General features: G+C 41.8%; 3 protein-coding genes across 7 annotated transcripts in view; all 3 read left to right on the forward strand.

Annotated features, from left to right (window-relative positions):
* Window positions 1–2,426: 2,426 nt before the first annotated feature.
* gigyf1a (GRB10 interacting GYF protein 1a) lies at window positions 2,427–29,692 on the forward strand. Of its 5 annotated transcripts, none has more exons than XM_067579721.1 (26): window positions 2,427–2,682; window positions 7,683–8,327; window positions 8,448–8,511; window positions 11,151–11,280; window positions 11,556–11,651; window positions 11,845–11,962; window positions 12,745–12,853; window positions 13,277–13,476; window positions 15,109–15,338; window positions 15,526–15,646; window positions 15,786–15,971; window positions 16,938–17,092; window positions 17,551–17,719; window positions 17,850–18,151; window positions 18,832–18,932; window positions 19,049–19,149; window positions 19,250–19,323; window positions 19,622–19,759; window positions 20,045–20,263; window positions 20,401–20,621; window positions 20,891–21,048; window positions 21,209–21,372; window positions 22,329–22,373; window positions 22,770–22,914; window positions 23,824–27,104; window positions 27,234–29,692. In XM_067579721.1, the coding sequence occupies exons 3-25, from the start codon at window positions 8,477–8,479 to the stop codon at window positions 23,889–23,891; spliced, it is 3,285 nt and encodes a 1,094-aa protein (XP_067435822.1). In that variant the 5' UTR covers window positions 2,427–2,682; window positions 7,683–8,327; window positions 8,448–8,476; the 3' UTR covers window positions 23,892–27,104; window positions 27,234–29,692. The 5 variants fall into 5 exon arrangements, with proteins under 5 accessions (XP_067435822.1, XP_067435823.1, XP_067435824.1 ...); XM_067579722.1 differs by having other exon boundaries at window positions 17,850–18,145; XM_067579724.1 differs by having other exon boundaries at window positions 2,428–2,682; window positions 17,850–18,073.
* A 101-nt stretch (window positions 29,693–29,793) lies between these two features.
* On the forward strand, window positions 29,794–45,920 carry wrap53 (WD repeat containing, antisense to TP53). The gene is made up of 11 exons (XM_067579726.1): window positions 29,794–30,002; window positions 30,370–30,790; window positions 30,973–31,159; window positions 33,904–33,999; window positions 34,499–34,607; window positions 37,766–37,854; window positions 40,112–40,335; window positions 41,640–41,851; window positions 43,116–43,219; window positions 43,440–43,583; window positions 44,294–45,920. Exons 2-11 carry the CDS (start codon window positions 30,547–30,549, stop codon window positions 44,517–44,519), a joined length of 1,635 nt encoding a protein of 544 aa, XP_067435827.1. The 5' UTR covers window positions 29,794–30,002; window positions 30,370–30,546; the 3' UTR covers window positions 44,520–45,920.
* An 11,089-nt stretch (window positions 45,921–57,009) lies between these two features.
* The window catches only part of efnb3b (ephrin-B3b), a 79,787-nt gene continuing 65,090 nt past the window's right edge, over window positions 57,010–71,706 (forward strand). The window contains exon 1 of the mRNA XM_067579462.1: window positions 57,010–58,591. Within this exon, the coding sequence (XP_067435563.1) occupies window positions 58,443–58,591 (149 nt within the window). The 5' untranslated portion in view covers window positions 57,010–58,442. The remainder of the gene's footprint in view (window positions 58,592–71,706) is intronic.

Below are 71,706 nucleotides of genomic sequence, written 5' to 3' on the forward strand. Positions count from 1 at the left end.
GACCATGTACAGTGTTAAACATAAATGTTACCGTTTGATGGGTTAGCTAATCGCTAATTTTTATCTGCAGTCCCTTAGGCAGGCAATTAAAACATATAACCGCACAATAAGAAACAGTACAAAGGAAAAAACACACAGGACACATAATACAAAATACAAAGTTACACACAATAGCACATCACATACACCCACAATGTCAACTAGAAATTAATAATGTAAGCTTGTCAAATTAAAAGCATTTATCATTCAAATGGATGGTAAGGTGTGTCCAAACCTTTGACTGGTACGGTATGTGGTTAGATTAATCTGCTGATGACTAAGAGGAAATAATGAAGTGCTGAGCCCATGTTGACCCTCAGTTCCTCTCTCTGTACATTGTATGGGCTTTAAGTCAATTACTCCGTATTAATTTAAATAAAAAGCAATTAATTTAGGATAATACATCTTCTAATCTATGAACAATATAAACTAACATACCAAAGGTCTTAAAACTACATTTTGACTCAGGACCCCTCTGCAAAAATAGGATGTCAAGATTAGATAATAATGCAGTACCTGCCTTAAGGCTGTTAGCACTTCAGTTGATGTTGAATTAATAAAATTACCACAAACCAACTGACACACGGAGAATCTTGGGTTGGTAATACAGCATACTGTAGCTTATTAAGTGGTTGTTATTTATGCTCTGATGCTCCTATACTCACTTTAATTATATACTGTTTTTTTTAATTAAATTTGACCAGACATGTCATTCCTTTTCTGCTCATTGTAATTGGAAATGTCTATTTTAAATGTCAGTCTAAATATCATGCAACAGTTGAATTAGTTCACTCTGTTCCTCCTTCTATGTCCATCATGTCTGTGTTGTTAATTTTCTTAAGTTTGCCTTTGTGTGTTCAGTTAGTGTTGTGTAGTATTTGCTGATGCGTGCGCGCACGTACACACACACACACACACACACACACACACACACACACATTCAGACATGTCAATGTACTTCTTAAACATACAAAAACAAACAAAAAAACTCTAATTGATATTATTACCAAAAGTTATCTCAGCCACACAGTTTCTATGTTGAAAATGTGCCAGACTGAATTATGATTATCCAGATGATACACACCTGCAACAACAAAAGTAGTTTTTCAATATTTGCACATTTCCTCATTATTTCATTGACTTAAGTCCTCCTTCAGAGTCAGAATCATCTGTATTAGCTAAGTATGTTTACACATACAAGGAATTTGGCTCTGGTTCAGTGGCTCTCAGTATACTTACAGAGAATAACAACACAACAGTCTTCAGAAATATACACAAGGAATGACTATGTACAAGTGAAAGTGTTTCTGTGAACTGTAAACAAGATAGAAATAGTGCAAAAAAGTGACAAGTGCAAGGAGTGCTGAGTTTAATATTAAATATTATTATTAAAAAAAGGCATTACTTTCTATACATACAGTAGATGGTTATGTACAGTGCATACAGCCTGTTCAGATATACAGTAGTGAGTGAAATGTATTGCACATTTTATATTACAGACTTAAATAAATATATACAATTTGTAGGTACAGTGGGTATTATAGTCTTTTTAGGGTTATTGCACAGTGCCACAGTGAGTTAACTGTTTATAAGTGTGACCGTGAAGGAGGAGAAACTGTTCCTACTTCTGGTGGTTTGTTCCTTGCTTATCTTCCTGGGGTTTCTTCCTTTTTTCCCCCCTTAAAGGTTTTTTAGAGAGTTTTTCCTTATTCAAATCAAGGGTCTAAGGACAGAGGATGTTGTATCACTGTACAGACTGTAAAGCCCCCTGAGGCAAATTTTTGATTTGGGATATCGGGCTATACAAATACTTGACTTGTGGTTCTTTCAAAAGAGCATTACATACATTCTTTTTCTCAATACTAACGTAGTCTTCATGGATGTTTATGTAAAGAAAGGCCCCATTTCAAAAAAATGGCCCAGTGCACAAAGTCCAAAATCATTGTATTCCCCCAGCACCTCTGTTATCCAGCAGCGCCCTCTGCTGGCTAAATCTTACTACTGCCTAACTGAATCGTCATTCCTCACTCAACATGCTTTTCCAGTCATTCAGTTCACTTTCAAGGGTACTGGGAGCTAATTGCTCAAAATTCCTGCTTTATGCATTTCGAGCATTTTGTCGCTGACTGCAAAGTTCATGAAACAACTTTGAAGGGAGGCTATTCATTATTCTGTGACGGCACTTTGCTGTTTTCGATGTGCGCCTTGTTAAATCAACTTGACGTTGAACTCCGCACTTTAGATTACTGGTTAATTAAGCCCATTCACCTACGACCCTCTCTTCTTATGAAAATGCAAAGTGTGGTACACAGCAGTGTCCAGGCGGGTAAATAGGGGTGTGTTTGCTCTGCTACAACATTGGTTAGCCGCTTGTCAATGTTCAGTCACGTGGTGTCACACGGACGGCCATGTTTCCGAAACACAAACAACAAGAAGAGCAGCGACCAGCAGCCAGCAGACACATACTGATACGCAGCAGCGACCGTTGGAGGAGAGGGGCAAAAAAATAATACATAAAACACAGAGCACGACTTTCTGAAAGTACGATTCTGTCGAGTGAATACGTTTACAGTGTTTAAAGAGACCAATGCATACAATATATTGGCTGTAGACACGCCGGTCTGGTAGCTACAAACAGTGAAGGTAAGCCGTGGTTTCCTCTTTGCAGCTTGTCTTTTAGCTAACGGTAGCTAACAAGCTAACATCTTGCAGCTCGGATGAGTTGGGATTTAACAGTCGCGAGGAAAAAAAGCATTGTTACTGAGTTGTTTTATAGTTAAAACCCTGTTGTTGTTGCTGGCGTTATTTTTGTTCGGTTGTTTTCATTGTAGCAGCCCGAGCTAAACGCCGACAGCAGAGTGGAGGTGGTCGTCCGCACATTGGCGGAGCAGGCCGGGGAGTCTCTCTCCGCCCCCTCCGCCATCATATCTGGTGTCATTTGAACCTCCAAGCCAAGGCCTTAACGATCAACGCATACCTTGTGCTAGGTTAGGTAGCAGGCTAGCTAACCCATCTCTGTTATGCAATAGAAATATGATATTGTGGGTCAAAAAACTGGTGTAACCGTCGGTTTATGTTTCTTATCTCACCAATCGACCTGCTGTAATTAGTTTTGAAAGACGAACAATGTAACACGCAGATGCATCTCGCAACCATTAACGGTAGCTAATGTCAACTTGAGCTATTTTGTGCATGTTAGCCATCTTTTCGAGCAAACAATTTAGCATTTTCCGATTTAAAGTTACAAATCGGTACAGTTTTAATGTTAGCAATTAGCATTGTTTTACATTCTGCATTCCCGCTGCTTGAATCGGTATCCCGCCACGTTTTTGAAGAGCATAACATTTGCAAATATTCAAATGCATTAGAAAATTAATATTCTGGTAATAATATTATTCCTGCATGACCTTGCTTCAGTTTCCTCGGTGCAAACTTGGCACTACACATTAAAGATGTAATTTCTTTGCCCGTAGTGGCCTGGAGTCTGGAGTTAAGTAATGTAATACTCCGCGATCTTTACAGATGTTAAGGATAAAGTTACATTTTCTGAAATGTTGCATGGCTGTGAATTTATTTTCTTAAGATATTGGATTTCTGTTAGGTCTTGACTAGTTCTTCTCACTGTAATCGGTGTGATTTCCAATCAAGACTGCCATAAATGAATGAATGAATCATAAAGCTTTAAAAGCACATGTTTAAATCCAATGCTCACTAAATTATAAAACATTATTCATTATGATTACCAATATCAAATAATACCTAGACATTCATGAGGATTGTTCTAATGAGTAGTTTAAAGGAGCTCATCAAACAATTGTGGCAACCAGAGCTTTGAAGAAAATGGTACAAACTTCTTTTCTACCTGGACCTTATTTTCCCAATTTACCACCATGACGTTTGTGTTTTGTCATTGATGTTAGTATAGAGGTTGATATAACTTCAGTGCACATGTACACACACACACACCAAATGAACCCCCCCACCCCCTTAACATAACATTTTTAAGTGTTTCATATTTCAACATAGTAATATTTTTAACATAGATGTAAACTGGAACAGTTGACATCCAGTTGTCCAGCTGTCTGTTGTTGTAAACATACAGATATTGCAGTATTATTGGTCATGTCATTTAATGTCATTTGAACTACTTGGAGGGTAGACTGTTAAAGTACTCTGCTACAATCATGTCATACTGGATTTTCTGTAATTATTACATAGCCTAGTGTTAATCGATTGCAATGAGGCATAATGAGTTGCAGAAGTTTCAACAGTAGCAGTAAACGGCACAAGATCCACTGATCTTGTTATTTAAAGATTTCCAAAGCCAAGACTGCCATCTATATTCATGACAAATGTCAAAAATCAAAAAGCATCTTTTGTTGGTTATATTTGACTTTAAAATTGTTTAATGGAAATAAATGTTGAACCTACCAAATGCTGATACAACATAATGCCAGTAAACGTCCCAAGTTGTATCAGAAGCTCCTTTTTCCACTTCTTACAACATAATCTTCCAATTAAGTTTAAAAAAAAAAAGCAGTGTTACCGTTAATATTTTACAATAACTGTTGATTTGCATCATAAGAGACCACTAACTAGTGTGAGTGGTATTATGTTGTAGGGGTGGGTGATATGGGCATAAAATGGCGCAACATTTTCTAGCATTTTGACATTGATGACATTTGATGCTATATTTAAGCATGCACAACTGTGTTATATGTGGGGGTCATTCAGAATTAAATATTTATTCCGGTCGCTTCTTTAGCGTGCTCAATTTTGGCAGACACATGAGTTGAATTGTTTTATAGTGATTGCCTTTAATATGGTTGTGAATTTTAGCTTGGCATTGCATTTCCATAAAAATTACCCAAATCTACAGAGTTCGGAAAATGTATCATATTAAAAAATGGTATTCAGCTGGCATCGAAGTGTTAAAGGGCTTTTACTAAGCTGCAGGGAGTGGACAGTAACTTGTACGGTTGAGACATTATGTAAGCCTTAAAAATAGACATATCAGGAAAAAATATATAGTTATTTCTGTATTTTTAAGTACCGAAATGGCATGCACCAATAACTGAGCCAAACAGGTTAGACCTGAAAGCACCCTTAAGGCCCCTTCACTGTGTGATTTAGTGCTGTCTGAGACCAAAGTTTACATTGGTGAGAGAAATGTGGTAAAACCTTTGGTCAGTCCAAAACAGTGGCCCTTGATTGCACTGTGAGACACGTCCACCAACCACCATTTTGGATCCTTGGTGACCAAAGACGGCCTGAGGAAGACCAAATTAGACCAAATTCTTTCAATGTGACTGCTGTTGTGACCGACGTCAACAAATAAACCAATCAGAATATGACATGAAAAGACAACGTGCGCTGGTCAGTCGTGTGACTTTGCATAAGTACAGTGGGTTTTTTTGAATAAAGTGTAGGGGAAGTAAACACATGTTCTCCTTCATGTATCCACTTCACACAATAACCAAAAGACGGAGGTGAAACGAAATGGAGGTTCGTGTGACTTTGCTGCATTTTAAAACAGAGCAGCGCAGATGGATGATGCAAGCTGACGATGCCTTTGCTTTCATATACTTTTTTCTATTTACGTCGTAGTGCTATGATTCATCAAAAATTCAGCATCCAATCTGACAGCCTCAAATCAATGTTGTGCAGCCTGACAGATTGTGACCAAGATTTTATTGGTGTCTAGAACAATGTGACATCCCATAAACTTAGACGATCGCTGTTGTGCTAAAGTCGCCTTAAGTTACCCTCTGTTCCAGTAGAAGTTCAAAGAGGTTCATTTCTTTCTGAAAAACTGAAACCGGTTTCTTGGGTTTTCTGTCTATATTTTCAAAAAAAATTGGATAGTAAAATGTTATTTTTGCAAAGCTAAAGCAATAATTATTTCATTAGCGTTGAGTAACTCCTGCACCAAAGAGGCTTTGACAGTGTGCCAGTGGCTAAGACTCATAGTAGGGATGGGTGATGGATAAAATCTACTATCACTGTATATGTAATTTTCTATCATTATGTTGATATGTATCATGAAATAGTAGATTTTCTCACAATTCAGTCAAGACACTGTTTATAGATAAAATAACCAGATGTGAGGGTCTGTTTTTGGCTAATCCTCTGAAATCCTTTTGAATTAAATTACTCCATCACATTGATCACATTGACATTTTATTCTCTATAAAAGAGTCCTGCTCATTTTCAGCATTACACGCAATGATCTGATATAGTACAGTCCGAGATATTTACAGAGAAAGATACCTCCATATAACTGGTAGACAAAACATCTGGCTGAAGACAGTTATCTATCGTCTCACATTATATATCATGTCAACCGATCTGAACTCATCGGATATGTTATCAACTCACAGAGCAACTGTAATTGGCTACAGCTGATAAAAATTTGCTAGTGATGAGCTATTTAAGCCTCTAAAATTGAGCCCTGATACCCTTTTTAAATCATATTTAATTCTGAGAAACACTAATCCTGAGGACCAAAAACACAAAGTTCATGTAATGAGAAACTGGCTTGGTAACTTGTGGTTTAGACTATCTTCTGTTGAATTTACAGTGTCTGATTGTTGTGCAGAAAGTTATTTGATGTGCAGAAAAGCCCCACTAACTTGCTTGACAAAAGGTCTTAATTTAAAATATGTTTTTTTTAATATTTTATTTGTTCTTGCATCAGACCTACCATGCACTGAAAAGTAGCAGATTGTAAAATAAATATTAAACAGAAAAGCAAACCAGTTAAATCACATCTTGAATTCAACAAGTGGATACCATGCTGGATATTGTGTGTTACAGAGCAGTACTGCTTGCAAATGGAATGGGAAAACTAACACAATCTTCATGATGGTAAAAGGAAGGAAAATAAGGTCTAGGTTTAAAATAACCCTAATTATCCAGCCAAGACATTGGTATAACGTGGTGGATAATGTTAGCTGGCAGGCCAGCAGGTTTCTTTCTGCCAGCCTCTCAGTTGTATATCTGTCAGTACTAACTGTACTTGAAGTGATGTTTTCTGTGTCATAACAATAATGGAGAAAAATGTTCAAAATGTATAAATGTAAGGATGCAATGTTTATATCACACATATGCATGTATGAGCATTAACTGATGAAACTTAGTTGTCAGGATATTGTTTTGGTTGCCATGACATCTTCAGGAATTATCCCTGACCAGCTGCGTTGCTTTAAGAAAGACCTGGTTCACAGCATCACTGAAATAGAGTCTTAAAATTTCTGTATGGAAAAATCTTCTGTGAGAAGCAGAAACATTGGGCCACGATTGAGCACTAGACTAGAAATAGTTTGCCATTACATTTATTCAGTGAAGGAATACCACAGTGTTGTTCGCTCAGCTTAGTGTGCTATAACAGATTGATCAAACTGGGCCGCTGCCTTTCAGTGAGTCCAAGGCACGCTGCCTTGAAAATAGTATGTCAATCCTGCACAAAGGAAAATCAAATTACAGTTCCTTTCCTATCACGATATAGGCAGACTGCCAAGCTGTGAAAATGCATCTCACGGGCAGTTAATTTATTAAGTGTATGGTTCAGACCTTATTTTTCCATCTTTCTTTTAATTGTTTCATTTCTCTAATCCCCTCTCTCAAACTCTGTTTTTTTCCAGTGGTGCAAAGGGAGGAGGACAGGAAATAAAGGAGTTACCTGGAGGGTCTCCGTCAATCCACATTTCAGTTGGAGCGCGAGAAAAAGGCACAGAGGGAGAGAGAGAAAGGAGAAAGAGGAGTGCGAGTCGCGTCTGCTCTTGGCAGCTGTTCCAGCAGCCTGTTTCATTGTTTCGGCTGTTATTTCGTTCCTGCGTTACCTTTTTGATGAATCAGTTCATATTTTTAACTTTAATGTGAGATATAACTGCTGTATATATATATATAAAACAAAAAAAAAACAGAAAAAAAAGAGAGAGAGAAAACATTATTACTAGCAAGAGTGTTTTATTTTGTTCCATCGTTAATTTCCAAGGTTCTTTTCGTTTCTTTTTTATGTTTAACAACCTTTTTCGGCTGTGAGTAGCAGGAGCTTCCATTCTCCAAACTATTGTCGAACCCCCTTCCTTACCTAGTTAGGACCTGATAACCTGGTATTCCTCAAGCACCTGAAACTGGCAGCTATTCTCTTTGTGTCTGTGTGTTTGGGGAGCTCTGTGACCACAGCTTAAGCACCACTCAGCCTTCTAGTCACCTAAGCCTAACTAAATCCAGCCAGCTCTAGCCTGGTCCAGCCCAGTCCAGCCTGCTCCGATCATCTGGACAGGGTAAGGCAGTTGAGTGGTGGGTGGATGGCACATTCGTCATTTTTGTTGTTTGGAACACATTTATTTCTCTGCTCATACATGTATTACAACTTAAAATAGAGAATTGTTTTTCCTCCTCAGATACTCAGTTCTGTGTGGACGTGAGGAATATGACTGCTGAGACTCTTAACTTCGGCCCAGAATGGTAATTGATCAGATTCTTTACATTTCCATAAACACATAGCGAAGAAAAACCCAGGAGAAAATGCATGTGATAGCCATCATGTCGGCTGGCTGGATTTTTGTCAACATTTGAAGACTCATTGAGTTACATGTATTTTATAACTTCTTGATGATAAATGGCCTTCTTGAATGTGCTTATTAAATTTCAAGGCAATGTAGTACTTGTGTTATGAGATATCTTGTGTGTAGATTCATCATTACTGCCTGATAGTGGCAGTAAAGGACAAGTCAGGGCATTAAGAAGACTGGGATTCATCTTTCGGAGACTACAGATATTCACAGCAAATGTCATGGAAATCAGGCCTTGATTTATTTATTTATTTATTTATTTTTTTAATCATAGATCAAAGTGTCAAAGAGAAATTCCGACTAGTTGTTGTCAAAATCAGTAGGAATCATATGTAAGGTTATTCTGTTACATATACAGTTGAGTTTCCTCTGAAAACTAGGACTTTCAATAACAAATGTTATGGAAAAATGGCCCATATTTATGGAGATAACAGCTAGATGATTAATTGATTTGTCAGTGAACATAACTGATTAATTGGTTGAGTCATTTTCAATTAAAATGCCAAATAGCTTGTCAAATGGACAAAGCAATTAAAATTTGCTGCTTTCACCCTGCACTGTAGGAAACTGGAATTTTCCACTTTTTCTTATATTTTATAAACATAACCATTAACTAAGAAAAGAATGGGTTTAATTGATAATGAAAGTAATAGTCACTCCCAGCCCTATTAAACATATTTCGCGTCGGACCAAGAGACCAACCAACACTCAGTCCTTTGCTATGCCATCATGGGGGATGAAATGCATACCAGCAAATCACAACAAGTAACCACATGGAAATAACAATAATATTCTACTGTTTAATGGCTTGATATATGCATTTTTCTGCTTTCAGTCATAGCTTTGAAAGACTGTTTTCTCTTGTAATTACTAACAGCGGCGATAATGTTTTTACCTGAAGTCAAAATGTAGGTACGGTCACAGCAGTTTCCTGTCCATCTCTGTCTCTTTCCCTGCTATTTCTCCTCCTCCTCAGCGAATGTTTGTGTAGCGATTAATGGGAGGGGTAGTCTCCAGTTTGGTAGCATGCCATCTCTAACGGCCTGTGACTGCTGTATGCATTCTTGGTGCAGAGCCAGCCTCGCAGAATATTTCTCTCTTTACACATCTGCAGCTGCTTTCCTCTCAGTGGCCCTTCTAGCACACATTTATCCCTGTACCCTTTTTTTTTTTTTTTTTTAATGCAGCTATAGAGCGGCCAGTTCATGTGCTGACCACATTCAGCTGTCTGGCCAGAGTGTTTACAAGTCTTTTAATGCCTATTAGGGTTCCAAAATTATTTTAACCATTCGAGATTTCGCTGGCAGTTGAGCCGGTAAGTATGTTAGTCATCGAGGTAGAATTCAAAGTAAAAATGGTCTGCCAGGAATTTAAATTTATGTAACATAGATGAGGGCAACCTTTGCTATATAAGACTCTCATGAATGATCATGAAAGAAATATAGATTTAAGTGTATGGAAGATTTTTTTTTTTTTCCTGGTTTCACCTGGTTTTCAATCTGAGCTATGGCTCAGGTGGGTGATCAGTAGATCCCATGCTTTGTACTGCTAGCGAGGGAAGCTAAATTTGGTTAAAGTAAACACAAGTGAAGTGGGTACTAATATGCAAAAGTATTTCTTAGTATCCCACCCACTGGCATGTTGCCTCATCTCTCCTCTTATTATGCATATTAGTCCCTGTTCTACTTATTTTTACCCTCTTTGATTTGCCACATGCTACCAACTAGTCTTTCATGATGCTTTCTTTCCCTCATCAGTATTACCTCTACGTCTTACACCCCACACCCACCTACACATCTCCGAGGTACATATGGTTTTGATGTGGGGCTGTGAGTCAATGACACACTTTGTAGAGGCATGTGAATGGAGCCATTGTTAAACAGCAGGCCTTGGACGCTGGCCTGCTAGTAATAGCTTTTTAAAATGAAATCTTGAGATTGGAAAGCTAATATATCATCTGTGTCGAGCCAAGTGTATTCCGGGGGACCTGCGTAGGAGGATGGTTGATTTGTTACAGAACATTTAGTAAATTCTTTTTTTCCCTGGTGCAAGATGGATGCTATTAGATATTTTTTCCAGTTCACATTAAAAGGAATTCTATTGCGGTTACACAATAGCCTTCGTTTTTTTTTTGTACTCTGTGCCAGCAGGGGATTTCACACCAAAAGCTATTGAAAGTGATTTTTTTTCTGCATTATACGTTAGCTCAAGTCAGTAGCCAGGAAAAATACTGCAAACATGCAGCTTTAAAGGTTCAGTCTGTAATCTTAGAATAGTACCTTCCTGTTTAAACACCTGACTAATAGCTTTGATTATTGGTTTAGTCGATTCGTCTTGTATTTTGATACTATTGAATATTTTCTACTTATTTGCATTTTTCTGCAGTTAAGTTCGGAAAAAAAACATTCTGAGCAAAGTCATGCCTTTCATAACACAAAGCTAAGACGTCAGACGGTGTGAGAGATTCATACAAGAAATATTCATGTTGAAAAAACATTTTACTAACGTTCACTGATACCTGTCTTCACCCAGGCTCCGTGCACTGTCCAGTGGGGGGAGTGTGACGTCCCCCCCTCCTTCCCCCGCCATGCCAAAGTACAAGCTGGCCGAGTATCGCTACGGCCGAGAGGAGATGTTAGCACTTTATATCAAAGACAACAAGGTTAGTGGGAAAACTCTCTCACAGAACCACAGAATAAGATGATTTTGTTGAACTTAAGCAACGTTGAGGAAGTCATTTGTGCTAAAAGTGATCAAGCATTTTCTGAACCGCAGCAGCATACAGTGATGTATATTGCTTTTAACTGTTGACTTCCACTTGCATTACAAACAGACCCATCCTCAGATGAGAACTTGTTTGTCGGTCAGTGTTGTTTTTCCGCAGTCATTGCCAAAATTTTAAGTTTGTTCTCTTAAATGCCTGTTGTTGTTGTTTAGGTCCCAGAGGACATGCAGGATAAGGAGTTTGCTGCTATTCTGCAAGATGAGCCCATGCAGCCACTGGCACTGGTGCCTCTCACTGAGGAGGAGCAGGTCAGCCACAAACGCACACTCTCACAGATACACCAATACCTGCAAAAGTTGAACTATTTCAACCGGTCATGTGGTATCTCACCGTGATACAACCTCAGCTCCGAAGCGAGCTGTTCAATTGGTTGACAAATGTGGCTGTGAGCTGACATTCCTCACATTCCTCCCTTTTGCTCTTTCCATTCTCTCTCTGCAGAGGAACTTCTCCATGTCTGTGAACAGTGTGGCGGTGCTGAGGCTCATGGGAAAAGGGGTGGGTGGGGCTGCCCCGGCTGGAGTGGTGCGAGGACGAGGGGCCACACGAGGCGGTCGAGGTAAGACTAAAGAGAAAAAGAAAAAAAAAAAAAGTCACCCAGACACCCATTAGAAAAGAAAAAAGAACAGGAACAAATAAAGCACGGCATTGATTCAGCCTAAGTGCAGTTATGATAAATCCACAACCACTTGCACTAAAGCTAACACAAGTCCAACAGTAACAGAAATGCTGCCCAAAGCCTTTGGCTGAAACTACAATAGCTATATGGCTGTCATCCAGACAAAGTAAAACAGTTTATTCAAGCCAGCCACTGAAGTGTTTATTTCCCCTTTTTCTTCTACCATCTTGATGCAGCACACTTCCTCTTGGCCTGTCTAAATAGTCCTCCTTTTGTCTAGCCACACCTGCCTAAAACCACTGGGCTTATGAACTCACCTTGTGCACACACAGCACTCTACTCATATGAACGGCCAATGTAAACACCAGCCGTCCGGTTCAGGACAGCCAAGGACGCAACTGAGAAAAATGGTACTGTGTGGGTTTTGTAATTTGTGTGCATGTTGGTGTCTGCGACTATGAGCAGCTTGAAGGGGATTTAAGGTAATTAAATAGTTGTGTGTTTTTAAAAAATGTAAGTTATAAAAGCGTTTTGTAAGGCTGATTTGTCTTGAGAGAGAGAGAGAGAGAGAGAGAGAGAGAGAGAGCATGGCCAACTGAGGAGCTAGAGAGAGAAACAATATATACACACACACACACACACCATAGTCTTCTCAAACGGCTTGTCTCACTCAGACGTTGATTATATTAAACATCAACACCTACTTGTGTTTGTCTAATCAGGCCGAGGCCGTGGTGAAGGTGGATTCTACCAAAGAAGTATTGAAGATGCGGAGGTGGGTTTTGGCCGCAGCGTCCGAGAGATACATCGCAGCCAGAGCTGGGATGACCGGTAAGGAAAACAGCACACGCTCCTGCGGGAGTGTTTGTTAGGTTAAACAAGTCATGGCTCCAAGCACTCCTTTGCATAGTAAAAGCCTATATCCTCACTGCTGAGAGGAGCTGTCATCCAAATTAATGACCTGAATAATCCTCTCTGGTATTTTTGTAGCTTTTTGTTCTCACTGTTTAATTTATCTCACTTTTGCAGGCATCTTCTCTTATCTGTTTAGAGTATCTGTTTATTGTATTTCCTAAACAGTTTTTCTCCACGAGCCTGCTTCAAATGTATAAATATGGGATATGTGGTGATGAGATGCATGTTCTTGGTGGTCAGATTTGTCTAGGACACAAATTAGTTAATGTTTTGGGCTTGTTTTTCTCTGTTTATCACTTCGCCGATATAGATTTTTCTTCATTTCCCTCTTTTCCTCAGGGGTGAGCGTAGATTTGAGAAGCCGCTGCGGCGGGAGGTGGGGCGTCCTGGCTTTGAGGAGACAGGAGGTCCCGGGGGCCCAGGGAGGAAGGAGTTTACAAGGGCTGACAGCGATAATTGGCGCACCCTCCGGGAGGAGCAGGAGGAGGACGAGGGGGAGCCAGGCAGCAACTGGAGACTTGCTGGACCCCGCAGGGATGGTACGATAAATACAAACATTTGTCTATCTATTGTAGTACTGCCTCAAACTGTGTGTTGAAAATGAAAGCTATACACGAGAAAAAAACAAAGGCTTTGTGTTTTGTTTTCCTTTTTTTTTTTTTTAAATGCAGGATGTGCAGGCTACACACCTTTTGTGATATGATTTTATTCACTAGTGCGGAGGGACGGTTGTTGATGTTAGCTTAGTTTAGCTGCAATTTAGAGTGTGTTTGTTAAACTGGTTGTTTTAATGGTTTAACAGCTTGTTTGCTGCTCATTTCATTGGGATTGCTCCGTCGAAACAAGTGCAACTATAGCTTAACTGGAAGTTCCCTAAATAACTGACCAACACAGTGAATACTGAAGGCTACACAGTAATATTCATTGCTATAATTTTCTTTCTTTTTATTTCACAGCTTTACCATTATACTTATACTGTATGAAATGTATCAACTTTATATGAGCCAGAATAGCCTTAAATCTAATTCAGGTATTTTCTAATAAATGAAGGTAAATTATTTCCGTGAATAGCTGCCGTGTACAAAACCATTTTCTTTCAAAGCATTATTTGTGGATTGTGGAAGAGCTACTATGTCCATTGTTCCTTGTTTAGTTTTGTCACAGTGCTTATTCATAGTGAAGGTCATTCTTTAGAAATGTGGCTTGTTTTTTTTCTTAGAGGCAGGTTAAACGACTACATTTCCTCAACCTCTTTTTCTGAACACTTCATGATGTACTGCTTGATTCTGAACTATCTGAAGCTTCTGCAGATCATTTTTTGTTTCACTGGACTTTTTTTTAAACAGCCCATTTAGGTATCATCTAGTATGACCTGCTCTATATAATTACACTGAATGTGAGCCAGTTTTTTTTTTCATATGTTCATGTATTGAACTAGAACTAATAAATTTGGACTTTGACATGTTTAATACTAATTGGTTCTGAATGATCCAATCTTAATCAGATTTTCTCCCAAGGCTTCTGTTTAAATCAATAAAAATGATTTGATGCCCATTGTAAGGCCAAATCATCCTCAAATAAGACCATACTACTGTTCAATGTTCTAACCCACCTGACCACAGATGGTTTACAGCCATGCGCAAAAGGCTTATTTAGAGTAGCTCATAGACAGTTACATCAAATGCAGTGCTGAAATCAAATAAATGTATGAAATGCACAGGAGTTCTAATAGTTAGCTGTAGTGACATCTAGTGGCAGTGAAGTGATCTCTACAAGGAACAGCAGCTTGAGAGTTTTCAGCTAAAAAAAAGTATTTCTTTAAGCTTCCATAGTTACTGAGGAAACACTGATCAGTTTTAAGAAACCACATGACCTTCTCTAAACACCACGTTCAAACTTAAACTCCTTAAGTTTCAATCCAAACTGCAGCTTGGTTAATGATAGAGCAAAAGGCCCAGGAGGTAAGATGCAGCACATCCCAAGACTTTACCACATGACTATCTGGGCAAGAGAGGGACCTTGGTTCTGTCTTTCTCTTATGAAACCTTGTTTCTATTTCTTTTCTGCGTAGGAGGAAACCTCTCAGTTTCTTTGATATTTTAGTGACCCTTGTGATTATTGCTCTGACTGTGTCTTAACTTGGATCATGATCCATTTCTTCTCTCTGTCAGATGGTGGTCCTCGCTCAGCAGGCTGGCGGGACCATGGTGGTCCAGGTGAGAGTCGTCGAAGGAAGTTTGATTTCGACTTCCGGGACTCTGACGGTCACGGTGGTGGCCGCCGGCGTGCAGGCAGTGAGGGACTAGAGGACGACAGGGACGGCCTGCCTGAGTGGTGTACAGATGAGGAAGACGGGGAGATGGGCACTTTTGACTCGTCTGGAGCTTTCATGCCTATGAAGGTGTGTTGTGGGAAAACTGGAGATTATATTATTTTCAATCCCATTCTTTGAATGGAGTACCTGGTCACATTTAAGTGAAGTCTTTTATCCAAAAATGGGTCATCCTGTTTCTGTCTGCCCTCATGAAAGTCCATGAAAATTTGTCCCATTCTAATTTACTCTATTTCTCCTGGTCTTCCTCTTTCAGAAGGGTGGCAAGGAGACAATCCTGGAGGAGGAGTTAGAGTTTAAGGGGATAGAGGAGGAGGAAGAGGAGGAGAGCCTCACTGACATCGAGAGGAACAGTGCTGAAGGAGACAAAGATAAAGGTGAGGAAGGACCGAATCTTTCTTTATTTGATCATTTAGAATGTGTTTGCACCTTGTTCCATACGGTTACTCCTAGTTGATCACCAGCCCAGAGAGTCACAAGTTGTTGTTTTTTTTCCTCCACTCTTCACCTCCACAGAGAGTAAAGAAGCCGGCTCTGCTGTGGTTGATGGGGAGACAAAGCCAGCATCACCCTCAACCTCTCCTCCAACCCACTGTACCCCTCCATCTCTGGAGCTCCTACCCAGCAACACTGGCCCAGTGGTGGACAATACCCAGCTGAGCAACAGCCACCCTGTTAAGGCCGGCAGCACGCCTAGTGAAGGTACACCTAACTCTATCTGTGTTTTAGGCATATTTATTGTACATGTATCTATCAGTTTAACCTTGTTCTAAAGTGAAATAGGACTGTATGACACATTTGTTTGATATTACAACTATAATATGAAATGTGATGTAAATTTAAGTGTGCAGGTACAGTCTAACTGGTGTATGTGCTAAAAGTATTGGGCCTGATGATTAGTTTGCTGGACAATTAACTTAAAATGATGTCAGAAAACATATTCTACGTATAGAATATCCATTTAATAATATCCTGTTGTCACTGGAATTCAGATTTCGACCAGCAAGTTTGAATTCAGTGGCTAACTGAAGTCTTCATTGTTTGTCACATGCTTGCATTTGCTTTACAGTAAAAGCCTTACAGGAATGTCACCATTATTCCTAACCTGGTTCTCAGCAGCGTTAAAGTTCCAACTGCGACGCAAACTCTTTGACAAAAGCTACATGTTGAGTTAGCCTCTGAAAAGTAATTAATTGCTTGGCAAAATTTATTCCAACTGTATTCTTAACCTAGAAGTGCTTTTTGGTAGTGCTGAAGCAACCTCTTGTTTATATTAATGTTGCAATGAGTTGATTCCCAAACACTTATCACCATCCAAACACTTGTGTTTGTATATTTACTCTATTCTGAAAAGACAGATCCCGAAGTCCTAGCTCTGTTACTGTGGAGCTTGTGACCCGGTACATTCAGCCAAGCTCGTTTAGTCTCAGAGCAGTGAGTGTGAGAGGAAATTCAGCCACGTTGATATTTTGGTTTGATATACAATATGTTTAGCCCCAGTCATTTAATATCTTGTTTACTGAACCTGGTGTTCTTGCTGTATCAGATATAGAGCCAGTAGGTGGCTCTGCCCCTCACATCCAACATCATTATCCCATAAATAGAAATACCAAAAATAGGTCCCATTGTTTTACCAATGTTTGTTCTTGTTTTTTTTTTTTGTGTCAGACGTGGCTCCGGTAGGGGGCTCCAAGGCCCAGCTGAGCCCCAGCGCCTCCACCTCCTCCACTCTGCCTCCCCCACCCCCTTCCTCTGCTGCTCCTCTCCTCCCACCGTCTGGAGGAGACACCGAGGACGATGAGGGCATGAAACACCTGCAGCAGGTAGGGGAAAAAACAGGAGGCACATTCCCAGCATCTGTCTAATAATATTATTAACTCCACTGAGCAATGTCTTTTCCTGAGGGGTCTGCTGCAGCCAGTTATTACTGCGCTACAGAACAATCTAGACTCATTACATTGAATAAATCTGTATGTGCCGATGTGTCTCAGACATTTGGTAACAAAATAATAAAATGCTTAAATTAGAAAGGAAGAAACACTTTTGTAACACTATTGCCAGCATCTGCACTTTGATTATGAATGCTGGAGCACCTCTAGCACCACCAAGAGGCCAAGATACCAGCACTGCACAATACACTGTATCTCCTAATCTAATGGGCATTTAGCTATGAGGATAAATTAAAATTAAAGATTCAAGTTGCTAAATGTCTTACATGTTCAGGCTAAACTTGCCTGCTAAATAGATGTGGTGTCATGGCAACCTATGTGTGTTTGTACAGGAGGCAGAGAAGATGGTGGCATCACTTCAGGACACTTCTCTGGAGGAGGAGTGTTTCACCCAGGCTCTGCAGCAGCAGCAGGAGAGCAGGAACACAGCAGCCGCTCTGCCGCTATCTCATGAGGCCGCCATGAAGTGGTTCTACAAGGACCCGCAGGGAGAGATCCAGGGTACACATTCAGACTGTGGCATTTGCAGTCCCTTGCACACTCACACATGCACACACACAACATGTTGATTCATAGTTATGGCTTCTTCGCAAACTCATCCCCGTCTCTCTATATCCCGCCTACTTACCAGGTCCGTTCACCACTGTGGAGATGTGCGAGTGGTTCCAGGCTGGCTACTTCACCATGACCCTGCTGGTGAAGCGGGGCTGTGACGAGGGCTTCCAACCCCTGGGGGACGTCATCAAGATGTGGGGCCGCGTGCCCTTCGCCCCAGGGCCCTCCCCGCCGCCCCTGCTGGTGAGACCGCCACCACCAACGCAGCGCCCGCAGCCCACCCGGGGGCCCGCCGGGACTGTGAGTCAGAGCTCAGCCAACATAGAGGATGGGAAGGGGAGGATGCAGAGGAGAGGGAAGATTGATAGACAGGTCACGGTAATAGACTTGTTAAGTCAATCTAAGTTCAGTTTGTATAGAAAGATAACATGTTATAGAAAAAGACCAACATTCTCTGTTACACAACATTTGATTCTGAAATTGTTCCCACTTGATGTTATGACACACAACTTGCTTTTGTAATGTATATTGTGATAATTTATTAATTCTTCTCCTAAAGTCTGTGAGTAGGAAAAGTCCAGAGGAAGTGGGGAGAGTTATCAATACTCAAACTACAGTCATGAAATAGATTTTCAGTGGCCTCCAGTAGAAGTCACTAGATATCTGTAAGCTTCAAATTGGTAAAGCAGAACAAGGCAGGTTCCATACCAACAGTCAACACTGTAATACTACAGATATGGTACTATGTCCCTGACTGCCTCTAAATGTAGCACAGGTGTTAAGATGTTTGTGCATCTATGACAACCTGTTACTTTCTATATAATTGTGGGGAAACACACAATTCCTAGAAGCTGAAATTATAACATATCTCTGTAAGGAGAAGACACAAAACAAAAACTGTTTAGAAAAAACTGGACAATCTACTAAAAATGCCACTGTGAAAACTTAACACTTTCAATTCTTTGTTAGATGCAGACCACTATGAAAGGATAACTGGTATCTTGTGTTTTGGAAATGCACGGTATTGACTGGCGACTATCTCTTTTCTTCTTTTTCAGGGAAACCTGGACCAGGAGCGCCTGAAAAAGCAACAGGAGCTGGCAGCGGCAGCTCTTTATCAGCAGCTCCAACAGCAGCAGCTATTCCAGCTCATTAACAGGTGAAAGAATGTAGATACATCAGAAGAGATTTTGACTTGTACATAAAACTTGTGATTTCTTTTTCTTTTCAGATGATTTTTAGTTTACCCGTTGAGCATTGCTTCTTATGTTCCAGGTGCAGTGAGCAGGGTATGATGCCTTCGATGAACAGGTCGATGTCAGTGCCAGATACAGGGTCCATGTGGGACATGCATACCTCAGCTTCACAGCCGTCAGGTACGATCTAGTACTGCAATTTGTTGTGCATGCACGTAAGCAGTGAAAACACACGAACAGTTATGATGCTAAAAATGACTCCAATTTTATTTCCATGTAGGCGGTGAAGCCAGTCTTTGGGACATAACAATGAATCCTTCTACTCAGGGTCCAACTCTCGAACAGCTTCAAAAGGTGAGTTCAGCCATGAGATTTTCATCCTTAGGACACAAATTCAGCATCTGCCTTTGCTTTGCTAAGATTTACTGCCACTACCTAACCTGCATAGTGTACATATGTATCATTTTACACAGTTGGTCGTGTCATTTTTATTAGATTTTTAATCCAATAGTGGAACATTTTAAACTAAATTAGTTAAACCATTTTTTTAGTTGTTACCAGACAAATCTAGAGGTTATCAGCACTGCTAGCAGCAATAACTGCACTCAAAACAGAATCTCATTTCTGTGCTTTGATGATGTATTCCCTTCAGCTCCAGCAGGAGAGGCGAGACGCTGAACTCAGGGCGAAGCGTGAGGAGGAGGAGCAGCGAAAGAGGAGGGAGGAGAAGAGGAGGCAACAGGAGGAGCAGAAGAGGAGGGAGGAGGAGGAGCTCTTCAGACGCAAGCAGGTGAGATAAGGATTGTTTGTTTTAGATTTTTATCAGAAGAACCAAGAATGCCCTCAAGTCTCTAAAAATGCTGTGTTTGGAAACTCAGTGGACTAAGTGAAAAGCTGAAACATGCTAGATGCTGTTTTGTTTTACTTTTTGTGTTTATATCATTAATTCAGAGATTACAATTGGTAATCTCTATATTACTATATTCAATATAGCTTCATTATTATAGGAACACAGATTACTGGTGAGTAATAAATCAGGATTACAGCTATTAAGTGTTGTCATATCTTCCTGTAGTGTCGTCAGCAGCAGGAGCTGATCATGAAGTTGCTGCAGCAGGCCCCCCAGCAGCAGGGGCCTGGGGCAGGCGGCTCAAGCTGGAGCGGGGCTTCCTCCTCTGGGCTCGCCAAGTCAGGAAAGCCCCCGGCTCTTGCTCTGCTGGAAATGCAGCAGGAGGCCGAGAGGCTTCTGAAGCAACAGCAGCAACAACAGAGAGCCCAGCAGCAAAGAGATCGCGTGAGTTTCAGCAACTTAAATTATACGTTTGTCGAGTGTTCACGCAGAAATAATGATAGGGAACGTATATCGTAGGCAACGCGAATAGAAATGTTGTTTGTCATAATGATCAGCCTGATTTCTCTCTTTGTTTCTAGCACCCCGGCATGTCGATGGGAAGTTCTTCCATTGGAGGGCAGTGGGTGGAGGGTGTTGGCATGTGGGGCGGGCCTGGAAGTATGGAGAGCAAGAGCAGCAGTGGAGTCTCTTCAGGCACCATGGGCATGTGGGACGAGGCTGTGAAGAACCAGGCCGGCCTGCGTGGCAACAGCAACAACAACATGGGCTTGAAGAACAGCCGCAGCAGCCCATCACTCAGGTACATGAGATGAAATTAAATGAAGTGAAATGCATGTTCATGTACGCCCAAGGAATATTGAGTGGCCCGTTGTAAATGCTGGAGCTTCTCTTCTGGGTTTGCACCCATGACTGATGTTGTAACCAATATCTTTGTGTCATTGTAAAGTTACATAATTATCCAAAGTCTTACACCTACTGTGGCAAATAACATTATAATATTTTATGTGTATAGCTTTCAATTGAAGAAAAGATAATAAATATGGACTCAACCCTGTGCTTCCTCTGCAGTGATCAGTACATGATGCGTCGTAAGCGGACAGAAGAGGAGGAGAAGCTGCTGAAGCTGTTGCAGGGCATGAAGCCTCAGGACGGCTTCACCACCTGGTGTGAACAGATGCTGCACGCTCTCAACACCTCTGCCAACAACTCCTCTTCCTCTCTGGATGGTAAGCAACTCAGCTTTTATGTATTTAGCAACGTCAAGGGTGCGGAGAGTTCATAGATTGTTAAATGCAACACATTAATAGTGTTAATATTTACACAAGCTCTCTCCTCGGTGGAATTTAAAAGTGCTAACGAGTTGTTAATGCATGTCTTTTTATTTAGTTGCCACAATTGTGGCATACCTGAAGGAGGTGGAGTCTCCCTATGCAGTGCTGGACTTCATCCGGTCCTACCTAGGGGACACAGTGGAAGCCAAAGAGTTCGCCAAACAGTTTCTGGAGCGACGTGCCAAACAGAAAGCCAACCAACAGAGACAGCAGCAGCAGGTAGGCTTGTGCTCAAAAGGTTTTGTTTTTTTTTTTTGAAGTGTGGAACAGCATATGTCAGAAACATAACCTGTTGGATACACCCCCTCAGTTCAGGATCCCAAACTAAACAAATAAGGGAAAAGAGCCAGTTTACTGGCTGAAAGCTCTGGCACAGACTTCCTTCTCACTGTGCAGTATTTGTAGTTATCATGTCCGCTGATGGCTGCTATCATTGCAGACTGACTAGAGATCAGACCTTTTCTTAAGAATCAAAAGTCACACCATTTACGAAGCACACCGTGTCAAATGTGACTTTTCATCTCAAAGAAGTATGCTTTTAAGTAATGAAATGTCACTTTAAGGCTACTACAGACTTTTTTTCTTATAAGTGAAGAATTATAGTGGCAAAAGTTTAGATACTAGTTTTCACCTGTCTACTGGAAAATCAGTGAGGGTTTTCTCAGCAATGAATGCAGTGAGCAAGGTTGCTGTTCACATTCTTGTCTGTACCTGTTATCTGCTGAAACATCACATATTTGTAAGTTAATTGGAGGTTACAGTTCTGATTCATGACCCAAACATGTGAGGTGTGTACATAGTTCATTTGAGAAGTAGTATATTCTTCAGTTCTGTTTATACATGAAAAAGGAGGCTGCCTTGCAGTAACATGTACTTAAAATATCCGAAACGACAACAAACGGTGACAATGAAGTGATGTGTGCCTTGTACGTTTTGATTTAATAAGAAAATGGGTGCTATTATATTTTTTGTTAATGAAGAGACATGTAAGGAGAACATGCATATTTGTGAATGCAGTTTTGACATGAGGGTCAGTCTCTTAACTTTCAACTATAATCAAATATGTTTTAAAATACTATTAATAGCTTTAAAATTCCAAAAATAGAAAACCTTTGAAGTGTGTTGGACAGGGTTATTCATATAAATTCCTCCTCTCCTCTTCTTTATAATCCCAGTTATCAAAGGAAGTGGCTGGATTGAACATGAACTTCCCTCTGCAGGTAAACCCAAACATATACTGTACACACAAACACTGAGCTGTCAGTGAGGCAGAGAGAGTGATTGTCACTGTGTGTGTGTTAGTCACTGCTGTTAACTACAGCTGTGCCTTTTTTTTTTTTTTTCTGCTAACAATAACATGAGCTAACATAAAGGCTCCTACAGAAGGGAAAGAAAGCTTGGCAATGGCAGAGTGTCTTTTTTTAAAAAAAAAACTCATTCAAGCCAAGAAAGCAAAGTTAGTCACCTGGTAACTGAAAGGCAATCGCAGTCTCCTTCCACCAGTTGTCTTTTGCAATGTGGTGTTAAAATGTTGGACTTTTGTTTAAACCTCCATAATTCCATCTTGACTAAATTCCCTTGGTCTCCTCTTTTTTTATTTTTTTTTTTATTTTTAGGACTCAATGCGAGGTATGAATCCAAGCACCCTGCAATCCATGTTCCAAGCCAACCACATGGGCAAGGCTGGTCTCTATGACAACCAGGGGGGAAAGATGAAGAAGAAACAGCCCATGATGCTGCATTCTGACCCCAGCATCTTAGGTATGTGACCTTGCCATTTCCATACATCTGTAAACGGTCTGAATCTACAGACACTAACCTCATTAGAGTAGGATGTTTAATTGATAAGACCGCAGATTAGCAACAATCTGACACAAATAAAACACACTTTTACATCAAAGTAACACTTACTACACCAAACAAGCCCAAATGGAAAATGAGTAATAAAAGGGATGAAACAAGGAGTGCAGCATTGTGAAGCAGCTGTGTTGCACCTTCTTGAAGACTTGTTTGCACCCATTCCAGGTGGTGAGTAGGCTGTGCTTATAGAGCAGGCTTATGTCTGAAGTTTATTCAAGTACTCCCGGGATGTTTTGAAGCATAAGAATGGGATACGACTCGTGCTTGAAGTAGATGTAAACAGGTGGCGAAACAAATGTGATATAGGTAGATGTTGGATATTGGATTAGTGGTATAAATACAGCCATATTATTCAAATATACAACAAAACTGTGGGGAAAAGAGGTCGTCCACACACTGAATTTTACAACCTCTCTTAAAAGTCTGAAGATTGTGCCGGTTGAAACATTAAATCTGTACTAAAATTCAGTGTGCACTCTTGTTTTCCACTGCATAATACTGATTTTTTTTTTTTTGTCCTGCACATGTTCCCTACTTGGCTTAGATGTGACCTTTTCTACCTTTAAAATCATACATAAACAAATGGATCCTTAATGATGACACTCTGTCGTCTCAGATAGCGTCTTCTCACATTCACTCAGTCAAACAGAACTCTTCAAATATTTTCTTGATTGCATCTTTATCCCTTGCCTTCAGTGTTTTTAAGTCAGCCCTCTTAACTCCCCTGTGTCCCATCCTCCTCTGATCTCACTCCGCTCTCTCTCCCGTCTCTTCTCTCCCCTCCTCCCTGCCCTCCCCTCCTCCCTGCAGGGTACTCATTCCACAACGCGGGCGACTGTCTGAGCCTGAATGAGATGGAGATGGTGGAGGATTACTGATGTGACGCAGCGCAGCAGCAATAGCTACCTGAGGCCTTCTGTCTTTTAATCAGACAAACCTGATGACGAATGTGCACTGCTGGGGGAAACGGGGGAGGGAGGGGGTGGGGGTAGGAAGGGAGCGAGCATGACGGGGAGGTGCAGGGTGGAGGCGCCTGGATCTGCGCCTCCCACCCTTTCCTCTTCTGGAAAGAAACAAAAAAAAAAAAAAGGGCTCCCTGCTGCACCAGTTGATCACTTGAGCAGGGGAGAGGGGGGTGAGGTTAAAAGGAAGATGGGTATCCTCTGGCACTCAAAAGATTAAGCACCTTATACTGAACTAATGCACTTTATTGAGATGGGATTTGAATAGTTTTTTTTTTTTTTTTTTTTTTTTTCATGTGTGTATGTATGCGTGTGTTCAGAATCAATGCGCATATGGTATGTGTACATACACATCATCTGTGCGCATGTGCATCGGAACTGGAAGGGGGCGGTGAAACAGTCGGTGGGGTGAATGGTCGGGCTGTTAGGTTTTCAAAGTCAGGGGGACCTTTAGTTGAAACCTTATCAGAGAGCAAATCCTTTCTCGAAAGACAAACACTGTTGATATTTCTCTTGTTTAGCATTTTTTTTACGTTTTATATAAAAAGTAAAGCTATTGAAAAATGGATTATAAAAAAACTTGAAGATTTGCACTTGCCTAAAAAAGAAATAACAAAAACAACAAAAAAAATCAAACAAATGGGGTTAGTTATAGAAGTGAATATTTTTGTGAATGTGTATGAATGACTGAGTGACTGATGTGATGGTTGGTTTGTGTCAGTAATATACCAGTCTGCACAATGTTTGTTTTGTTTTTTTTTTTTTTTTCTTTCTTTAGTTGCTTACCACGATGTATGAAACATAAGAGGCCATTTTTGTCTTTTTTGTTCAAATGTTAATTTTGTATTCTCATGTTTAGAGTGTGTGTATGTGTGTGTTTGTGTCCCTTCTCCAAACAGGGACTTGATCTGTTTGTTGTAAGAATGAGTGAATGAGAGAGAGAGAGAGAGAGGGGGCAATTGCACAACACATCCTTTCTCTCACCAGCTCTTCATCCCCAGATTAGACGAAAATAGAAATGCATACATTTGTATATGTTAGCTTTGCGCTCATCACATGATGACCACCACTAGTTTATTTCCCTTTGCTTCTCCCTCCGGGGAGCTGTCTCTGGACCTGTGAGGGCTAGAAGACAGGGCGAATCATGAGGGACATTACTGTGTGTGCATCAGATCGAGACTTTGTACGAGTGTTTGTGTTTGTGTGTGTATGTGTGTGTTTTCAGTGTGCATGTTCATTTACTGTTCATAGAAATGAGTTAAGACTACAGGTACTCATTTTGAATACATGTGCTTTTTTGTATGTGTATGAATGCACATTTGTGCCTAAGAACTTGGATAGGGTGCGTGGCCATTGAGACATTAACTCTTTTTTGAGAGCGAGTGTGGCGTGTGTCAGTGCTCAGCACAGTGTATGTAATGTATGTAAGTTTATATCGTAAATATTTGTAGTTCAGTCTAGGGGTGATCCATCGGAAGGTTAGTCCAGTCTGTTTTCCTGGGGTGTGATCACGTTGCCTTTTGTCAGCTCTCGAACTTGTGAATGAAAGGTGTCGAGTTTCTGACTCTGAAAAAAAAAAAAATACAGCATCTTAATGTGCAAGTGCACAGAACGGTGCATGAAATGTTAGCATATTGTGTTACTTATTCGTTGTTGCAATTTGATAATGACGAGTTTTCTTTTTTTAATGAAAAATATATATGAATATATACATTATATACAAAGTTTAAAAAGTATTTGGACTAAGATAATGAGCACTTGGGGCTGCTATTTTTGTTGTGTGTTTTTAATTTTTTTTTTTTTCCTTAATTTGTTTTTCATTTTTGTTTCATTATCGCCATGTGAAGTGTGTGTATTATTTCTTTCTTAAGAAAAATATTGAATGTATTCCAAAAAAATGACAAGAAACCCGTGCTGATACCAGATTTTTTTTTTTTTCCTCAGAAGATTTCAAAAATGGAAACAAAATACAAAAAAGCTTCAAAGAGTTTAGCGAGGTCTTTTTTTATTTACACAGCGGAGAAGATAAAAAAAAAAAAACTCGGGATGGATACAGTTGAACACACTGCCTCTACAATCCTGGTCGTACAAATAGTGACTAAGAATTAAAAGAAAGGACTCTTTCTATTCCATACTGGAGCTTTGGTTGTTTACAAACCACATGGATATCTGTGGGTGCAGTTTTTTGTTTGTTTTAATTTTTTTTTTCTTTATTTTTTCCGTTCCCACATAAGACGGGTGGGGTTTGCAAGTGCGCTTCTGCCATATGGACATTGAGTGGTGTTGGTTTTTTTTGAGGAAGAGTGGCAGGCATCACAACAACATGGACAAGATCCTCTAACTGGACCTTTTTGTGTGGTCGTGGATCCTGAGACTTGATGATCAACCATGGAGCGAAGGCGGGAAAATCAAGGATTGGCTCTGTTTTGTGTAGAACGGAGTGCAGGGCTACATAACCCTAGAGGGAACTGAGAGGACGATATGAGTACACCTGGTTAGTGCGCTTGTCCTCACCTCAACCCTCATAAGCACTCACACCCTGCCCTCACCAACTCACCTATGCACTTTTGTTCATTCAAGCTGTGAGGTACCATTTTGGGGATGGGAGCACAATTACAACAGGAGGATTGCTACGACTTTGACAAAGTCACTGAAAAGATATTCCCAAACTGAAATAAGAGACTCGAGAAGCTCGTCTTCTCCAACCTCCTGTATATAACCATATTTTTGTATTACCTTTCTGAGTAGAAAGAAAATGGATGAAGGAAAATTCATGAGACATTGATTATATGGAGTGAATGTTCTTCAAGAAAACCAATCTTTTTGAATATAGTTTAAGATAGACTCGCGGTGCATTTCCCTTAGTTTGCCAGTAACCCTGAAACAATCGGGGATGGAAGGGAAAACCACATGGACTGAGGTGTTGGACATGCTACAGTGGCTCCAAGACTGAGTGATAGCTACTTATCAAAATGGATGTTGCAGTGGCTACAATTGTCCCCGCCAAGAGTGTTTGATCAACAAAGTAAAAAAAAAAAAAGGCAGTAATGGGTTCGAAGAGCTGTTGGCAAGGACACTTCGTCTCCCAACCTGCTGCCTGCCTTGAGAGCTGTAGAGTCTTTGGCATTGGTAAGATATGCTTGCTGAAGTGCAATTTGGTCTGTTGTCAGCACACATGAGTGACTTTATTTGATCAATTTACTCCTGTTTAACCTTGTTTCAGTGCGGTGATCTTGTGCTTTTCTGTCTTTCTCGCAGGAGTTTGGCTGTGCTTCATTTGCTGCCCTCTGCAAGGAGGATCTAATCTACAGCCAACCCATGAACCAGTTAACCCTAAACCTATCTTTTGAACTAAAACCCTAAGAAACTTTTCTGTCTTGACCTTGGACTGGGCAGGCCATTGGCATTATCAGTTGGACAGTTACCAGATGAAGTTACAGGTTCACCGACCATGGATCACATCTGCGTTTGGAAGTGTTAGGTTCGGGATTTGATCACGCACTCTCCGGCAAAGAAGAGGACGAGAGGCACGATCTGCTCAGATGTCGTCATCCACCTCAGCTTGAAACTCTCGGGTGGTCGCGTGGAGGTCTTCTAACCAGCAGGACAGAAGACCTGCCCCTCCTGCCCAGATGTCAGAGACAGAGAGCTGGTTTGGGTTTTGATGGACATGGCTGGATTAGATCTAAGCCACCACAAATCCCTGCAGCTGTGGAACTGGATGAACTGAAGACTTGTACAAAAAAAAAAAAAAAAAAAAAATAGACTTTTGAGACATGACAGAACACGTACACTTAGCTACACGTCACATAGATTCAAGAGTCCAAAGGAGTTGCAGACACACTACATGCACACCTACAGCAAAAGCAACATACACTCATTTAAATTGGCTCTCCTCTGGAACCACGTCTGCACACATAACAGGGCTACATCGATATCACATCTCACAATACAGTTACACACACACAAGCATCAATGCTCATCACTATAAACGCTGAGCTGTGTAAATAATGTAAAAGTTTGTGTTTTTGATTTTTCTCATAGTGGGTTTTGCTTTATTTCTCTGTTCAACATGCCTTAAATTGTATAGTTCAGTCCTGAACAGCTAACTGAAAATGTTCTTGAAACAATGATGAATTTAAGTTGGAAACAAGCGCGTTAAATATCTAAAATGAAAGAAAGAAAGGAGCTTTCTACAAGACTGTTTTCTGTTGACTAACAGAACTGTCTGTTCTGTAATAACCTGCTACATGTACATCTGATCACCGTGAAAGTTACTAGTTAGCTCCAGAATAGAGCAACAAGCTGTTCTCGATTTATTATAATTTTGCTGGTGGTTTTTTGCCCTTTTGGTTTCATTTAAATGACGAGTGGATTTGTTCAGATTTCCTGTTTAGAATATTGCTGAAGGTGCAGGCTTAATAAAGGGCTGAAGTCTGTACTATCTGGAGCTGAGCTGAAGGGGTGCAATGAATAAGAATTAGCTTGAAGCACAGACTTGTTGCTGTGTGACAAAAGAGCGCAGTAATATTGTTGGATATAGCAACAGATACCCTGATTTAGGCTAAACTGTAGTAAGGTCTTCATCCTCAAATTGAGATATAAGCTGGGGCTTTTTTCATATATTTACACTCCGGGAGTTATATGTTATGACATCTACTAGGTACTTAAACAGTTTTGAGATATGACTTGGGCCTGGATTAGAAGCATGATTGTTAGCGCAAGCTTGCATGACTTGTAATTTTTGTGGGTTTTGACACTAACTTGGCCTTTGTTCTGTTTGTGCACCGGGTAGTGCTGCCGATCATCTCTGATGGCACTGAGTAGATAAGGAATGGACCAGTCAGTTGTGTGAAAGCTGAAGGGAGATTCCATTTCACGAAAATTTGGAAAGTGTCTTGTGTATCTAATGGGATTTGAGAGATTAATGCTTTTAGTCAACCATTCATTTTTTGTGCTACACAAATCATCAATCAACCAATATGGAGTTTTTAATCCAAATAGCCTCTGATACTCATCGACTACCATCAGATTAGAATTGTAATAAACTTTGTGTGTTTTCATCAGCTGAGGTTGTGATGGATAGTTACCTGCCATAGCTAACTGTATTAACCAGAGTAGCCACATCCTCTAGTGTGTCATAACAGTTGAATTGATACTGAATTAATACTAAATGGTTACCAAGTTTAATGTTATCAGTTGCCAAAACAGAGTAATATACTTTAACCAATGAGTATGCTATGAAGTCTCTTATTTGTGAATGACTTTGAAAATACCTATGTTTGACATTTTTAAAAGCTGATATTGGGTGGTATTAGCTGTTGGTCAGTCAATCTGTCTTAAAAGAGTAAAACAGTTTGCAGTTTATTTTACTGCACTAAAAAGGGTTTTATGATTAGATAAACTGCAATATTGTGTTGTCAAAAAGCCCTGGGTGTTTGGTTGCAGCCTATGAAAAGATCCTGTGGTCTGTCTCTGAAAGTATGTAGTTGGTATTCTGATTCATAGTAGTTCCAACAATATTGGCCTACAAGATGAAAATGATACCCCAATCAGCTCAGCTCATTTGCTTAATAAGTCTTTGAATGTTGTTAAAAATAACAGCATACATGTAACGAAACCCTTATGGAGAAGAACAATTGAAAGATATGTAAATAGTTTTGCTTTGTTTGTTTGAAGAACAAAATAAATACTAAATAAATAGCATTTAGCAGTGACTGACTCAGTATTTCTCTGACTTAAATAATTCATGAAGTGTGTTTGCATGTGTGCACATGAGCCATCTGTGAGTGCATCTAAACCAAACCCTTGAGACGTCATCGGCGCAGATCTCGCGATAGTTGGGAAACACATGGCCGCCCTCGGTGTTTACAACTTCTCGTGATGAGCTGGTGAATTGAAACACGAAAGTGTCGGAAGCGAAAGGAACGTGGAGTATTCTTGTGTATTATTCATGCTCTCCGACTTTGCCACAACCGAGGTGAATAGTGTGTAAAGCCAAATTACGCACAGAACCTTTAAAGCCAGGTAGGTAGCATCAGCCTGCTAACATAAGCTAACGCAAGGCTGCTACTGCTGCCGCTGTAGTGGTCGGACGGTTGAAGGAAACTAAAGCTTTCAAATTATATAAAATGGCAGCAGAGGCATGCATGCAATAAAATGTGCAAGGTTCTGTGATATGTACCTCTCAAGCTTTAACTTAGCAAAATTAGTGGTCGGCACGTCACCGACTAGCCACAGGTGTCTGTGGGGTGTTTGCACGACCAGTATATGTATACCTCTAAACAGCATTATATTGCATTGTTTTCATGCTGCAGCTGTGTTTTCCCCCATCTGATATTATTGGTTTATCTCACCTGCTCTGTCTCTTTGTGTTCATCTTTGCCCGCCCCAGGCTAGTTGGTGCTGTGATGTCCTCGTCCCCCAGCAGACTCAAACACCCACACTGCAGGAAGAAGCACTATCCTAGTAGCACCTACCTCACCCACGTCTGACAGCAAACCCACAGAAACACACAAGGCACCTGGACGCCAGGTAGAGGACTTGACAGGACAGCTTGAGAAACAAAGATATGTCTGATTCGGCTGGAAATGGTGAAAGTGGAGGTGTGGCAGGCGCAGGGCAGGACTCAGAAGCAGACAATGAGCCCCCTCAACAGGCGCCACCTTTACCTGAAGGCGACAGCTTAAAGGAAGGGGACACTTTGGAGGAAGAAGCCCCAAAGTCTGCGAAGCGGCCCAGGCTGAGCGAGGAGGACCAGGGGCTGGAGCAGGTTGCTAAGCTCGTGGAGATGCATGGAGGAACACCAGCACAAAGTAAAGTTTCTGTTCTCATAATGCTGCACATATTCTATAAAATAGCCTACAAAAAAAAGGGGAAAGTTAAACTAAAGAGCGTGTATGTCTGTCAGAGATTATAATTCAGGATTTACTTAGAGACTAATTTATTTTTTTCTGTCCATTACCTGCACAAATTTCCACTTTGTTCCTGGGGAAAGGAGCACCCCTACAATCTGAAGAGGGTGGTCGAGGGGTGCAGGAGGTGACTGCGAGCGAGGAAGGTGAGGAGGAATGCCGTCAGAACGGAGACGGAGGTCATGATGCCTCTTTAGGGGAAGGAGAGACGAAACCAGAGGAGGAGCACAACGGTAACGGATCTGCAGACAGCCCCAGTGAAGAACAGCAGTAAGTGGAGGAAGGAGTCCGGTTTATTTTTAACTAGTGTTCACGTTACTAGGGGCAAATCTAGTATCCAGTAGACAGATCATCAAGTGAGCTATTTCAAGCAGGGTTTTGCGGGGTGTGGTGGTGTTATGTAAGGATCGGGAAGATGTGTCAAACACATGTTTGTGAAATAAGGAGGGAAAGAAGTTTTTGTGCAGGCACTGCAGAACAAGAGGTGCTGGCAACTGCAGGATGCCTGTATAGTCTGAAACGCAGCGCTAATGCCAGTGTTCCTCCATCGTAAAAACTTTGTGATTTATTTTTGTGACTTTAAATTGAATGTGTGCTACTGGTGAATCATCTGAAAAGAACATTCCTGCTATTTATAGCAGTTTGTTCTTATGTGCACCACTAAAGTGACAGCTTCTATTCACCAGCACTACCAAAGAACTGAAATTGATAAGAAGCTGATTGGTCGTTCCATTGCAACATCAGCACACAGCAGCAGAGCTACGCCTCCGCCATTTTGGACTGAAGGCGACTACTGTATTATCAAAGACCTTAATGACGCCTGCAAAGTGCTGTACCAAAATGGCCTGTGTTGAACAATGAAAAAATATTATAATGTGCATACTATTATAACTATTTACCAACTTACTTATTTATTTATTAAATTTATGAAAGAATCAAATTCATTCATTCAGAATTTCATTTATGAAATAAAAAAAAAACTTTCAAATCATGGGGTCAGATTTACACATTCTGAGAGAAAGAAAGACTTGACATAATATAACAAAATAAAACTTTTTTCCCTGCTTCCCAGAGGAGCAAAAAGTGAGCAATGGATAAAAATGGAAGCTAGAAAAATCCAGCACTCTTGGGATTTTGAGAAACCAGGCGATCTCAAACTTTTTCATGTCAAGGACCTCCGAAATAGATGCACAATAGACCACAGACCCATGTTTGAGAGGATTTTGCTTGAAAGAATCTCCTCTAACAAGATCCATTCACTGGAAGTTAGTGTAATCAAAGTGAAATTAATCTGTTGGTGCTTTTGCTGGGAACCCCCTGCTGCCCTCTTAAAGACCTCTGGTGGTCTTTGGATCCCAGTTTGGGAACTTCTAAACAACTCGATAACCACATTACCAAGTGGATAAAATTAGGGATGTCACAAGTCCAAATCAATACCAGCATTTTTAGATATCAGTAGTATCAAAGCCTCACTCTTTGACTATATTAGAATAATAACACTGAGTTAGAGTGTTTGTTTAAATGCTGAAACACTTAAAGTTTCAGTCAAACTTACAAGATGAGAGCACATAATCACACAGCTGTATTAGTTGTTACAGCGTCATATTTCACTTCCTCTGATTTGAAATGACTATTTTTCAGGCTGCTTTGCTTTCTACTTGAAGGCTGCGGTCAATATTTAATTTGTTACTCTTATTCTAATGCAGCCTGTATGCTTAAATCACGAAACACACAAAGTTTCTGTTCAATTGTTGATGTTAAAAGTAGTGTAAAAAAGGTTTTAAAATAAAGGAGTGTGTCCTGAATGGGATTTCTGGTTTTGCCACTGTATCAAATCAGGTATTGAGAGTCATGGTACTTTAGTGGTAATTTTAGTATGATGACATCACTACTTATCACCACTTATTTTGAGAAATTTTCTATTGTGCTTCTGATTGGGCTGTCACCAATTCTGGGTGCTTGAAGATGTGATGAATTTGAATGAACGTGATGAGATTTTCAGTCCAAAATGGCGGCAGCACTACCGCAGCACCATCTAGCGGCGGTTGTCAAAAAAAGCACCAGAGTTTCATCTCCTGTGCTTCTGTACTCTCTGCTCTCCAGTACACACTCAAGTGACCAAAGCAAGCAATGATTGTTGAATACAGTGACGCCTATCAAACTTGTATATATTAGGGTTCTAGATTATTTTTTATTTAACCATAAAATGTTCTGTAAGTGTCTCCCACCTGGCAAACAGTAAACTTAGCAGACTATCTACTGATACTGCTGTTACGGTTATTATTATTATTATTATTGGTTATATTAACATTAATGTGTTATAAATGAGAAAATGTTGGAAAGGATGATTTTTGATCTGTTGTGCTCCTTCAAACAAGTAAAACAGCCTGTTTCCTCTTCATAGTGCAGCCAAATATCAGCAGGAAATGTGAGGTAGGGTGTGATCAAGTTAAATAAGTTTCAGTCATAATTCAAATGTTGTGATAACTGTGCAGTCACAGCAATTTGAGCCTGTGTAATTGCCCCGTGAGTGTTATTGTTTGGCTCCGAGCGTTACATGTCGCTCCACTTCCTCCGCGCGTTTTTTTTTTTACGACAGCACTCATGTTGAAGTGGGGCAGCGAAAATCAGCGCAGCATTAACTGATTAAACATTTAACACTGTCAATAAATGTAATGGAAAAAATGCGGACAAGATGACACAGGATGAAGAACAATGGAATTAACCTGCGGATGTGTGAAATGTGATTAAAAATCCACTCAGTGAAACAGAGTTTTAACTGAGAAGCTCAGCACGCAGCGAAATGTTCAGATTCACCATAAATTTCCTGTTGAGCTTTGTGCAAGGTGACACCGTGGTTCATATACAGGAAGAGTTGTGTCTGAGGTCAGGAAACTCACCTTAATGAAACAACATTGGTACGATGGGTAATTCTGTCTTTCGTTTAATGTATGTTTGTCCATTCTCTCATTTTAACTCATTAACTGAGGACTTCTCTATATCTTGTCCTCCAGCCTTGGCTTAGATTTCACCCAGAACCCCCAGATGCTGACTGGTTCATGGACTGAATACTCCAACTTTCCAGAGAATTACCTCAAAGGCTGCAAATGGTAATTTCCTATAAAAATAACATGACACAATAAACTATGCGGATGAGGTTTTAAAGGTGCTAAGTATAAAACTTTCACACAGTTATCGAGTTTGTGAGTCATTAGTACCATAAAGAAACAAGACTATTACATTTGCACATGTGCCCAGGGGCAGATATCAAGGACGGATATCAATGTTCTGCATTACAGGGAGAAAATTATATTCTGTCAGCGCAAATGAAGCCAAAGGAAAATTACCTCCACTGTGTGTGTCTCCCTCAGGCCATAGTGGGAACACTAGTGCTGACAGTACATTTGCTATAAGAGAGGATACTAGTAACAATCTTAATCTCATTGTCAAGATAAATCAATATGTCAGGCCATTACAGTAATTATATGAATAGCAAACTTTCCATGTACTAAAGATGCTTACATAAAACTAACCTGACTGCATGTTTTTCTCAGTTCACTGCTGTTTATTCACCATTTTCCTCACATCTCCCCTCCTTCGCTGACCCAGGGCCCCCGATGGTTCCTGTATCCTGACTAACAGTGCAGATAACGTGCTTCGCGTGTACAACCTCCCTCCTGAGATTTACAGCTACAACTGGGATTCGATTCCTGAGATGGTGAGTATGAAATAGACTCCCAAAATCTTGATGGTAGTGGATGAAGACGTAGCTGGCTAAGAGGCTGCTGGAAACATACAGAAAAAACCTTAAATCTCAAAGCAAGATAGCTGAGATTACAGTAGATGTCAGTCTTGAGTCTTGCTTTGTAGTTAGAGAAATCCTCAATATATTTGTATGCAAGGTACAAGTAGGAGTTTCTCTAGTGCCCCCATCAGGCCAAAATCCAGGTCACTTATTCACCATCATGTTCTGTAAGACGAGTCCAGCAAAGGAAGTCTGTTCTGTTTAATTCTATAAAACACCATCACAAGCTCATCTGTTGCTGCTGCTGCAAAGTCTTAACTAGATGTGAAATAGAACATAAATAGATATGCAATTAATACTACTACTACTAATAATAAACACATTACAAAAACTTAAATATTTAGAGTTAAGGAATAACATTTAGGTTTTATAGGTGATGAAGTATAAAGAGTAAGAAGTCATCCAGTTTTTGACTGCTGAGGAGACAAACTTTTAGGCTTTCACTCTGTGTGCAATCATTAGCTGTTGTGAAGTTGTCTGCATGCCGGTGAAAGTGGGTTTCCATAGCAATGTACAATTTCACCAAGAGACTATATTACAAATTCATTTAATGCTTGAATATTTAATTCAATAATGTAATGCTGAATATGCAAATAGTTTTTTATTTCAAAAGTTTAACTGTTGGATACAAGCTGTTCTACTTCACTGAAAAGTCTGTTCTTGTGTATGTGCACCGGGATTTTTGAAGTTTCCACATTACACATTGGCTCCAGATTTAAGGTGAGCACAGAAACTTTCTGCCTTCAGCAGATGAACCTGAAAACAGTCTCATAGTGTTAGTGTCACTTTGTAACTCTGCACATCATTTGGCACAGTGAAGCTCAAACATCCAAGTGAAGTAACTATGAGTAAAACTCATTTTTGAGTGCAGGAGGGACTTAAAATTTTGAAATAAAAGAAGATATATTTTTTTAGATTCACCAGTCCTCCATCACTCTCCCTCCTCCGTGAAAAGCCTCCAGTCACAGTTTGTGGTGCAGGTTGCAGGCTATCATGAGCTAGCACCACTTCATAAATTACACACTCAGCCGACAGACTGTGAGTCACTTGAGTCCGTCCAAATGAACCCAGCGAGAGGCACTGGTCATCTCATTTCCAACATTTTGGTTTGGATCCTGTCGTTTCAGGCTGTGACACTGTTGGTATCAAAAATAGCTTGATTCTGCTACTTCAAGAAGCTTAATTATCACCATGAGCTTTGTGTTACAGCCACTACTGCTGCTACTGCAGTGGCCGACCATGTCGATAAGCAAACCAGCAGGCTGAACTACAATAATTAACTTCCTGTTGTTTTCACAACACTTGCATGCACCTGTCCCTTTCACCCCGTGCAGGATCTTTGCTTCATGTCTCTCCTCCTGAGGAAGCATGCCTCACATTTTAAAAACCTCCGCTTTAATGATGCAGCAAATCCTGTGTTCTCCATTATTGCTGACATTCCTACTCCATAACTTTGATTAGTCCTACCTTATTTTATGTCAAAGTTGATGGGTTTCAGTGCTTAAATCATGTACATGAGATATTATCTATTATTAAAGAACCATCTCCAGACATTAAGACGTATAAAGATACTCTGCTGGGAACAACAATGTGTGTCTGATATGGTTTTTATGCACAAAAAAAAAAAGTATAATTAGCACTTTAAAATCCTTATAATGACATCTACTCCTTCTCCCTCATTAAAAGTTCCAGAATCTATGAATATGCAAATACATTCATGGTGGCACACAGCAGTGCAGCAGCTTCTCTGGCTCCTGGTTATGGTGTACAGTGTGTTAGGGACTCTTCTCTTAACGTGAGTAAATGTGCAGATAACCTGACTAGTTCAACCAGGCCAAGAAGGTACAGCCCAACTGAACTTCTGATCATTATTATCAACTCGCCCGCCTCACTCCTGCCAAAGTTTAGAGCGGCGCTCAGCAGACTGCATCTCCTGAGGAAAACCATGCCCTGCAGCAGCGGGCTGGCATAGCAGACTACAACAGCTCAGAGGCACGGAAGCAGAAGAAGGGGTTAGCGGGCCAGTCTGTTACCCAAGCTAAAAGCAACACCACCAGGCCAGCCATTCCATCACTCTGTCTGGCCAGCGTTCACTCACTAGAGAACAAAATAGATCTGATCCAACTGAGACCGAGCGTTCATCGAGAGATGAGGAACTATTGTTTTTTCTCCTGATGGAAACTTGGCTGAACAACAATACGCCAGACTCGACTTTTCAACTTGACGGGTTGTTACTGGTCCGTGTAGACCAAAATCAGCAGTCAGGGAAAACCCGAGGAGGTCGCTTCTGCATATAATTATCTTTTAATTATAAATGATTGGTTCCTTAGATTTGTGACGTGGGAAATCCTGAGACTGTCCAGTTTCAAAGCGGAAATGCTCAGCCATGGCATTAACTGCTTATATGCTCCTGATATGTCTCGTAGCATATGAAAAATACCACATGGACTAATTAAAAAGGTTTAAAACTTGAGGGAGTCTTTCAAACAAATACTCTATCAGTTGAGAGTTACTTTAGATTATATTAAGGTTATATTAAAGACATTGTTACTATAAAATGTAAACATTTTTGATAAGACTCATGCCATGTCGTTGAGCTTGAATTCTGCATGTATTTTGTGTAACTGAGACGCGTATTTTAATCAATTTAAGACAACTGCTCAAGTCAATGTATGACTGCAGATTCAGCTGATAAAATGAAATAAAACGGGCATTCTGTCATCAGGTTTGGGAAAATATCAAGTGGCGAGCTAAATCTTTTAATTGTATTACATGCTGGTAGATTGGGATCACTGAGCAAAAATAATTGAAATATAATCCATTTTCCTCCATAACAGAGATCTCACAGTCTTTGTGAAAAAGGTAGAAAATTAAGCCGTGATTGCTCTATTCCTCTCATGGTGCCAAAGGCTTCTGATATTGAATTTTACTATGAGGGAAAAGCCATGCGATATTGTCATTTATCCATCTAGTAGTCCAGTATTCTGCACCAGTCAACCCCTAAAACATTTTACTTTCTTCAGTCTTTGCATGCCTCACTCTGTCCTTTCCCCTCTTTTCCTCTATGGCAGAGTCCAGCGCTGAGGATGGCAGAGGGAGACACCATCTACGACTACTGCTGGTACCCCAAGATGAACTCTCTGGACCCGGACACATGCTTGTGAGTTGAAACTAATCTTTGCCAGACTGTTTCATGAGCCTCCGCTCTTAGCAGCTGGATAGAGGAGACATTTAAAGTTCACTCTGAAGGTCAACCTGCCAGATGGCGAAAGATGTATGCACAAAAAAAAGGTACTATTTTGTTTACTGAGGCTGGTGTCAGCCAGTGATTGGTGTTTTTAATCTAGATCTCAAATGGTCAGAGTGGGATACTGTGTTTATGTGACTTAAGATCTGTGTGCTTGGGTATGTGTAATAGACTATCCGAATATAGAAGATGTTGTTGTATGCTTCTGACTCATTCTTTGATCCCAGTGGTATTTGCACTCGTTGTGGGAGCCGGCTGCCAGCGTGGAGAGAAGCTGTAAAAGCTTTCTGATGTCTCTCATTATGAGTGAAGAGTTGGCCTTCGTCCTGTCTGCCTCTGCCTCCATCGCAATGCGCTCGGCTGTTTGAGGCCCACGGTGCTTTTCAGCACGATTCAGCCCACTAACAGCACTCCCGAATCCAGACAACACCTTAAGGGCCTCGTGATTCCCTGACTTGGGGCTTGTCTTTTCATCTCTTTCTCCTGTTTTTGCCGTGTGTGTGTGTGTGTGTGTGTGTGTGCAGGTGCGCGCTCTCGCAGGCTTTTATATCGCGGCGATTATGACATCACTGTGTGTTTATGCCTGTGCTCTGAAGCAGAGCCAACATCAGTAACTCCCCGCTGTCACTATGGAGAACGCCAATCATCTGTGGCAAGAGAGGTAGGGCAGTGCTAACGAGCTTAGGCCAAGTTGCCAACAGTGTGCGCTGTGTATTCCCCCCCCCCCTCCACACACACACACACACACACACACACTCGCGCAACTCCCATCATCCTCCAGTTACAGCCTCCACCCTCCGACAGATCCCTCTGATCAAGGCCCAGCGTTGGCACCGCTCCACCCCGACACCACACAGCCTTCACTAACAGGAGGGGGTGTGGGGGTCAGGGGCTCGACGTCCAGAGATGAGAGTTGTGTAGTTGTGTAAACAGCGCGACGTTTAACAAACGGCTCATGTGGACAATGAACCACTCGAGAGTCCTGTGTGTATCTGCCAAAGCCGCGCAAAGACCTGTCCGTCATGAGGATGAGGATGCCAGTAGGAGCCGACAGCAGACGCTCTTCATCTTCTTCAGATCACTGCCACATATCAGAGAGGAGCTCCTGCGGGGGCACAGCGAGGTGGTTGGACAAGCTCTCAGTACAACGTTAAGGGCTGAGACAGCAGATAAAAGGTTACGGTTGTGATTATTGAACGCAGCTACATTAAACCTGTTTTTCTAGTGCCTTCCCTGCCTCCCTCCTCTCTCTTTCTCTCGATCTTTTCACATCTCCCATTTTGTTTCTCATTCCTCCCCCTGCGCTCCTTGAACTCTCCGTCTGCCAAAAGCTGTGTGTTGTTGATGCCCCTCCTGTAGAGAGGGAATAAGGGCCCCTGTTATGGCTTGGTTAAGTTGCACTGAGTTCTAGGCATTGCTCCAAGCTAGCAGCAGTCTAGCATTATAATTGGGCATTTCCCTGCTCTGGAATAAAGCTGCGGCTCAGAGGGGCCATAACAGAACACGGCAGCAGCGGTAGGGGCTAATTTCCTTTGTCTAATTGAGCTGCAGTGATGTTTCGGCATTTGTTCAGCGCCCAATAATTAGAGTTAAAAAGGCATGGCTCAGTCTTTGGCCCTGATTTGAATCAATAAGAATGCGCTGTGGTCTTGTCTCCATAATGAGGCATAGCACAATGCAGTCTATTTGTTTTGATGCATTGATACATTCAGGTGGATGTGGTGCAGTAGAGGTTAGCAACAAGAAAATGAATCAAACACGAAGGTCATACATAATGTATTTTTTTTTAGGAGAGTCTCAGCAGCATATCTGGGGATCTGTTTTGTTCCCCTCTGAGATGCAGATAGAGCTCTGCTTTATTCCACTAGTTCTTTTGTTTTACTTTATGGACAAATACAGATTGGCACGTTATGTTCCTTTACCGCACACCAAATATGTTCTCGTGTTGAAGCTCTAAAATGAGTAATTTGTTAATTGCTAGCTGGAAAGAATTATCCCTCAGGGACAAAAATGATTGACTCCATCAAATATTCTAATTTGCACCGTTCACTCTCTAATCCCTGTTGTCTCTTAGTCTTTTTCCCATGAGTGTTAATAACTCACTCTCTTCCCCTCTTCGCCGTTCTCTTTTTTTTTTTTTTTTTTTTTTTTTATCTGGCCTCTTCCGCAGTCTGGCCAGCAGTAGCCGTGACAACCCAGTCCACGTGTGGGATGCATTTTACGGGGAGGTGCGAGCCAGTTTCCGGCCCTACAATCACCTGGACGAGCTGACCACAGCCCACTCCCTCTGCTTCTCCCCCGACGGCACGCAGCTCTACTGCGGCTTCGACAAAACTGTCAGGGTCTTTTACACTGAGCGTCCCGGAAGAGACTGTGAGGAGCGACCCACCGTAGGTCAGCCATCAGCTGCTCTCTGAAAGAGTTTCAGCTTAAGACTAATGGAGGTTTTCCATGTTTTAGATCATTATCTATAAACCATGTATAATTTAAGGGTGTAAGTTTCAAGCTGTGTTGATCATGTCTAAAAATCTAAGCAAACACATTTTTATGTTGTCAAATTATTGCAGTTGATTGATATTTTAAAATCCTGATAATTACTATATAATCATTATTAGTCATAAGTAGTATTACTGGTTCCAGTGAGTGATGTAACATGTGTAACTTGGAGCGGTGAGTATTCAGAAAAGTCTTCTTCTTTTTCAAGGACATTCCAAACTCAGAGAGTGATTCACAAAAAAAAGAAAAAAAAAAAGCCATTGCATTCACAAGCTATGTTCTCAGAAAATCAAATCCACAAGACAGGGACATTGTGAAAAGGATAATGAAGTTAAAGTCGGTTGTCCCTTGTATTCAGAAAGTTGCGGTTTGACAGCTGGCTGTCACAGGCTGAAGTCTCCTTGAACAAACCAACAAGGAGAGCTTTTATTTCGTACTTCTGACAAAAAAAACAAAAGGCGATTAAATGTTTACTGTGATGAATTCCCTATCTCTGTCATACCAAACAACTTCCAGTCCGCTGGCAGTTGATTCCTTTTTCAAAACTCAAAAACAGGACAAGTGTCTCCTCTAGTTAATGCACCGATGTATTCTAAACTATCAAAATCGTCCTTAGTGATGTCAACAAATAGATTTTTATTTTTCAACTTTTTGATTTCCTTCACACTTTTTAAACTATTCATAAAGTAGCAAAGTAGCCAGATGAGCAGGATGGGTGGCAACAAATGAATAAACTTGGTTACAACAGCAAAATTAGTGACTCAGTTTTGGGTCTTTTTTTTTTTTAATAACAAGTAAGCTTCAGCCGTGCTGCACTGTCAACACAGCATCCTGCTCTGGCATATCAGTGCTGTCTATGAAATGTATACTCAATCACAAAAACAGGTTATGTGATACATGTGAGGACTGTGCCAAACCCTCGCTTCTGCTGTTGTGCCAAAAACGTGCTAAAAGCCTCTTTTTCAAGAGTGAGAAAGAGCATGATCCGGAAAGGGATAAACGCTAAAAAGGAAACAGATGATCCAATTGTGAGTTTGTATGTGGATTGTTGAAAAAATATGTTCCTTTTAGAGATGTAATCAGGAACGCAGCAGCTGCCAAAAAGTTAACTTTGAGTAGAAATGATTAGGAGTTGTGTATTGTGAACCCTTTTTAAAAGGCTGTTAGCCCTGCCAAATGCCACTCTCTCGTCTTTGCTGCAGTGAAGAAGCAGGGCCAAAGTGGCATCATCTCCTGCTTTGGCTTCAGCCCTTGCCAGTCTGTTTACGCCTGTGGCTCTTACTCCCGCTGCGCTGGCCTCTACTCCTGCCAAGACGGCACCCTGCTGGCTCTGCTGCCGACCCTCCACCACGGAGGCCTCACCCATCTGCTCTTCTCCCCTGACGGCAACTACCTGTACACCGGCGGGCGCAAGGTGAACGCATGAACACACAAACACACACGCGCACACACTCGTATACAGCAGTGTGCATGCAGAGAAGAGACCTGAGGGTAACAATGCTTCATTTGAATGATCACACAAATCATCATTGGCTTTGTGTGTTAAGCAAGTATCGGATGACTTTGCTCTTCTTGTATTGCAAAATCAGGTTACACAAGCATTATCAAAGCTTTCGGGTGAGAGCTTAATACGCTCCTAAGAGCTTAATAAGTTCCTGTCTTGATGGTATGAGTCAGCATGTAATGAATCTGATTAGGCATAAAGGCGAAACTCCTCAAATTGAGTAAAGGCAAAAGTGAAATTCCAAGGATTCACTGTTTCACAAGCACGCTGCAGAGGTTTGAGGTCACAGGGGTTGAACACGCACATATTCTTGTTTTCAGAAGTATTAAATGGATTATCAGTTTACTGATAGTTATTGACTGATACTAATGTATGGTAAAATATTAGGAGAGGGGAGGCAGCACAATAATTCCAGTGTGAATGACCCTCAGTGTCTGGAAGTCTTCCCCTACTTTCATTTCACAAATTGTCCAGCATGTTCTTTTGACAAATCGCAGCACAGCGATCCCAAAACCATCCACCCCTTGTGTTATTCAATGTCCTCCATTCATCCCCGTTACCTTCTGTCACCCTGTTCAGATTAAATATACACTCTGGTCTCTATAAAGTCACTGTGTAGCATGCACGTCACACTGCCAGTTAATGAATCTACAGTTTAGCAACAAGGTCAAGAGTACAGACGGACTGTACACTGCTGGTCTACGTTAACACAAGTCAACATGAGCAAAACAAGTGGTGGATCTGAGTGTACATTTTAGATTTAGTGTTGGAAATAATCATCAATAAAAATGCTTGTATGAGTGCATCCTCACTTTCCAAGGGGTTTGGTTGTTTTACCTCACTTTTTAGTATTTTATAGATTTTCAGTCTTGCTTAATGTATTATTTAGTTTAGTTTTAGAAAATTTTGAGGGTGGTATTTATCAAGAGGTTGAGAATGTGTGTTTTATGTTTGCAAAAACTAGCCACGAATTCACCAAAACATTTGTTTCCTGCATGTATACAAGTTATCTTTTATGCTTATGTATGTTAAGTTTAATTACTAATTCTTGCACACAAGTTAGCAGTTCAAATAAATGAATTAGTCATTTGTTTTCACAAATAACAAATAGAAAAATCTCTGATACCTGCTCAACTCTGAAGCTTCTTTGAATTTTGTGTGTGTGTGTGTGTAGGATCCGGAGATCCTGTGCTGGGACCTAAGGGAGCCCAGCAAGGTTGTGTTTTCACTCAAGAGGAACGTTGCAACTAACCAGCGCATCTACTTTGACCTAGACTTGTAAGTTTAACTCAACCATCCAGAACTCTACTCAGTGATGTGTGTGTGAGCTGTGATACTGCCCTCAAGGCCACACAGTGTTCAGTGGGAGCATGTGAGTGTCACTCATTCAGTTTTTTGTTTTTTTTTGTTTATTTGGGGTTATCATGGGTTTCCTCATGCCTCCATTGTTGGCACTTGCATTTTAATTTATTGTCCGCTGATGTTTGTTTGTTTGCAGGTCAGGCAGGTACCTGCTGAGCGGGGACACAGAGGGAGTGGTGTCAGTATGGGACACCCAGACTGCTCCTCCCGACGGTAACGAGGAGCTACTGCAACCTCAGCTCAGGTTCCAGGCCCATTGGGACTGCACCAATGGCATCAGGTATTCAAAAATCTAAGCTAACATATTAGTGTTGGCTAAGGTCACATCAATGAGCAATGTAGCAGATTTTTTGTGTTAATTAGTAAGACAGATCAAATATCAGATCCACAAAATGTATCTAATAAAATTTACAAATGGTGATGAAGCGTTGATGATGGAGAAAGATCAAATATGACGTTTACAAACAAATCACATCCAGCAGCAACTGTAGATGGGGAGAAAATCATCAAATTTACGAGCTTCCTGTTCACTGACCGTGTTGCTGTTTTCCTGCCTGGTCGTCCTGCTGTGATGTGCTGTTTTGGTTCTCCCAAACCATAGGACATACAAACAAATCATCCAACATTTTCTAGATAAAAGAAGCTTCCAATTTCAGAGTTGTAATATAGCAAAACATATCACTGCTTTGTGAGAAGAGAGAACAATAACCGAAAACCTCAGCATGCAGTTATGAAAAATCCAGCAGACGGCTGTTGCTAAGTAGCCGTTCATGTAATCTAATGTCAATGTGACTGGGCTGTCAAATGAATCATGTATATTATATTATTATTATTATGAAATGCACTTTAAGAGTAACTTAGCAGTGCAAAATACTGCGAAATACAGGAATTTCAGTCAACCTAGAATCTTTACAAAAACACATATTTAATCTTTTGCCTTTATCACATCATTGTTTTTTTTTCCTGTTCCTCCATCCGTCTCTCCTCCAGTATTCACCCCTTCATGCCATTGTTGGCGACGTCCAGCGGGCAGCGCCAGTTCCCGTGGCCCAGCGATAGCGACGGTGACTCCGGCTCCGACGGCGAAGGAGGTGAAGCCGTGATGTCGACGCAGGGGAGCCGACAAGACAACACCATGAGGCTGTGGTGGGCCGGACCGCTGGGCCCTGCCTCAGAGGGGAACCAGGAGGAGAATACAGCTGCGGCGGAGGCCTGAAGCCCTGCCGACAAATTGAATTAAATTGAGTTACACCTTCCATGTGACATTTATTTCAGGAATGTTTGGTGTGGATAAATCTGATTATGGGTCAGTTAGATTCAGTTTAACATCAGCAACATGAAGTCTTGAGGTGGAGAAGCATTTCTGGATCATTTTTAAACAGCAACGCATATGCAGTCCAAATAAGTTTGAGTTTAAACACCATATATCACCTGCAATTATCTACAAAACAGGCCTTCAGGGCTCTGCACATGACAAGTCATGTCAATTTGGTATATAACAATTGTATCTATCTATATGCCAAAACTGTTGTCATTGCTAAAAGCAGGGAGTCCCACCTTACTCAGGTTGAGACAAGAAGTAAGTTGCATAAGGAGTGGATTGGGGCCCAACCTTTCTCAATTCTGTTAATTTGTTTTGGGAGGAAATTATTTTTTTTATGTAATCCAGTCAAGATCAAATATAATTAATCTTTTAAGGAAATTTTGTTTTAATTTAATTTAGCGGAAGATCTACAAAATCTAAAGCCTTGACTGCGGTGTGAGGCAAGATCCATTGTCCTGACTGCACCTCCGATCTGAGTCGTATCTGTTGGAGTGTTTGTTTACGTGTGTGTGTGTGGCTGTAATGCTGCCCCGGAGATCCCTAACTGCTATAGTTACAGTAAGTGCCATTTGTTCTTGAGCTTTGCTTTTGTAAACTGATGGGATCTCCTGTTTTTACCTTCTTTTTTAAACTATTGGAAGCACCAAGTCATTGTGTCGCTCTGTGCATACCCACAAAATGTATATTTTTGTAAAGCCATGATGATCATTCTAATTTTCGAATGTATTCTCTATAAGCAGCTAGTTTAATTACTGTAACCTCATAACAATGTGAAAGTTTAATTAGTGGATGCACCTGGGAAACGAGTGATCTTTCTCTTATTTTTTCTACAACTGACGGTCAGATGACATTTGTATCTTGTGTGAGTGGTGACGTGGCTGCACAAAACGCATTGTATTTGTATAATTGCATTAATAATGTATTGCAGTGATTTGCTCAATGCTTATGTTGCCATTAGTGGGGTGTGCTTTGCTGTAGGGTTTCTTTGCAGGTTCAGGATCTGATCAGAACACGCTCCAACCAAAGCCTTGTATCTTTAGACACTGAGGAGTCTGTCAATTTAAGAAGCCTCTGCTGATTCAGGTGTCACAAATTTGTTGCCAAGCAATAGTAGCTATGCTTTTGTAGCTATTATTACACCGTACTACACAACTTTATGCTCTACCAGGAAGCATTAGGAACCATGTAGGCCTTGATGATGTCACACAAGTCTCTAGATAGTGTCTACAACAGGTGGTTTTGTGGTGGTTTTATTCAAGCTGGAGTGAATTAAAAGCATATCTCTTCACAAGATTCACGGCCTCATTTTTGTCCTTTCTGTTCAAGGCAGTTCAGAGACGAATGCCCTGTAATAAATCCTCAATGAATGCAAGATGTTACACTCGAGTCAAGAGGCAGCTCTTAAAAGCTAAAGGGACTATTGGCTTTCGCTTATGAGATGGAAACTATTCATAGCTTTCACCTTTCCCACACATTCTGTATGAATGCACACACACTCATGTATTTGATTGTCTGAAACCACAGGGGCACACTGAGCAGAGAGCCAAGTTGGAGAGCTGCACTGTTGTGTTGTGCGCGTTGCTTAGCGACCGTCTCCGCCTTGGGAGAGGGGAGTAGGTAGAAAGACGACAAGAAGGAAAATTGGGGCAGAGAGAGAGAGAGAGAAAATGCCAAGCAAGTGTAATAAATAATCCAGAGGTGTAGTGATTGCCACTTGTTTGTGTGATGGTCTTATCTTAGCTCTACCAGAGAGTGATCTGTGGGTCCTTTTCACCCCTGGGTGTCTGCTGTTGGCCATTAAGGATGGAAAGTGGTTATGATAAGAGGATGTGTCAATGGATTCGTCTATGGACTTAGGCTTAAAAATATGAACTATAAACTGAGAACTACAGATGGGTTCATGCCAATCACAATCAACAGAATATTCTACTGACCAAAGGAATCATGTCCATTCATCTGATTCAAGAGTGTCAGAGCAAAGGGTCTGAATACATATAAAACTACAGTAGATCTTGCTGTATTTAAATTTTAAAGCTGCTCTAATCAATATTTTTGTATTAACGATGGGTGAAATGACAGTGTATAATGTGAAAGGTGTCGCTCATAGTACTGAATTATCACCTGACTCTGCAGTTCCCCTTCAGTTCTACGGGCATTTTAGCGTCTTTCAGCTCATTGTTTTGGTTCAATCTCAGTGCTCTCATTTTTAACAGCCTGGTTAACTACTAGCTGCTGAACATGATGTAGCATTTATCTCCTAAAGAGTGAGATATTTGGTGTTGTTGGAGACCAAAACAGCGCTAAAAGAGGACTTGAAGTTAAAGCTAATGATTCTTTGCTGCATCTTTGAATAGGCAAATCGGCAACTTTTTTCTAACACGTTCACCAGACGTTCAACTTTATAAGGTGATAACATGTCAATATTGCTGCTTGTTGCACTGCCCACATATAGCCAAAATATCAATTAATGCAGGTTTGAAAGTTGAACAAGCAAAATATCATTTACTTGTATACTTTAAGGGGCTGTACAAAATATTAGGGAGGAAGGTTATGTATTTTGTCTTACTACTGAGGGGAGGGGAGTCTAGTTTTTTGGGGAGTTAGAGATTGAACTTTATTTCTTGAGCAAGCACATAATTTATTACTATCCTATAGCAGCTCCTAACTTCACTTTATTCTGCATCTTAACATAAAGCAAAACTATAATAAAGAAAAATGTGTTGAAATTGGAAATGTGACATGTAAAGTGATAGTGACTGCCCTTGGTCCAAAAATAAAGTGGAGTATTTGGTAAAAAGCAAATATACCACTTTATCCATTTTAATCATTCTGAAAACTGCATTGAGATTCATTGAACTAGTCCTGCCCAGCTTTGATATGATGGTGATGTTTTGTTGATTACCTATTGTGTTTATTGAGACCTTTTATTTTTGTATCAGAGTCCTTGCCTCAAGGCCAAGTCTTTACACATTCAGATTTTGTTTTCCAATTATTGTTTGTCCACTAAAAACCACTACATTTAGTCTGCTAATTTGCTTTTGTTTTCCGCACAAAATTGGTTGAATCTCATGACAAATTCATGACAAACCATGTCAGGCAAAGCAATATCAGGCCAACTTTGCCAAAGCATTTACTTTATACCTCTGAAATCTAAAACTTTTCCTAGATGTGAAATTAAGCTTACAATCTTATTGTAAAAATGTTTCCCCTGAAGGCTGAAACCATTAATTGCATATAAAAGATATTGATTTCAATGTTTAACGTGGTAGTACTGTGTTTAAGCCCCATTTTCTAATGATTCATCAGAGGTTTATCCACCCTGCCAACAATGAAATTGCAGAGGAAACACTGAACAATTATCACCTTTAATTCTGTCTAATTGCCACATGTATAGTGAATAGTATCTGTGCTGCTTTCATAAAGGCATGTCGGCCAAACCTTTGTGCTTTCACACAGATGACAGCGAGGCCATTATCTTCATCCCAAGGTGGCTGCAGTGTAGTCTTTCCACTTGTGCAGTTAATGAGCCAATCCACATCAAGTGTTCTGTGTTTCTGTGTTCTGTGCTTCCATTTACGTCGCATCCTGAGTGAGTCTCCATGGCCTTGCATAAGTGCCTTCCATTAGACGGGCACACACACACACGCACACACACAAACTTAACAGTCCCACTGCTCATTGCCAGGGAGTGTGCGGAATAGTAAGTAATGGGATCTTGATATTAAGAAAGACATTTGAAAACAATTATTCAAATGGCTGTCTGCCTGTTGAATCTCCTAATCCCACAGTGAAGCACTCAAGCAAACACTCAGTGGTGTGACCCCAGCTGAATTAGCATGGAGGAAAAGAGGAGCACACAGCTCTGAAGCTTGAGATGCTAAAATGTCTAGACTGCTCTCTGGTTTTTCACTCTCATGCTGCCTTTGAAAGGAAAAGGCTTTTTAGAACATGAGGCAGAGGGAACAGATTTCCTGTAGCTTTTAGAGGTTGTCATACATGGCATTTCTCAAAATGTCAAAGGGACAGGTCCTTTATCTCTGAGAGACTTTGAATGTGTTTGGCAGGCGCTTAGCACAGGGCTTCACTCTGACCTGGCTCTGACACACCAGTGAAGCAGAGTTGTTACATTCAGTCTTCTTCAGAGTTAATAGATTATGTACTGCATATACACAGCTGCCACATTATTTGGTAGACCTCTCAGTTTACAGCTCAGGCTTTTAGGAAATATGTCATTTAAATTAAGCGTAAAATGTACAGACAGATCTCAGCCTGGTTGTTGGGCTGAACCCTGATGGTTCCAGATATTTTAAAAGTGAATCTAAAGTTATAAGTATAACAATGTTAACAAAAATGTGTATTATCAACATTTGAATCATTTCCATTTGTTAAATGTATCTAAGGTATTATTAAGTTGTTAAGCATTTGCATTTTGGTGTATTTGGATTAGGGGTGGGAACGTTTACACTTTTTTTGTAAACAATTACATGTCCAGTTTTCTCCAATATGAGTATTTTTTTAGTTCAGATTGGAGGACCATATGCAGTATTTTTCTAAACAATTATAAATTTACCAGCGAGTACACGTGTACTTGTGTACGTTCCCATTAACCTTCTGATAGGGTTAGTGTGAGGTAACATTAACCTTTTGACAGGGTTAGTGTGAGGTAATGGTAATGTAGTGTTAGTAGCTGAGCTGAGCTAACGCTAACCTTATACCACAAACACTGGCTATAGCTCGCTACACTATACCACAACTTGTCTAACGCTGTTTAGCCTACTCAAATGTAATGATGAAAATGATGCAAATTACTGTAAAGCTGAAGTTGTGCTTTAGATGTTTTTTCTCCAAATAGCCTGATGACAGTTTTGAGTGAATGGCATTAACGTTTAAGTTGTTATCTAATGTCATACCCCCCAACCCCAGTACTGGCTAGCTTATGTTAGCTAATTAGCAAGATTACATGATGCTAGCGCAATTGGTCCATTTGCTTAAATTGACAAAATGCAAATTTAATAATCAAAATAGCACTCTCCTTGGCACGTTTGTCATCTTCTTTCTTCTTTTTTTTTGTACTACCTCTGATGGCTTTTGCCTTTTCATTTTCTCTAACTCTAATATTCTCCACTCCACCATACCCATTGATGCTCTAGAATGCTCTAACTGTGATGATCAATCACTGATGAACACTGAGTTTTCTGGGCACAATTTTGGCACCCTGGGTGGCCACCAATGTTGCCTATAGGAAGCACCCCCTGCACAGGTGACACCAATTCCATTTGACATCACCATCCCTAGAACTACGCTGCTAGCATGACTAAAACGAATGGTCTACAATTGATGCAGCATAGGCCAAAACATCCTTCCTTTTGGTCCCCTAATATGGGCCAAGCTCTGAAAACCCTGGGTCCTACACTTCCCATAGTGTGTCTTCATGGGATCATACCTTTTACCTTGTTCAAACCCAGCACTTCGAATCTGTGGCAACTTGTACCTCTCAATAAAACAACTGTCCCCTAGTCCTTCGAAGGATTGCTGTCCTTGAGCCCAGACCAAGATTACTTAATCACACGGGTATGTCAGACTTGATGAATCTCCTACAGGGAGCAGTCTGTACTATCCATGACCAGTAAATTGACTTTGACATATTAAAAAAGTGCCCGTTTAACTTGGATGGAGGATTTTCCCAAGTGGGCAGAAAAAGTGAGGGGGTGGGCTCTGAAACAGATGAATCTACTGGTGTCATTGCTCCAGACTTTATCTTACAAAGCTTATTCTATTTGTTAGCTGTGTATTGTTGCATTTCCTACCTGCAAATGATCAATGACTTCTACTGGTAGGATAGGAGCTACGTTCCAAAAATAGCCAATGTTTTTATATGCATATATCAAAAATGAAACTCCTTATTGTTCACAGCCAGTAGTAGAAAGTCATTTTCACATTGCCATATTTTCTGCTCATTATAGACAGACCAGTCTGAGGTTCAGATGACTTGAGGTTTTTTCTTCACAAAGCCCGAATCTTCAGGGATATTATATATAAGTCCCAACCAACCCATTTCATCAGCCGCCAAAATAGCCGCGTTCCTATGAATACATCCCATTTCCATTGCAAAAGGCTGCAGCGGTGATTGACGCGTCCTTGTTCTCTGGTTTACATTAGATGTGAAAATAATTGGCACCTGTATTCCTCTGCATGCTCTAAAACCAGAGAAAAGCATAGCACCAGAGGTTTCATTTCACTCTGGAGTCTGATCCCCTTCTATTCACTCCAGATGTGGAGGGGCACACACACACATACACACACACACACACACACACACACCAAGGATTTCTATCAGAAATAGCTGAGAAGATTAATATAGAGTAAAGATGTGTCATATCATCATATTCCACACGTTCCACTGTTGCTGACACATAGAGATGAATAGCTCTGCATTGATATTTCTCTCACGGATATATAAGCCCTCATGCATATAGAATATCAACTTAAGTTATGTACTTGCATGTGTGCTTCTACCATCCCTCTACCCTTCACCTCATCCTCTTCTCATCCTCTCATCCTCTCTCAATCTCCTCGTCCTGCTCGCCACACATTCCCTCTGGCGATATCCGTAGCTAGTTATCATGAGAGCAAGCCTATTGAAGTACATTAAGCATCCAGTATCCCAGCCAGCCCTGACAGATTGGATGTGATCTTGGCGGTTTAGTGGGGTGTACGATGCCCAGGGAGAGTAATTGCTTGCGTAATTGCACTCTGGGGATCGGTAGAGCAGTAGGGCCTAAATTCATCCTTCTACCTGCCCTCAGGCAGCATGGACAACTCATGTCCCAACATCTGTCCATTCTTTACACCTTTCCATGAACCACCCTCCTTCACTCATTCCCTTCACCACAGTGGCTGGAGGGGAGGTTTATCGTGGAGTCAGCGGGCTGAGTGGTGTCAGGGGGAGCAGGTGGAGCATGAGCCAGGTCAGAGGAGCTCTGCGTGGGTCTGAGGAGACAGATGGAGGAGGAGATTAGGAGGAGCATGGAGTTGCCCTGTTGATAAAATGAAAAGAGAGGCAGAGGAGACGAGAGGAAGACACACAGAGGATATGAAAGCCAGAGTCCAAGTGAGGGAAGATGTGTGTGCACCAGATATTCTCATAAGGAGCAAAAGATGAGGAAAATCCTCTCAAGTGGAGACAGTGTGGGTGTTCTGCAACTCATAAGGGGCTACTTTAGGTTTAGGACTTAGGAGTTAAAGTTAGCATGAAGTCTTTTAGTGCTTGCTTTCATTCCGAGTGTGATTTACTGCAGGGGCGCAAGATGAATACAGTTGACTGCAATTGTCTGGCAGGACTGAAAACCAAAGCTGTGTCCAAGCATGAACTGCTTACAACTCACAGATACATTCAACCTGTAATAACTGGTTGCAAGCAGACACTTCCTATTAAGGGGTCAGATATCAAAAAGGCTGTGAATCACTGGTGTACAGTATGCACCTTAAAGTAAAAACTGATTTTGAAACTTCACTGCCAATCAGTCTACACAAAAGGAAGAAAAACATTTTTCCAAAGATTTGAACTTTTTTTGTAGCTTTCTGAGGTGTTCTTAGAGCTTTTTTCCCCATCATCCATTATGTGTTTTAATTTTTTTCCAGCTGTGAGCGACCCCTCAATTTCTGGGCATTGCACTGTGGGGAAATATTGTCCAACAGCTCCTTTAAGAATCAAGTCAATTTTGCATGGACATTAATGTCTTACCTAATTTTGTCACTTCTCTAGTATGAATGCACTACATAATCAAATCCTTTTAGAATTAGTATGTAGTATGGAATTCAGACACAGCTCTGCTGTCAGACCAGACCTGAGGACTGTGAATAAAAACTACTGGATTATAGTAATAGTTAAAGGATAATACTGGCAATATCATATGTCTTTCTTAGTGTCCAAAACAATGTTCATTCATTAGCATGGACATGGGCGTTGTAGATTATTTTTTGGTTGGTCCAACATACACCGTCCTGCTGCTGTAAATCACACTAGAGCATGTGGAAGTGTATTAATCCACGGCTGAAAGTAGTCCCCAAAAAATGTACTATTTACTCCTGTTTGAGTAAAATTTACAAAAAAAACAACAACAACAAAAACTTCAGTTCCTAGCTGTGGCAGGAAAATAAGAAATTATACTCTTCAGTAGCAACCAATGTGCTTGGGGCTAGAGCCACAGGGTATGGAAGTCAGAAAATATTGAGATACAGACTAATACACTGTCTGCTTTTCCTTTGGATTTGTTGACAATAAGGAAAATCTGAAATAAAAACAGACTTATCATTTAATTTCAAGTGGCTTGAGCAAGGTTGAGGTGAAGAGTTGATGTCACTTCTTGTATGCACAGAAGATTACTAGTCAATAACTAAAGAAACACTTTTAATGCACCTGCAAAAAAATGCAGAGTCTAGGATGTTCTCCTGGATATTACCGCTTAAGCTTAAGGTTATTTTCAGGCTAAGATTTGAGTTTAGTGTTCAAATTAGAACTAGATTTAACTGGCATTAAAGGTTGGAGACAGTTCCCTATAAGTATAGCTAAAGAAACACAAACATACAGACTGCTTAAGTATGCAAATGTAGCTAAGTAGGTGTGTATGAGAGATCAGCTGTCAGGTACAAACTGTTTACTGATGCAGAATCAATGTGTCACTCTGTACGATGCATATGTGTGATCTGCACATGTTGCACAGCCCCTCACCACTCCTTATTTAATCCCCCACCCTCCCCCCTCCCCCCCGTCTCTCTCTGTCACCGGAAGATACAAGGAGTTGTGTGTGTGTGCTGGCAGCTTAAGAGTGTTTACTGCAGCAGTGTGTGTGTGTGTGTGTGTGTGTGTATGTGTGTGTGTGTGTGAGAGAGAGAGAGAGAGAAAGAGAGAGAGAGAAAGGAGGAAGCTCACAGGGACAGACAGATGCTGAAGGATAAAGACGCGCAGCTGAGATCTATCAACTGCAAGGCGGGCGAGGGTGCCATGCTCTGACACTGACTCACATCCTCATGCACACACACCACACACACACACACACACATTTCTCTACCACCCTCGGTGTGAATTTCATTCCCATCAGGGTGCATGTTTTCCTGTCTGAGCTCTTTGTATTGCCACCACCATGGGTGTCTGTGTGGGTTTGTGTGTTTGTATATGTGCACACCTTCACCTTAACCCTTACCGCTACATGCACAATGTTAACCATACTGTAATTGCTTATTATATGCATGTTTGCAGCTGCACATGCTGTGTGATGGTGACGCTTGATTTTGTGCAAATGCGTGTGTGCAAGTTTGTGTTACATTGTGTGTGTGTGTGTGTTTGTGGTGAAGTCTGGCAGCAGGAGCAGAGTGTAGTCAGAGTCACCAGGGAGAAGATGCAGTTACTGAGGAGAGTTGAAGGTCGGTGCACCAAATGAGGTCAGCATTAATAAATGAGCACTAATAAACAAACTAAATAAACATAAAGTATTTATTAGTTAATGGAACTAATCATAGGACAATAATAAAACTAATAAACCACATGAGTGTGTACAAATACATCTTGCACACACAGACTCATTCCTTCCTCTCACATTATCACTCCAGAGAGTACATCCAGTTATTCAGCAGTAGCAGATCTGATGTAGGTGGTATCTTATAGTTCTGCAGTTTTTAAAACTGACTCATCTTTGACACAACAGACACTCAAACGTAGCGAGAGAGCACCACAAACCAGCCCGTTTTCCCACACAGATAGATTCCCAGACAGAGCAGAGGGTTTGTTTTTCATGCCAGCTCCACCTCTGAACTGCTGTTGTCTCTAAACCAGTCTGTCCTCCTCCACTACATTTAGCTCTGTCATCTGCCCTGCCAAGGTTTCTGGAGGTCATTGCAACAGAAACAGCTCCATCTCTGCTCTCTTTTAATTTTCTTTTTTTTTTTTTTCTTTCTCCCCTCTCTTTCTTTTCCATTTTTTTTTTCTTCTGAGCAGCTCTATAAAATCTCCCCACAGTATTTGTTTCTTGTTTGGATCTCATAACCTGCAATTACAATTCTTGTTGAAGGCATGCTGTAATTTCGCATCGCAGAGGAAATGTCTGCACTTTTGTCTTACTTACAGATCCTTCAGCTAAAGCAGACGCCGGTTTAAGCTTCTGTAAGATCGTTCATCCGCTCTGCTGAAGTGCCCTTGAGCAAGACTGTGAATTCCTGCCAGCAGCAGGTCTGCTGTTCTTGTAGATGTGACTTTCCTATCATTTTTGTTCCTCCCCCCCCCCCCACACACACTCTCTCCTCCATCTCGGTCTCACTATGATTTCCTTTCTCTCCCTGGCTGTGCAAGAACAGCGGGAGGTGTTCATGGTGCATCAAGTTTTTCCTCCCTCTGTCGTTTTTAAGGGAAATATTTTCAATGAAAAATATTAAAGGTCTCTGCCTCCCTTTCTCTCCCCCTCTGTCTCTCGGTTGTGTTTATGAAAGTGTGTTGCACTGCAGCCACAGCTTGGGGAACAGACAGATCTCTGTACTGAAGCATTGCAGGCAGAGCTGGAAGTCATGTAAGGACGAAGGCCTCTGCGCACGATAAATTCCCTTGATGGAAATGTCATGTAAGCACTATTTACATTTGGGCAGTGAGCTCATAAAGTTTGAGAAAAACCCAGAGAAAGATGTTTTTCTGCCATGTTGAGAAAAACCTCAACATGGCAGAGAAATGATGTTTTGTGTCAGTTTATGTGGGTAAAAACTCACACAAACATGCACTTTTATAACATCTTGTAGCTAACTGAGCTTTTTTTTTTTTTTTTTTTTTAAAGAATTCAGGAGCAGCCAGATACTTCTCATGATTTTTAAAGGGGTATTGCTGCAATTTCACATCACACCTTAAAATTTGGGGATTGACAAGAAACAGATTTTTAAAAAAGAATGGAAATCGGCACAGCAGAAGCCAAGATACCCTGATGTTTTCTAATTTGGGTCAAGCTTTAGAAATGCTGGATCCTACATTTCCTATAATGCTGGATCTTTTATTAGACACTCCCTGCCTCCTAAATGCCCACTTCTTTCAAACCCCACTCCTCCAGTTTGTAACACTTGGCTTTCCGTTGTAAACTTCGAGTCTGACAGGCCAAGCTGAGATAACCCTGATGACATCATCGGGGCTATTTTTTAAACCTTGGAAAGCTCCCACCAGATCCATAGACGATATTATACAACTGTATTCACAGGCTGAGTCGTACTCATGAGGATTAACTGAACTCCATGTGTGAAATCGGTGGAGTGCCCCTTTAAGGACATCTAAACGTGTGTCTCAGTCCTCTTGCAGGATAGATTCTCTACAGAACAATGTACGGAAGAGTGTAGGATGAATAGAAAAGTATGTGAAACTCTAATATTCTCGGATGTTACAGTTCATTTGGTTGAAGAGTGGTGACTCAACAGGCTCCACTATCACTCCAACACACAGTGCAGTCTGGTTCATGCACTGCATCGACCACATGGGGGCAGTACAGCCACAGTTTTGACGGTCCTCCCATTATCCGGCTCATGCATGTCTCTGTGCGTGTGTGAAAGTGTATAAATGAATCAGTGTCAGTGTTCCTGGCGACCGGGGGCCTCAGTGTAAACAGTGGTGTGTGTGGCCCTCAGCGGGGCCTGTCACCCGGCTCGTCCTGTACCTCGTCAAGCTGAACGGCCCACTTTGAAGCGTTGGTGCTCTTCCTCTGATCTGTCAAGGCAGAGGCGGGCGGGCGGGGGGGTCTGGACGGGAGGACAGAAAGAGGCCGCATCCTCCCCACACAGAGAGAGGGGGTGAGGAGGGGGGGGGTTCTTTTTGTTTAGACTGGACTGCAGACTAATGAGGTGAATCCAGTCTAATGATCATATGTGACATCATTCATGTAAAAACAGTAGGCTATTTTCCTTATTGATAGGTTATCTGTATTTTCCTAAAATATGCAAGTTACTCAAAGTATGACTGAGTAGTGCTACTTTATCTTTTAAAATATTGCCGTGATATTCCTTTAAAACATCTACAATGACTTACAGTGTGATCTCATACTGTACCTTGAGGCATATTTCATCTTAATATAACTATAATAAACCATACTCCTATAGGGATCTAGCTAGCTATAGCTTCACCGTGACATTTGTGTAATATCCCCTCTAATATTCCTGCTGGATTTTTTTTTTCAGCTCAAACCTTGTCCAGTGCCAGATGTGATTCACATTAAATGCATTGAGGGCGCTCTTGCTCTTCCATCTCAGCGTTGAACAGAGGAAGGCGCACGTTGGTGAGCGTCTAGAGAGGTGGTGGTGGTGGTGGTGGTGTGTATGTGTGTGTGTGTGCGTGCGTGTGTGTGTGTGTGGTGGGGGGGGAGTTCTTCTTCAGCGTTTGAAAGGAGGCAGAATAGAGCGCCAGGGAGTCCAGAGGTCCGAGTCGGGGGGCCCCTGAAACTCAGAGAGGAGGTGGAGAGAGGAGGTGCTGAAAGGGACTCGATACCGCCTCCTCCGAAAAAGCCTGGAAGAATTGCGCTCCGTCAGTGCGCCCTGCCTGCCAGTCGGAGGATGGGGATTTTTTTTTCCATTCATCCACGTCCCCTTTTTCCCTCCTCCTTCTCTCAAACAAGCCAGTCGGTCTGTCAATGTGCTGCGAGCATTAGGGCAAGTCAAACCAGTGGGATTTTGAGGCAGAGAGACGGATGAGATAACGAATGAACCGCTTTCTACTGGCCGAGAAGCGACGCGTCCAGCTCTCCAAATGATGCGCTACATCAGATATGCGTCAATTTCCAACAGGGACTGATGCTCACAACTCGCATCTTATTTTTTTTTTTATCACTTCGCAAGTTTCACGTTGGCTTTGTGCGACATTATTAGAGTGGAGATGCTTTTCTAGCTCTTCGGTTTGTTTCTGTCTCAGTTTACTTGTGTTGTAGCTTGAATAGATTCTTGGATTTACCATCGATTTGGATTTTTTGATTTCTTTTCTTTCTTTTCTTTTTTTTTTTTAATTTTCAACGAATCCGTTGCTAAAGGATTTGCGGATTTACAACCCGTGTTCAACCTGTGTGTTTTTCAAAGAGGAGAATAAGGATTGTAATGCGCACTGACTAAGCCCACCGAGCATCAACATGTCTTTATGAGGATGGAGCTGTGGACACGAGTGACATCTTTTCCATTTTAAACGCTTTACCTTCACAGTTTTGGCCTGAGCTCGACTGTTTCCTTCTAACAGACTGACAATAATTCTTTTTTCAGTCCAGTCTGATATGTTGGAAGGTAGATCTTCTTGCGACAAAACAAGGTAGCCTAATGGGAGAGAAATCACATAGAGTCGGCACAGAGAACAAGGGAACATTGTTCGGAAAAAGACAATTAGGGCGCACCGAAAGGCAACAGAAATAGCTCTTGGGTGGCGATAAATTTGAGAAAATTCGATTCGGTGGAGTTATATTTGAGCTGAGGAGCAGTGCTTTGGAGAAAAAAAGGAGGACTGATGACAAATTAATGGGAAAGTCATGGGATTGGCACTGAAATAGTACGGCCGTGGACGCGCAGAAAAACCGTCGATTTTGGAGACCCAGACGCACGGATTGAACAAGTTTCTCCTGCACATTTCCAAGTGTGTTTTTTGGTTTGATCCAGTGCAATTTGATGAATTTTGGATCCATGAGGTTATATACAACAGGCTTTCGCTTCACACTTTGACTGTCTCTACCTATAGCCTGCTCGGCTGTAGTCGCTCATCCTTTGTTTTTAGAGTCTCCTTGCAACAACATTGAAAACAGAGAAAATATTTCCCATTTCTTCTAAATGGGGCTACATATGCTGGGTGTCAGGGTTGAGATGGCGTGTCGTGGAAGTGGGAATGGATTGGGGATCCTGCTGGTATTCTTACTGGATTTACTGGGGACGACGGCCAGCAATATGGAGCCCATCTACTGGAATTCCCTGAACGAAAGGTAAGAGGTTCTCAACTGCAAGACCTTAAATTTTTATTGTCTGCCTAATTGCAGGTTTGAACTTGAAGTTCCCTGCCCTCGCCTGATTGAATAATTAGTGTAATTTCAAGTTGGAAGTTGAAAATGCGACCAAAGCTCAAAAGATGGTTTAATACAACATTTAATAAAACTCCCAGTACACTGTAAGTGTATGGTAGTAATGCAACATGACATACAAGACACTATAAAGTTAGATAAGAGGATAAATTCCCTACAGAGCTGAGGCCTACCGCAGACACACTCCCTATAGAGTATTAATGATTTTTTATTAAGGTCTCTCTTTGGCCAATTCGTCACACCTTCCTCCCAAAATAACATCATTCCATCATTAGTGTTTGCAGTATAACAGGAGTTCAGTATAAACAGTGTAATTTGATAAATGTATACCCATTGAGTTGAAACAAGCTGCTCTGTTTCACAGCTGTTCTGAATTTGTCACACTCACATTGATTATTGTGGATAATCCAGCTGTAGTTCTTCTTATTGGTAAAGTCCCTGTAAGCTGCAGGCGAATAGACACAGGCTTTGTGGTGTGTGTGTAGGAAAATAAAGACTTGTGTGATGCTCTAATTGCTGTTGCTGGATGACCTTGATTAAAGTCTAGGCCCCGGCCCGCAGGCCTCTTTCTGAAACACCCAGTCTGCCCACTCCGCCACGCTCATTTGCATTTTTTCTTTCCTCTGGAGAAGGTGTCAGGCATTAGCTGAGGAAATGTCATTTTAAACACCTCTCTGCCGCCCGGCCTTAACGACCGACACCACTTTTCTCACACCTCTGCCAATTTCCCTGTGTCTGAATAGACGCCCGGTGGGGGCAAGGAGGGGCTGGAGAATAACAGGGCGGCTTGTATGGAGGTGAAGGGGGGCTTTTAGTAACACCAGAATGACTGACTACTTTTCTGGGGACAAAATGGAATGACAAGGTTGATAAATAATTATATGTAGGCCACCAAACTATATTGGAGGGAACAGTAGCCTTAAATGCTCCTTTTTAATTATTTCTCATATTTTACAATTCATTCTCCAATTTATTGCCTATTTTAACCACATTCATAATGCTAAAAAATACAAAATTAAATTTAGATTTATGTCAGCCAACAAAACCTTGCCATCTCCAGCTCACACCCATGCCAGAGGCTTTTTCAGAGACAGGTTTTTACTGCGTCCGTGTGCTGTAGGCTATGCAGCCTGCCCAGTTTCTCCCCTTTCCACAGATGTGACTGCGTGGGCCCCGCTGTGGAGCCAGGCATGAAGCCCTTAATGAGGGCTTTTTGTCAGCAGTGGGTGGATTCACCCAACAGGGAGCAGAGTTGGACACGGGAGGGTAATTTTCACTGAGAAGCTAACAGCCTGGGCTTTTGAGGCCTTACAGGTGATTCCACGCCATTGTTTCCTAATGGAGTTTAGTGTTAGGTGGGTGTCGGGGCTTAGTGAATGAATGGGCCTGGCTGGTAATTAGAAGGGTGGTGGCTTTGACACCAGACTCCATAGTCATCTCCACAGATTTGCTCACTCATATATTCAAAATACAAAGCCTGGACTATGAAGCTTATTCGCAAAGCTTACAATTCATAGTTAATCAGCTTAGTCATTTTTCCAGTTTATTTTCCTGGCCCTTTTACACCCTTGCATGTACTTGTTACTTCTCGGTCTCTACATGACAAGAGCAATACTTTAGTTTCCGCTGCCTCAGGGCAAAATAGGCTTTGGCCCTGGGCTGAAATATGTTAAGAGCCCATGCTTGTCCAAATAGTGCGCATCTTCCAAGGACAAAGTCCTGAGCCCACACACATCTGGTTTGTACTTCTGAAATGAGGCGAAAAGTAAGCAGAAGCAGTCTGTATCAATCAGGTGCAGGAGTGCATGTATGGTTCACATCTTGTCTGTGTAGCAAATGGACTGTCACGTTGTTAACCTCTAAACCTCTGCTGGATGTACTGCTTTGAAGTTTAGACCATCCACCTGCAGCTTCCCTCCACCTCTCCTCCCATCTTTCTTTCCGCCTCTGTGAGCAATCTCCAGCTCCTTCTCTTCCTTGGCCCCTTCTCCCCTCTGTCTTTCACAGCTTTCGCCCCCTTCTTTCCTCATATTTTTTCTTCCTCTCGTGCCGCCCTTACCTACGTGCCCTCTGCTTCCTCCTCCATCCCTCTCACCCTCCTTTTCCCTCCTGTCACTTTCCGTCTGTCTCTATCTCTACCTCGCTCCGTCACCCCCCACCCCACCCCACCCCTCCGGTGCAGTGACCAGACGTAGCAAATTGGAAACATGTGTCACATCCAGCCACTAATTATAGAGCTACAGCAGCCACTGACACGCCCAAAGATGTGTTAGTAGTGATGGGGTGAGAAGGAAGAAGGAGGCACCCATCGGTGTAGTGAAGGATACCTGAATTTTAGCTCCCCTTTTATTTACAAAATTAATTCCAGGAGTGTACAATAAATTCTTAAAAAATCAAGCTGACATTACAGCAAAATATAGTATGAAAATGTTTACATCCACCCTTTTATTGACCGCTCCATCAGTTGAAATTGCTGCTGCCCACCAGAAAAAAAAAGAGACAGAGCTGTGCAGAGAGGAATATAAACAGAGACAGGTGCTGGGAGGTGAAAGAGAAACAGAAGGAGCGGTAGAGAGAGCAGAGATGGGAGGGAGAGACAGTCCTAACCTAAGTAAATCAATACCAGTTAAGTCTCAAGTGCCAATACAGGTTCTGCTTGAGGAAGAGGGAACTGAACCAGAACGATCACCTTGGGAAGAGCTTCCCCCACTAGACATACATTATCCTTATCTCAGCATCTCCTATTATCGGCCTTACACGGCCGCCCTAATGAAAGATCGAATCTTACATTACTGCTCAGGAGTTTGGGGGGGTGGGGGGTGGGGGGGGGTTAGGGGGTGCTGAGTGCAAGTGACCCACACACACACAAACACACGTACACAGGAGATCAAAGAGTGTAGGTCACATTGATGGACACACAAACGCACAGAGAGAGAGAATTAATTCAATTAGAGAGAATGTTGGCTGCGGTCACTCCTCTGATCACAGCATATGGAGTTTCGTAGATTTTGGCCCCTATTGCAAGTTTGATTTCAATGTCTGTTCTTAAGGCCAAAGCCTCTCATTCACCCCTCCCTCCCCTTGCAGGCTCTTTCTCCTTTTTCCTCTCTTTCCATACTTTAGTAAACGGCTGTAGATTATTGTAAACGGCTGCTGAGGGTGGGTGTCTCCTCGCTCTGCGCTCACGGTGACTTGTAATACAACTATTCCCCCTAAGATCCACATTAAAATTTAATCCCCCCTTCCCGTTTCTCAATAATTCATTAATCGCCGGCTAATTGGCGCCGGATAAAAGACTAGCTAACTAGGCTAAGTGTTTCAACTACAAAAAACCAGAGAAAAGACTCCAAAGGAAAAAAAAAAAAAAAAAATTACTGGAAATCTTTTTGGTGAGGGCACTCTGGGATTGAGCACAGAGAATGGAATAAGTGTTAGTAGGTCAAACGGGGTGTCCTATCAATAGAGAAGCATCCCAACACAAGTCTATTGATTGTCTGTATGTTCCAAACTCCACACCCGGTTTCACCCCTGTGAAATCAACCCATAGGTTCCCCCCATCGTGAATAATGCATGCATGCACTGAGGCCTTTCTGGGCTGTGTGGATAAGTAAGCAGGAGCCTGGTAAGCCTACACGCATCCTTAGGCTAAATGATTAGAGAATATCCACTGGGTAGCTTTTTTATTTTAAGAGGGAGTGTAAAAACAAGAGAAGGAATGTTGTGGAGAGAAGAAGAGAAGGAAAGAATATGAACCATATTACTCAAGCTGCCTTTTAAAGGAAGCAGGCAGCGGCTCTCCCTTTCTCCTTCGCTACCCCCCCCCCCCCTTCCCACCTCCCTCTCTCTCGGTAAGAAAAGAGGAGTGTGTGTAAGTTTACGAGCTGAGAGCAACAGGAGCTGTGAAAAGAGGTTTCAGCTGAGGTGGCAGAACGGAAAGGCAAGGGGAAGGAGAAGGAGAAGGAAGCCAATCCGGCCACAGGCTGGAATCTCTTTCTTCTCTTTCTTCAGGGTTGCAGGCAGGCAGATGGACACACAGGTGAAAATACAGACATGTGAACAGACAGATCCATTGCAACCACACAGTCTCAACAGATGCCCGCACACACACACACACACACACACACACACACACATAAATGAGCCTCAGGGGGCGCGACCTCCCCTCCCATCTCTGTCGGACATGTGTGTAAAGAGTGTGAGGTCCTAATGTATCTCTTTTGTTGCATGTGCTAGTGAGCATTAAACACACACCGCTACCCACAGACGGTAAACACAGGAGGGAAGACACACACACACACACACACACACACACACAGGGGAGGAGAGGAACTTGGTAGGCGTCACGGACTGTTGTTCCACACGGAATTCATTCATTATTTTATCACTCGATTATAAGTTTATTTGGCAGGGGCAGTGCGCATTCATCAACATCATAACAGCTATAAAGCACCGTTGTAAATATGCTGGTGTTAGCTAAAGAACTAATTTACTTCCCCAGTCCCCTGGGCTTTAGAAGTGACTTTGGGATTTTGGTAATTGTTAAAAGTGCTGATGATTAGGATGAAGGAGATTAAAAGCGTGTGGCTGGTTGAGCTGGTTCAGAATGTTGGAACACATGCAGAAACAAGAAACTTTCTTTCCTGGATATATATGCACGCACACACACACACACACACACATATATACACTGTGGTAGTAGTGGTAACAGTAATCCAGGCCGCAGGTCTGAAGGGGTCACATGTGTCCCAGCATCACTGGGCAGATTGCCCTGGGTGACTGAACTCAGAGCCCCATAGCAAAGCCAGCCAACACACACATACAGACACACACACACACAGTCACACACACACACACCCTGGCCTCTCATTAGCTTGCTTCACAGCACACCCTGCCTAAGCAGGATCATCCAATCCTCCTGGCAGCATTTGGACTGGGCCAGGTCAATCCTCCTCCCTCGGGTGACAGAGAGAGGTGGACTGGTGGGAAGCCAGTCCGAAGGTGTGTGTGTGTGTGTGTGTACGCACGTGTATGCGGACTTCACAGGCCAGAGGGGTGTGCAATGTTGAAACAACTTTTCCCTCCAGTTTCTTAGCGCTTTCTCTCCTTCTCCTCCGGCATCCCTCCATCCTCCCCTCCTCGCTGTTGAGTTTTGTTGAGGCTCTGTATCAGAAGACTCCCAGCTCTGCTGCTCTGCAGATCCCCACACCACTGGGTTGGGCTCACATTGCAGCAGCGACTGTGGCTTCGGCATCATTCCAGATAAATGGGATAGCAGCAGGAGGGAGTTGATGCTGTTGTCATTTTCGTGTGTGTGTGTGTGTGTGTGCCTGGATGCTGGTTTGTGAGAGAGGATGTGCTGGTATGTTCGTGTTTGTGCCTTGAATACTAAATAGTGTGGAAAGATCTCCAACATCTAATCCAAACTGCGTATGCAATATGCACTTTGTACCGCAAAAAATCTTCCTCTAATCAAGTAATTTTTGTTGTTTTTGACTACTTACTTATTTTCTTAAAAGAACTGAAACATTAGTGCAATTATTTTAACCCTTTCCCCACAAAAAAGAAACTAATTAAGTATTTTCTCAAATTGATTTTTCTTTTTTGATGATTTTGTGTCAAGAAAAAAAAGTTGAAATGTTCTTGAGTTTTGGCAGATTGCTTCATTTTTGTGAAGAAAATAAGGATTTTAAAACAAGTGTAAGACAGAAATTGCTTGATAAAATGGAGATTTTTTTTTTCTCTGTGTGTGTTATTGTTTGTTTGGTCTTTTCACACCTGCTCTCCCCTCAAGCAACATCAAGGTGGAGTCCTCTTTTGCATAGCCCCACACACGGTTTTGCAGAACTTGTAAAAATGCAAAACAAAAGACAAATGTTTTTCCCTCTCATCTCTCAGTCACGCCCTCAGAAGCCGGAATTCATTCCAGTTTTAGCCTTTGTGTTCCGTCACTTTCATCAACACTGAAACTACATCACTCTCTTCTCACCGTCTGCCAGTGGTCGTCGGTGCGACGCTCTGATTGGACACTGGCGACAAAATGGTTTTGTAACTAAATGTTAAAGAGGCTGTGTGTGTGTGTGTGTGTGTCTACACAAGAGAGACAAATGAGTGGGTTTGCTGCTGGACAGCTGTGCCTTGTCACAGCTGAAGCTTTGGCAAACATTTTCGACCGATATGAGCATGGGGGCAGAAATAGAAGGAGCGGGTGTTGTTAGAGTGAGATGAGGGAAAGATAGAAGAGAGAGGAGGAGAGCAGGGAGCTGACAGGGTCATAGAAAGAAACAAAAAGCACGGGAGACAGTGAGGGAAGGAGAGTTAAGAGAGAGATGGATGGTTTGGGAGTGCGGCATGGTTCGACAGTGGTAGTGGCTGATGTGACGCGAGGCAGACAGGGAGAGTGACTGATGATCTATAGGTCACCGGCATGACTAGCTGCTTCCTGCTCACATACAACTGAGCCGGCCTCTCATTCCTCATTACTGACACGTCCCATAATATTTATCCCTGTGAAGTCCAGCATGAAACCTGGTAAGCTTTAAAGGAATTCATTGACTTCTTGAGCAGAATGAGCTCTCTGATTAACTTAGCATGGCGCGCTTAGACGACTGGCAGCTGTTTCCCCTCTCTGTGTTCGGTATTTACTGAAGTTCTTATGTTAAGATGAGATGTTGCAGCACACACTGTGCTTAAACTCAATACACAGTATGCACAGGTCACAGTGTTAGAAATGATGCCAAATGCCTTGTTGCAGAACAGTGTGTTGATAGACCTAAGTTGCCAAAAGCTAAATCAATTCCATTAAAGGAAAACTCTACTGTTCCACTGTATAATCAATATCAGAAGTTCATTATGTTCCAAGATGAAGTGTTGTAATTTACATTTATTGGTGAACTCACCTTGTCTGAAACTGCCAGTTTCTGAGTTTCTACATTTGACAAAAGAGAATGTGTTGAGCTGTGTGTTAGTAGAAATTTAAGTTATTAATACAGGAAATGCAAGACACCAAGTTTTTTTTCTGTGACATTTTTAAGAGTTGTGCTGTTTATTCAAAAGTCAGCTTGCATTCTGGTCTATTGAGGCTACAGTCAATTGGTGTTTCTGGCTTGTCGTTGATAGATTTCATCCTGTGCGATTGTTGTTGAGTCTAGGAGCCAACAGTCTTTGATTCTGCGAAATACACTCCAAAACCTGACGTTCGGCAGGCAAGCTTTTCTTTTATTGTACTCCATTGTAGCTGAGATGGAACACAATCTCTCAAAGTCATGTCGGGAATAACAAAAATACACCGTCAAACAACAAAATGGACCTAGAAATGCAAGGCGCGCAGCCGGTAGCTGCATGCTTTTGTAAGTGATGAAGTGGTTACAGGTGGAGTTTTTTTTTTTTTAAATATCTCATTTTACATTTATATTTTTGGCATAAGAAGCTGTTATCCAGAGATTTGCAGAGACACACAGAGCTGCAAAAGTAAGCATACATGAATCACCCTGCCTGCAAGGAGCCTGGTAACAAAGCAGAGCAACTGTTCACTGCTAAACTACAAAATGATACATGGCTTTTATTTGTGTGTGTGTGTGTGTGTGTGTGTGTGGTGGTGGTGGGGACTGGAGGGGGTGGATCCCCTGGCTGTTGCACTAGATGTTTGGTCTCCTGTGTGGGAGATATGGAGACCTGTTACACCAAAGCATCTTAGCTTTAAGATAATCTTTACCCATTGACTTACAATGGGTAAGAGATGATCCTCATGCTAAGAGGCTTTGGAGGGGAACCCTGTCCTGCTCTGCCCCGCTGCACTAACAACCAGTCATCTTGAAACTTGGCTAAATAATAAGCGAACATATTTATTACCCCATATGAGCACAGGCCTACTTCACTACCTCAGATCATTTGTAATATTCTCCATCCTTAACTCCCAGCACCTTGATTATATTTCCAGTCTTCACGCTTTCTCTGCAGATGCTTGTGTGAGTGTGAATGCACGCACGCACGTATGCATCGTTCTAATTAGGAGTTAAAAGACCGTACAGTGAGCGTAGTCCATCTGGCTTTGGCATTAGCCCATCGTTGTTACAGTCTATGGGGAAACTGACCTTGGCTAGCTGCTCAGGGAAAAATCACACTCCATTTCCTGGGTTGTGCATTAAATATAATTTAAGTAGGATTGACGTTAAAAATGCGAGATTAATTCTTCAGTTTTGGATGCAGGTTCGGGCCTCATGCCTCATGAACGTCGTCAGTGTATCTCACTTTGTAGAGATCATATACTGAGTGGAAGTATAGCATATGCCACATGTTTCAGTTTAAATTACTTTTTGTGATTTAAAAACGTCTCGCATGTGGTTGAGCAGAGGAAGCTTTTGTCTCAAGGTCTTTTCCTGCTTGCATATTTCATTGATGCTGAGAAGTGAACAAAAACAGCGTTAACGATTCATATTAATTTCAGTCTGAGCTCACAATATTATTCTCTTGAAGGAATAGTTCAACATTTTGGGAAATATCCTCATTTACGTTCTTGCTGAAAGTGAGATGAGAAGATTGATATCACTTTAATCAAAAAGAGTGTTATAGGTCTTCCCATCTATCTCTCATGGCGCTTTGAGACCAAATGCGATTTGAGTTGCACTTGCTGCTGGGTTCAGTGCACATCTGACTAGGTGTTCAGTGAGGTCATGAAGGACAGAGCAAAGTAGCTGGAGTTTTCAAAACTTCTAGCAGGAGTGTAGAACTATTGAGAGGGAACACTAACAAACCTAAGCTATGTTTATCATATAGGCTACACATATTGCCTACCTACAAGCTAGCTGACTGATATGCCTACTTGGTTGGAAACGTGTTTCCAAGATAGGGTTTTCCTCCAGAGTTCTCAATACAAGGGTAAAATTGTGTTGTACAATTCAGGGAGTTCAGACACACACATAATTAGCTTTTCCTCCATTTTGCCTCCCGTGCCTGGCCGGCTGCCTCGTTTCTATTGGCCATGCGGGTATTCGTCACAGCGTGCACTGCCCAAAGTTCTGGGCTTGAGCTCACTGAGCGGCACGCTGTGCCCGCATTTTGCTCAACGCAGTGAAAAGCCATCGTGGTGCGGTGCCAGCCATTGGAAATAATGGGTTTCAGAGTGCAGTGGTGCCATTGTGTCAGAAAGGGCCTTCAGTGAGAAAGTGAATAAGCATATTTCCCCCAATGTCAAACTTTAAAACAAGTGCTTGCAGGATTTTGTTTTAATGTAAATAACTATGCTTACAGATACTTCTTTTGCCAAGTTGTGTTGATGTTAGCTATGTTTAGTCTAAGCTTAAGAGGGAATATTTTGAGGAGCTGAAACAGCACCTGGAGCAGGAGCAAGAGTGGCAAAGTGAAGCCAAGAAGAAGAAGGAGGAGGAGGAGGACTTCAGCTGCCAGAGAGCTGAGGGACAGACAGAAGCAGTTGCTGTGGCCACAACTGTCAAATTAAAGGATAATGGGATAAGTTGTATAAAGAGTTATACATTTGAAAGTTAGCATCAGAAAGTCAGCAAACTTACTCACTCACACAACAGTCTCTATCTAAAGTTGAAAACATAAGCTAACATTAGCCACCATAAGCTAACAATCATATCAGACCATAGAAATAGAACTTCTGAGTGTTTTAAACTCAGTAAGGCTGGGTTTTGTTGCTAATGAATGTAACTTTTCCTTTTCGAGAAGAAGAATGTGCTATTTCTTCTGTCAAAAGTTATATAGTTTTATTTTAGCACCAGTTGCAGGGTTACATTGTTCTTTTTGGACAGAGAATATAAATCAACCTACGTTTATGAACCCTTTTCAAAGCTGAACGGGATGAGCTCGGAAATGCATGGTTGTCACACTAAAACAAGGCTTTTTTTCCTACTTCCTGGAAAGTGGACATTTTGCCGATAAAACTGCTTTAACCTGAAGCGATGATTTAAGGCTGAGCACAAAAGTAAACTAGCTGACTGCCTCCAAATGGTCTTTTTTTTTTTTTTTTGTTGCAGCATATGGGGCTCAGCACAGTGCTTTGTTGTCTAGGACAAGTAACTCTAACAAGATCCATCTTGTATAGAAAGAGCAGTGAAGTGGATTGTTGTTGCCCCGTCCACATGCCATCATCTGATACCCCGGCACTGGCTATAATGCACGACTCTATGTGCGCGCTTGAAGCGACAGAACGGCTTTCTAGCGGTTTTACCCTCCTCTGCTCAGTCTCTCTCTTGTCTTTGTCCTCATGTCTTGCAGTCAGTGTTCCACACACACCAACAGTCATATACACTGGCAGACACACATCCAGGCATGCATGCACACAGTGGAGAGCTTGTATATACACACACATACTCATGCATGCACAGATGAAAAATGTTATTGCTCCCAGTGCTGGAAGAAGTCCAAGTGGAAGGGTTGAGTTTCTTCAGAGGTAACCCCCCCCCCCTCCCTTCCTCTGTCAGTAGCATATCCCTCACTCCTTCCTTCCACTCCTTCTCTACTCCCTCACTCTCCCTCCTTCACTTCATCCTCCTCCCTCTGCTCCCCGTGAACAAAAGAGCTGCCCTCCCAGCGCTTCCACTGAAAGCCCTCACACACACTCGGCACTCAGGCTTTCGCACTCTCCCACACGCACTCTTACTCCTCTCGTCGTCTGCAAAACCAGTCCACTTCTCCACACTAATCCCCCCCTTCATTTCTTTTGTCTTCTCTTTCACTTTTTCTCTCTCGTTGCCTGGCTCTCCACCAGTGTAAATTTCCTTCTCTACGTACCCAAGCCGTTATCATGTTACAGCGAGTTGGCAGACTGTAAAGTTTATTCCCCTCTTTTAAAAAAAAAAATTGCTCTCATCTTTTTTCTCCTTTTGTTTCTCTTCTTCTTTGGTGTTTTTTGATCTGTAGGCTCTCTTTCTCCTCATTCGCTCATCACTGTCCAACAGTAAATAGGTCATCTGTAGTGAAGACAGGATGAATAATCATGATTGCCTATCACTGTGGTGTCAGAGTAATTTGGGAGTCACTGTGAACCAGAGCTTGGCCTGCACACACGCACACACACACACATGCGCGCACACACACACACACACGTATATGCATGAGCAGATGTACCACTCCCTCAAAATTCTCTGGAAATCAGGAAGCCATTCCCTCATTAGCAATCTCGTCTTCTAACCTCCCTTCCAAAAATCTTTCTCTCTTATTCTTTATCAGTCTTGCTCTCCATTGGAGTGCAGCTGTATTGCAGGTCCCCAGCCACAGGAGGGGGAAAAAAACAGATGGAGCGCCCTCCTTTCTTCCTTTCTTTCATCCTTCCTTTCTTTCTTCCCTCCTTCCCCACAAAGAAAATCAAGCCAGAAGAATGCCATTGCACAGGAGGGGGAAAGGGGGAGATGGGACAAAAGCCTTCCTTTTCGACAGTCTCTCTCCCTTGTGCTCTTTGGTTTCCACTTGATGGATGGGTGGCACTAGTGTGGGTCACTGTGCAGCCCTGTACCTTGTTGATATGTGCGCTTGTATATTTATGCGTGATGCTTATTTCCGTAATGTGGCACTGATAACTGACCGGCTGTGTGGTCTAAGGTTTTTGGAGAGAGTGTGCCTGTTGTTGCTCACACACACACACACACACAGCTGCTGTGGTGTTTGTGTTTGGTTCCTCATTTTGTGTGTTTCACTAAAGCCACTGGTCCCAGTTAGGCCTAGCCCATCTGGAGCCTAAGTCCTGGGTGGCCGTTATATATGTGTGTGGCGTGTGTGTACACAGCTGAGCATTGCAACACGTCCAGTTGCTAATGTGTGTTTTCTGGCACTTGGTAAATCATACACTTTATCTGATGTCTGAAAGCCTTAACATAGCTGCTGCAGAGCGGCCAAATAATGCCGCTATTGTGTATAAGTGCTGTAATTCGACTGTATTTTTTATGTTATCTCTTTAATCGAAACCTTTGCTTTCTTCTTATGTTTCCTCTTAAATTCAATCACTCTTGTGACGGACGAGCTAACTCTATTATGGTGGTACTTAGCTAGAACAAAAGAATTCACTCAAGGTCTTGTTTAAATGCTTCTGTACCCTCATGATGCTCTTGCATGCTGAATAGAGTGAGTTTTATATGTGTGTGTGCGCGCCTGCTTGTGCGCAAGTGTGATTGTGTGGATGTCAGGCATGCGTCATGCGTGGGTGCGTGCGCCTGTGTACATGGCCTGCGTGGGTTTGTGTACACGCCCCCCCCCCCCCCTCTGCTGCCTACCACCCCCCCACCCTCCATTGCCGCATTAAGCATTATTTGCAAAACAACACAATCATGAGAGACAAAGCAAGTTTTCTGGGCGAGCATGAAAAGAGAGCGTGAAAACAACAGAAACTGGCCTGTACCACTTGACCCTATCGAAGCGGGGGGGGCGATGAGGTGGTGATGAGGTGGTGTGGAGGGGGTTGTTAAGCCAAGGGAGAGATAATCCCTCCAGTCATGGCGGCCCCCCTGTGCTAAGGCTCTAACGTAGCGCGCTGGGCTGTCAATCACTCAACAAAGCTGTCTGTAAGGGGATTATGAACCAATGGACCCTCCCTCCTCTCCCTCACCCCTCTTTTTTTTTTCTCTTCCAATTGCCTTTTCCCCTCTCATACCTCCTCCTCTTCATTTTCTTCCTCTTTCTCTCATGCCATCTTTTGCATCTCAGCCCCTGTTTTCAACTTGCAAAATTGCCCGTCACTCCCCTTGTCCACCGTCCTCACACAACAAAGTGCGTCTTTCTCCCAACACACATTTTGCTTTGCTGACTGAAGCTTAGTTTATCTCCAGCTTTCCATCCGTCCTCCCTCTGTCCTCCGTAAGCCCCATTTCTCTCTCTCTAAAGCCCTTCTCGCTCTTTCTCTATCTCTTCGTCCCACCCGTACCTTATTTCTTACCTAGACAAGAGACAGGTGTTTGTGTGTGTATGTGTGTATCTGTGTGTTCTTTTTGTGTGTGTTGCTACGGGGTGACAGGTGTCCTACACACACTCACAAAACAGAAATAAACATAAACAAGTGCAAATAGTCT

Source organism: Thunnus thynnus, chromosome 22 (assembly GCF_963924715.1).
Source record: "Thunnus thynnus chromosome 22, fThuThy2.1, whole genome shotgun sequence".
NCBI lineage: Eukaryota > Metazoa > Chordata > Actinopteri > Scombriformes > Scombridae > Thunnus > Thunnus thynnus.

Coding starts and splice junctions, on each gene's coding strand:
- wrap53 (XM_067579726.1), top strand. CDS start 30,547: ATGTCTGATTCGGCTGGAAATGGTGAAAGTGGAGGTGTGGCAGGCGCA. Junction 34,608..37,765: donor GGGATTCGATTCCTGAGATG/GTGAGTATGAAA, acceptor CCTCTATGGCAG/AGTCCAGCGCTGAGGATGGC. Junction 41,852..43,115: donor TGTACACCGGCGGGCGCAAG/GTGAACGCATGA, acceptor GTGTGTGTGTAG/GATCCGGAGATCCTGTGCTG.
- gigyf1a (XM_067579721.1), top strand. CDS start 8,477: ATGACTGCTGAGACTCTTAACTTCGGCCCAGAATG. Junction 11,281..11,555: donor TTTATATCAAAGACAACAAG/GTTAGTGGGAAA, acceptor GTTGTTGTTTAG/GTCCCAGAGGACATGCAGGA. Junction 19,150..19,249: donor CTCAGCTTCACAGCCGTCAG/GTACGATCTAGT, acceptor ATTTCCATGTAG/GCGGTGAAGCCAGTCTTTGG.